Below are 71,683 nucleotides of genomic sequence, written 5' to 3'. Positions count from 1 at the left end.
TAAAGAGTATTGAGAAGGCCAGTCTGACAGGGCCACAGAATGCATGAAAGGGAGCAGAGTTTATGAACCACAGGCCAGTGAACTTGACTGCTACTCAAAGGAAATTCTAGATTGGCTCATGGTTGCTAAGCATCGAGAAAGGAAAGTGGTGACTAAAAAGCCAACCTGGCTTTATCAAGAGAAATCAGGCCAGACTACCACAATCTCCTTTATAGATAGATGGATGGATGGATAGATGGATGGATGAATGAACTGACTGACAGGTAGACCTGGAGACTATTTGTCTGGATTGCTATGACTGGAGTCAGGAAGACCTGAGTTCAAATGTGGCCCCAGATGCTTACCAGCCATGTGACCCTGGGCAAGTTACTTAATTTCTCTCTGATTCAGTTTCTGTATCTGTAAAATGGGGATAATAGCACCTCCCTCCTAGGGTGGTGCAAGGATATAATGAGATAGTATTTGTAAAGCCTCTTGCAAGCCTTAAGGTGCTAAATATATATATGCTATGATCATACAGAGATGGATAGGGAACTGGGTAGATTGAGTGGATCACTGAATCTGGTCACATTCTTACCATATGCTAAATGCTGGAGATAAGTCCCATTCTGATGAGAGAGACAATACTTAGGAAAGGTTTCTACTGAGAGTCAGATGGAAAGCTGCCAGGGTCCTTGGGGAGCAGCCACAAAGTGGATGGCCAGGTGTCTTCTAGAAAGTCATTTCCACTGAAAAAATCCCATCAGTTTCTGACATTGAACAATTTGACAACCATGATAAGAACTCTAGTGGCTAGAACTTTCTTTTCTGGGTCTTCCCTAGCCAGGATGCATCTCCATGGGTGTGGTCTTCGAGGAGGATGCTGAGGGCTTTGGACTGGTAGCCCTGCCCCAAGGTTCTAGGGCCCAGGGTCCTGAGTCCCCTCCACCAAGATCTGAGGGCAGATGAGGGTCAGGGTAGTAGTGTTTTGATTTGCTTGGCGTAAGGCTTTCTCTGGCCTTTCTTTAGAGTTCCCTGCTCACTTCTTCAGTGAAACAAACTCTAAGGATGTACAAAAAATATATAGCTTTTTTTTGAGGTAGCAAAGAATGGGAATCTGAGGGGTGTTCATACAATGGTGAATGGATGAACAGATTATGGTATATGAATGTGATAGGATGCTATTGAGCTGTAAGAAATAATGAAGGGGATGGTTTCATAGACACCTGGGAAGACTTGTTTCTCCCAAGAGTAGAAAACTGATGCAGAGTGAAATAAACAGAATTAGAAAAACAATTTATGCAATTAAAATATTGTAAAGACAAGCAACTCTGAAAGAACTAGGAACTCTGATCAATGTAATGACCAATCAAGATTTCTGGGAACTAATGATGAAGCATGGTACTTACCCTTGGATAGAGAAGAGGAAGATTCAGAGTGCAGAAAGAGATACATAGTTGTTTTTCTCTACATGGCCAATGAAGGAATTAAATTGACTATTATTGATGATTGAATTAATTGACTATGAATGTTTGTAACAGGGCTTTTATTTTTTAATTCTCAACTTGAAGGGAGGAAAAGCAAGCAAATTTTGGCTGATTAAAACAAAAGATATTTTGGTAATGGGATCATGCACTTCTTTGGGGATGACTGCCTTCTAAGAAAGGGGAAGTAATGAACTTACTGTCCTCTGCCCTCCTCAGGCTTCATGTGGAGTCCCGTGTTCAATTGTGGACACCATGTTTCAAGAAGACTTTGATAAACTGGAGAGTATATAGAGGAGGGCAAACAGCCCTGGGGATCAGTTGAAGAAACTGGGCATATTTAATTGGAGAAGAAAACAGTCATGAGGAACATGAAAGCTGTCAAGTATTGGATGGGCTGGCATGTGGAGGAGAGATTAACTTTGTCCTGTTGGGCACCAGGAAACCAAAGTAGGAGTGATGGGTAGAAGTCACAAAGAGGTTAATTCAAGCTAGGTGTTAAGATAAACTCCCTGTAGACAAGAGCCATCCAAATGTGTGTTCATGCTCCCTGGAGGTCTTCAAGCAGAGCCTGGTAGGTTATTGTTCATAAGTTGACCATTGATGTCTCTTCCAACTGTCAGATTAACAATGAGCAACAGATCTGCAAACATAGGTTGGTATCTAGGATAGGAAAGACTACAGGTGTTAACAGATAAGTTGTTCTTTGATCCCAGAGGACAAAAGGAAGCCATTGGAACTTGAGGAGGATGGTGACCTGTGCTTTAGGAAAATCACTTCAGCAGCCAAGTACAAGAAGGATTGGAGGAGGGGGAGACTGGACGGAGCAAGGAGATCTATAGAGAGGGCAGGCCAGGTAGGAGGTGGTGAGACTTGTACTGGGGTGATAGATGTGAGTGGAGAGAAGGTGATGGATAAGAAAGGTTGGGGAGATAGAAATGAGAGTTGGCAACTGATTGGACATAATGGGGTGACAGAGAGGGAAAGGTCAAGGATGACACTGAAGTTATGAGTCTGAGAGATTGGGACAACAGTGGTGCTCTCAACAGAAACAGAAAATTTAGGAAGAGGGAGAGTTTTCGGGGGAAGTGATAGATACTATTGTGGAGATGTCAAGTCTAAGATGCCTACAGGACATTCACTTGAAAATATGCCAATAGGCAGTTAAAGATATATGGTTAGAACATGGGAGATAGTAGAACTGGGTTTTTCAATCTATGAGGCATCTTCAAGAAGATAAGAATTAAGTCCATGAGAGCTAATGAGATTCCTATGAGAGATGGTGTAGAGAAAGAAAAACTGAGGCAATTAAGTGATGCAGTGGCTAGAACACCTGAGTTCAAATCCTACCTTACCAGCTGTGTGACCCTAGGCAAATTATTTCACCTCTGCTTGTCTCCATTTTCTCAACTGGAAGAAGAGGATCAAAATGCTAACTATTATTATTATTTAGAAGATATGGCATAGGGCAGTCCTGGGGGATTCCTCCAACTGAGGTACACAGACACACACACACACACACACATACTTAAGTTGGAAGCAGTTCTGTCTAATGATGAAACAGTTAAAGCAGTGTGGTACAGGATATGGTGGGGTGGGGTGCTTTTTGCAGTGAAGCTTTTATATCTATTATACTTCCCTTATCACAGTACAGTTCTGGTTATTCTGTGAGACAGAAAAGAAACCAATACTTTGTTCATACTGCTACCTTACCAAGGTTTACCCCATCAGAGGTCTTGTCTCTTTATTTCGTTTGACTTCATGGCAGTGGTCTGAGGGACATGAACTTCATGCCTGAGAAGTGGAAGGAGACGCTTTGACGGGGATGTGCGAATAATAAAGAGACTCCTTTGTCTTCCTGAATGAATCTTTTCCTGGGTCAAGGGCAAAAGGGCACTGCTGCTTTTCAAGAGAATCTTCAGCTAGGATGGTTGCTGGGTGCTTGGTGCCAGACCAGCAGAAGGACCAGAGCTGACCCAGCTCAGACTCTAATGACACCATATGCTTATATGGTGATATTGAACTTCAGATAAGGGCAGAGTGAAGCCCGATAGCTTTCTGAATGCCACTCTCCTTTCACCTTGGTCCAGACTTGAGACCCTTCTACCTCCTGGACGTCAGTCTTTGTTAGGTCTGTGGAGAAGCCTGGGCCTGCCTCCGTGCTCAAGAAGCATTAATCCTTGGGGGTAGATCAGCTCAGGGGCCTTTGCAGCCTGGCCAAGCTAGCTCTGAAATCATCAGGCTCTGGTGCTGGGAACCCCAACCATCACTCGGTGTGATGCTTGGCCTCTACAAAACAGCTACAAGGAAGTGACTTCTGAACATTCAGGTCTCAATTCAGTTCAGTTCAATCCAATGAACCCTTATTAAACACCAGCTGGTGCCAGCACATGCCAAAGTAACAACAAACAGTCCTTGTTCCCCAAAAGATTCCCTTTCCTGCGGAGGTTCCTGCCTGTACAAAGATGGCTTTTAAGGAGGAACAGGGAGTAAATGAGTGAGGGCGCCCTTAACAGCAGCCATTCCAACTGGAGCTTTGAAAAAATGAGCAAATGGAAACATTAGAAGGCAGAAAGGGGGCTCAGGGACAGGGAAAATATCTGCCAGAGCCTGAAGCCTGTTTCCCTCATTAGGGTCCAGGGCATAGAAACTAAAGCAGAAACAGATGTTGGTGAGTCTCTGGGAGGGAGCGAAGGAGGGGTGGGATTCACTCACTCGGGAGAAGGCAGGCGGGCGTGGCTCGAATGCCGAGGATGCTGCTTCCTTGGAGAGGTCCAGCCTGCCGCGCCCGGCCCCGCAGTGACAGGGACAGCCACCTTTAGGTGCCTGCGGGGTGCTCTGCGCCAGTTTGGGTCTTCGTTTGGTGCTCAGGATTATCTTTTAGCAGACAAAAGGGAAGCATCATGGGGCTGATTCCCAAAGGGTCGATGCTTCCATGGAAGGCAAAGTAGATTTTGAAAAGAAGAAAGAAAAAGACAGGGTAGAAATTAATTGTAGGCATATTAGTTCCCACATTAGCGTTGGGGCCTCTGAGAAAGAGAAGGCCAGATGAAGGTAAGAGGTTTCCTGCTGGGCTCAGCCTCTCCTACCAGCGGTTTGGGAACAGGCCAAGAGCTACAGAGAGGGTTCCAGCCAAAGCAGGGGCTGTGGCCAAGCCAAGCAATCTACTTAAAGGGAGCAAAGCCTCCTCTAGGCCGCCCATGGTCTGGGGCCGGAAAATGGGTTTACTTTTCCATTTTCCACTTGAGGACTTTTATTTGGAGGCTGGAAAATGAGATGAAGCCAAGCACCGGCCAGGTCGGGCATTGTGATCCTGTGGAACTTCGGGCCCTCCAGAAGTCGGGCAGCCCCATCCCCTGGGAACTCCCTTTAGAGAGTGACCCCCTTTAGAGAGTGACATCCCTTGGGGATGGAATGGCACCTAGTATGAAGTTGTTTTCTGTCTCAGGGATATCTTCCTGGTTTGGGAAGTCTTTTCTTTGGAAGCAATAGCTCCCCTTCAGCTTGGATTTTCTAAGACTTGTTTAAAAGGGGCTATTAGGGAACCTTTTCCAGGGACAGCTTCACATGTGTGGAGTGCGGAGATAATCCTGGGCTCTCAGTACTGGTGTCAACCTAAAGATGCTCTGAATGCTCATGCCAGTGATGACCTGAGTCCCCAGGGGCTTATCTCCAGGTAGATCATGGACTGCTGGTTGCCCAGCATCTATGGGCTGTTATATTGTCGTATGAAAGACTCAGTCATGGGCTGAAAAACCAAGGAAAGCCTAGGGGGTGTGACAGAGCTTTTAGTAATTGGAAATAGGGACTCCAGCACTCCAGGTAAGATGGGAGTGGAAGAGAAGGAAGTTCCTGTCCAGCTGCCTAGGTGCACAGGGACTGAGCTAACTACAGTGAAAACCCATTAATATAAAAGTTCTGGCCACCTGGACCCAAGGCCCATTCCCATTGATTAGTGATCACTGTCTACATGGTCCTAGCCTCCCCAGTGAAGATGACAGCCCTCTGATGCCATCTCATCCTTTGGTATTCCATTGTATATCCAGGGAAGAACATGACTAAGGTCTGGATGGACTGATAGCCCTAAATGCGCCCTCTGGGTCTGGATCTGAATGGCTCTGATTCCAAGGAAGCAAACTCCCACTTTGTATGTTATCACTAGCCCTTCCCATGTAACCAGACCACTTTCATTTCTAATCACACGTAAGTCTTCAGGGGTACCAGGTGCCTCTTTGTCGATCTCTTTTGTCATCAGCCCCCTAGCATTACCAGGAAAATACAGGAGCTAGAAAGAGAAGCTGGCTGCTAGGTCTGTGCCCCAAAGAGATCAAAAAAGAGCAAAAGGACCCATAGGCACAAAATACTTTTGGTGTAAAAGAACTGGAAATGAAGGAAGTGCCTATCTATCAGGAAAAGTCTGAACAGTTTATGATACCTGAATGTGATGGAATCCTCTAATGCTGTAAGAAAGGATGAAGGGGAGGTTTCAGAGAAACCTAGGAAGACTTGTATGAACTGATGCAGAGGAAAGCGAGCAGAACCAGAGGACAAGGTATAAAATGGTAGCAATTTCTTCAAGACAAACAAATTCGAAAGACTTGGGTACTCGGATCAACACCATGAGATGAAGCGATTCTATAAGACTGGTGCTGAAGCATGTTCCCTGCCTCCTGAGGGAGAGAGGAAATGCCCAGGAGGTGTCAGGAGCCCCGCAATGGGGGTGGGGCTGGGGAGGGATGTGGCCACTCAAGAGCTTGTTTCGATCACTATGTCTGTTTGTCACAAGGTCTTTGTTTTGTTTTTCAATCGGGAGGTGGAGGGGGAAAGAAAAGAGATTTCTGTCCATTGAAATCTGTCTATTTAGTGATTTTAGAAAAGAATCACCCAGTCTTTAAAGTCTCTGCTGGTGCCCTGTGTGTGAGATCCTTGCTCAATGAATAGGGGGATGAGATGTGAATGAAGGAACTGAGCCACGTCTTCACTGGCATCCTTACTATAAATGAAACCAGAAGACAGAAGGCGCGCTCGCGCAGACACACACACACACACACACACACACACACACACACGCACCCCAAAGGCTTCCTAGAGCATTATGGGTCCCTCCCCCCCTTCTTCTGAGGACTAATAAAAATGTAGCTTTGGCTGGGATGGGGATGGGGACGCGGGGCAGCCTCCTGGTGGAAGATGCCGATGGGTGTCTGGATCCTCCACCAAGTACCACAAGGACCAGTCCTGGAGGAGTCTCCTTCATCTGCCTGCCTCCCTCCAGCTCCCCTTTTCCACAACCCTTCCTCTGCCCCGCCGCTGCCTTTTCTCTTCCCAGCATCATTTCCAGGGTCTACTCTGTGATGTGTACCTCAGTGGGGGGAGGAGGAGGCCCCCACCACCGCAGAGTGAAGGGAGGATTTAACCACAGGAACCACAGTTTAGAATAGTATGAAAATGGAACAAGGAGCAAAGACATGAAAGTAAAATGGAAAAATAAAGTAATCTTTAGAAACCTACCCAAGAGCAGCATTCAGCCCCTCCCCCACCCATGGTTCTCTGTTACAGACTGTAGGGGGAAAGAGACTGACATGAAACGGGGAGTCAGGGAACCTGGGTTCTAGCTGCAGAATTGCCACGGAATGTGATCTTAGACCTATCTCTCAGCCTCTCTCCTTGATCTTCCTCCTGTGTAAGATGGGTAGGGCAGAGAGACAGGGCTGTATTTGGACTGGAAAGCCCCTGTGGTCTGAGCATAATTAGAATGTACTCAGGTCCGAAGTGGCAGAGCTAGGGAAGGACACAAAGCTGGCCCAGACTTCCAGGCAGTGCTGCCCTGGGAGAGAGAGGAGGGGGTGGGGTAGGTGGTTGCATCTTGGCTCCTCTATCTCTCCATAAACCCTTTCCTGCTCCACCCCCTCCCAGTCGCTGGTGTGAGATTGGGGAATTTGGGAGGAAGGCGTAGGACCATGGACTTGGGCTTTCACATCACAGGACCCTGCCCACGAACCCAGCTACCACACATCCATGAATCTCTGACTCCTTGATTCCTGCCCAGGCCCATCTCCCCAGGTCCTTCTGCTCGTACCCCTGATACTCTAAATAAATATTGTTGGATTCTGTCCTGAATCAGTCTGAGTAGAATGCTTCTTAGGAATAATGATGGGATTGCAGATGCATAACCTGTATCTGCTTACCATCTCAGGGAGGGGAGGGAAGGAGGGAGAGAATTTGGAAATCAAAACTTAAATAAAAGTGTTTTAAAAGTTGAAAAAAAGTAATGATGCTGGCACCTTGTTTGGTCATGTGGTGGAACTCTCTGCTGGGGGCAGGGGTTTTGTGGAGATCCACATTTGTAACTTGGGGGCTGCTCACCTGCCTGTTCTCGCCAGCTTTTGGGGCCTCTTTACCAGGCTTCCAGACCTGCCTCAAGGTGGACTGAGAAGCAATTTCCTTTTTGGAGATTTGAAGGCTTCCAAAGCAAATAAAACCAAGTGCTTCCAGCCACAACTTAGGGTGTGGGCTCCACCATCAGAGTCTGGCCTGGTAGAGAAATTCCAATGGCAAACCCTCCCCCATCCCAGCCCGCCCCTTCTCTGGCCCCCCTTGCTGATGTGGCAGCCTGGGAGGCTGGGGCTGCTTCTGCAGGCTGTCATTAGAGAAACATTCCCTCTGCCTGTCAGGAGGGGCTGTGAACGTGGCAGGCAATACTTCGATGATTCCCAGTGACATCACCTGAAGGTTGGTTCCAGCCTTATACAAGGAGAAGTGGAATGTCAAGGGAGACAGCTGGGGTGGACTCTCGTGATTATGGGGAGAGGGCAAAGCTGGAAGTGGGAGGGCAGAATTCTGGTGGATGCCAGGACAGATCAGAGACTGTTCTACCTTCCGACAGACTTGGTCCTTAGTCAGTCACTCACTGTGACCAGCTAATGGAGGAGTCAAAGCCCAATCAGACTTTCTCCTGTCCCAGACCTAGTAGATCCAGCAGATAGAAGATCACTTTGTGAATGGCATCCATTCTTGGATAGGCATGATAGGGGCTTGGGGACAGGGTAGGTTCTAGTTCCTGCCTTTTTCCAGATACAAAAACAGAGTTTGTTCTGGTCAGAGATACTTCTTTTCACTCATCTCGTTCTGGTGTCTGGCAGGCTGGAAACTTGCTTTGTTCAGTAGAGGAACAGAAGGTCCCCATCAAAAAAGAGATTATCTGGGAGGCGGCATGTGCCAACATGATGCCCAGATTGGACATTGGCTCCTAAATTAAGGGACTGCTCTGGCTAGCAGAGACCCAGTGGCATTAAAGGGGTCCAGCTTTTGAGGGTGCTTGACACGGGGAGGTGTTAAGGAGGGATCCAGAGCATGGGCACACCAGGTGAGATTTATTTATTTTTCCAATTACATGTAAATTTTTTAACATTAACTTTTAAAAAAATGTTGAGTTCCAAATTCTCCCCCCTACCCCTACTTAAGCAGGCAAATGAGTTGATATAGATCATACATTTGCAACCATGAAAAACATTTCCATATTAGTCACGTTTTGAAAGAAAACACAGACAACCTCTCCCCCTTCCCCAATAAAGAAAGTTAAAAAAAGTATGTTTCAATCTGCCTTCAGACTCCATCAGTTCTTTCTCTGGAACTATCTTGGATCGTTGCATTGCTGGGAATAGCTAATTCATTCACAATTGTTTATCATACAATGTTGCCATATACAATGTTCTTGTGGTTCTGCTCACTTTACTACGCCATCAGTTCATAGAACTTTTTCTAGGTTTTCTGAAATCATTCTGCTTGTCATTTCTTAAAGCACAATAGCATTCCATCACAATCATATACCACAATGTGTCCCACCATTCACCAATTAATGGGCTTCCCCTTGACTTCCAATTCTTTGCCACCACAAAACGAACTGCCATAAATAGGTCCTTTTCTTTTTAAAATATCTCTTTGGGAGACAGATCTAACAGTGGTATTGCTGGATCAAAGGGTCTGCACATTTTTATAACCCATTGGACATAGTTTCAAATTGCACTCCAGACTGGTTGGGTCACTTCACAGCTCCACCAACAATGCATTAATGTCCCAGTTTTCCCACATGCCCTCAAACATTTATCGTTTTCCTTTTCTGTCATATTGGCCAATCTGATAGATTAAGATGGCACCTCAGAGTTCTTTTAATTTGCATTTCTCTAACTGATGACAATTTAGAGCATTTTTTCATATGACTATAGATAGCTTTGGTTTCGTCATCTGAAAACTGCCTGTTCATATCCTTTGAACATTTATCAATTGGGGAATGACTTAAAATCATACTCATAAATTAGATCCAGTTCTCTCTATATATGAGAAATAAGACCTTTATCAGGGAAACTTGACATACCCCCCTCCCCTTTCTGCTTCCTTTCTAATTTTGATTGCATGGGGTTGTCTTTGTGCCTTAAAAAATATTATATGATCAAAATTCTCCATTTTACATGCTGTAATGCTCTCTATATCTTGTTTCATCCTAAATTCTCCCTTTATCCATAAATCTAAGAGGTAGACTATTCCATGTTTTCCTAATTTGCTAATGGTATAACCTTTTTAATGTAAATTATGTACCCATTTTGACCTTATCTTGGAATATGGTGTGTGATATTGGTCTATATCTGGTTTCTGCCATACTATTTTCCAATTTCCTAGCAATTTTTCTCAAATAATGAGTTTTTGTCTCAAAAGCTTGAATCTTTAGGTTTATCAAATGCTAGATTAATATGGTCATTTACTGCAACATATTGTGTGCACTGATCCACCACTCCATTTCTTAGCTAGTCCCAGATTAGTCTGATGATTACCACTTTATAATACAATTTGAGATCTGGTATGGCTATGCTACCTTCCTTCACATTTTTTTAAAACCAATTCCCTTGATATTCTTGTGCTGCTCCAGAATTTGTTGGGAGTTCTTCTTTACAGGTAAATTTATGAGCTGTGGGTTAGGAGCTAGCATATGTGTATCTTTCTACTCCGCCATCTTGGCTCCTCCCCCCAATTCCCTTGATATTCTTGACCTTTTGTTTTTCCAGATGAATTTTTTTTTCTAACACTATAAAATACTTTTTTGGTAGTTTGATACGGCACTGAATAAGTAAATTAATTTAGGTAGAATTGTCATTTTTGTTATGTTAGCTCTGCCTACCCATGAACAATTAATATTTTCCCAATAGTTTAGATCTGACTTTATTTGTATGAAAAAAATTTTTGTAAGTTTGTTCATATAGTTCCTGGGTTTGTCTTGGCAGGAAGACTCCCAAGTTTTTTCTATTGTCTACAGTTATTTTACACGGAGTTTCTCTTTCTACCTCTTGCTGCCGGACTTTGCTGGTAATATATAGAAATACTGATGATTTGTGTGGGTTTATTTTATATCCTGAAACTTTGCTAAAATTAATTATTTCAACTAGTTTTTTGATTCTTTAGGATTCTCCAAATGTATCATCATATCATCTGCCTTATTGCCCATTCTAATTTCTTTAGTTCCTTTTTCTTCTCTTATTGCTATAGTTAACATTTCTCGTACAATATGAAATAATAGTGGTGATAAGGAGCATCCTTGCTTCACTCCTGATTGTATTGGAAGGACTTCTAGCTTATCCTCATTACAGATAATGCTTGATGATGTTTGTTTCTTTTTTATAGCTGCTACTTATCATTTTAAGGAAAGCTCCATTTATGCCTATGCTTTCCAGGGCTTTTAATAGGAATGAACATTGCATTTTTCCCAAAAGATTTTTTCTGCATCTGCTGAGATAATCAAATGATTTTTTTATTGATATGATCAATTATGTTGATAATTTCCCTAATATTGAACCAGCCCTACAATCCTGGTTTAAATCTCACTTTGTCACAGTATATGACTTTTGTGATATATTACTGTAATTTCTTTACTGGTATTTTATTTAAAAATTTTGCATTTCAGTTTTAGGTACCAGCACCAAATTTGTGTTGTAAAAGGAATTTGGTAAGACTCCTTCTTTTATGTATTTTCCTAAATAGTTAATGTAGTATTGGAATTATTTTTTTTTAAAAAATTTTGTTATAATTCACTTGTGAATCCATCTGGTTATGGTGATTTTTTTCTTAGGAGGTTTATTGATGGCTTGTTTAATTTCTTTTTTCTAAGACAGTCATTTAAGTATTTTATTTCTTTTGTTAATCTGAACAATTTATATTTTTGTAAATATTCATCCATTTTGCTTAGGTTGTTAGATTTATTGGCATATAATTGGGCAAAATGGTTCCTAACAATTGCTTTAATTTCATCTTCATTGGTGGTGAATTCATCCTTTTCATTTTTTGAATTTGGTTTTGGTAATTTGGTTTTCTTCTTTTTTTAAAGACAAAATCAAATTAACCAATGGCATCTATTTTATTGTTTTATCTATTAGTTCAATTAGTTCAACTTTCAATTTTATTAGTCTCTCATTTGATTTTTATGATTTCCAAATTTTTGTTTAATTGGGGATTTTTAAATTTGTTCTCTTTCTAGTTGTTTTTTTTTAGTTGCATGAAGCTATAGTACATATGGACAGCATACTGAAAAGGAGACACATCATCTTGCTGACAAACGAACCTATAGTCAAAGCTGTGGTAGCAATGTGTGACTGTGAGAGTTGGACTATCAAGAAAGCTGAGTGCTACAGAATCCATGCTTTTGAATTGTGGTGCAGGAGAAAACTTTTGAGAGCCCCTTGGGCAGAAAGGAAGTCAAACCAGTTAATACTTAAAGAAATTAATTCAGGTTATTCACTGGAACGTTAAATACTAAAACTGAAGCTTAAATAGTTTGACCACATAATGAGAAGATGGGACTCTTTGGAAAAAACCCTAATGTTGCAAAAGATTGAAGGCAGAAGGAAAAGGGGATGGCGGAAATTTGAAATTATGCCCAAAGGGTTATAAAACTGTGTATAAAACTAGAAAACCTTTTGATCCAGCAATACCACTGCTAGGTCTGCATCTACATATTTTTTTTGTGTGTGTGGTGACTAAGAATTGGAAATCAAAGGGATGCCCATCAATTGGGGAGTGGCTAAACAAGCTGCGGCATATGATTGTAATGGAATATTATTGTGCTCTAAGAAATGACAAGCAGGATGAGTTCAGGAAAACCTAGAAAGACTTTCATAAACTGATGCATAGTGAAGTGAACAGAACTGGGAGAATGCTGTACACAGTAATAGTAATATTCAATAGCAATGAACTGTGAATGAAAACTATTTTCAGTAATGCAATTCTCCAAGACAATCCCAAAGGATTAATGATGAAACATTATCTGCCTCCAGAAGAAGAGCTGATATTGATTGAATACAGACTGAAGCATACTACTTTTCATTTATATTTTTTCTTTTATTTGAGTCTTCTTGTACAAAATGACTAACATGGAAATGTTTTACATAGTTGCACATTTATAGCCTATATCTTATTGCTCACCATCTTAGGGAGAGGGGGAGGGGGTATAGAATTTGGAGCTCAAAACTTTAAATAAAAATGTGTTTTTTTTTGAAAAAAGGAATAAAAAGTGGATGGCAGAGAATGAGATGGGCAGATAATATCATGAAACCAACAAACATGAACTTGGACAGTCTTTGGGAGATAGTGAAGAATTAAAGGACCTGGCGTGGTATGGTTTATGAGGTCATGAAGAGTCAGACATGACTGAATGACTGAACAATAAGCCAATTAATTGATCTATTCATCCTCTATTTTACTGATGTAAGCATTTAGAGAAATAAAATTTCCCTTAACAACTGCTTTGGCTGCATCCCATAAATTTTGGTATGTTTTCTCACTGTTATCATTCTCCTTAATGAATATTGTTTCTATGATTTATTCTTTGACCTATTCATTCTTTAGGATTATATTATTTAGTTTCCAATTAATTTTTAATCTATATAACACAGCCCTTTATTGAATGTAATTTTTATTGCATTATGATCCCAAAAGAATGCATTTAATATTTCTGCTTTTCTGCATATGTTTGTGAGGTTTTTAAAAATACCCGAATACATGGTAACTTTTTGTGTAGGTGTCATGTACCACTGAGAAAAAGGTATATTACTTTCTATTCCCTTTCAATTTTCTCCAGCTATTTTCTCCTAGCTAATTTTTCCAAAATCCTATTCATCTCCTTAACTTCTTTCTTTCTTTTTGTTTTTATTAGATTTATCTAGTTCTGAGAGGGGAAAGTTGAGGTCCTCCATTAGCATAGTTTTACTATTTTCTCCTTTAACTTATTTAACTATTATTTTAAAAACTTCAATGCTATATAGTTTGGTACATGTATGTTTAGTAGTGATATTACTTCATTGTCTATGGTTGTTTGTTCTTTGTTCTCAAAGAGGACCAAAATGGCATCACTATGTTAGAGTCAAGTTACAGTGTATTTGACTGTGGCTGATCACAACCAATATGAGCTCAGAATGCTCTACCTCAGGTTGGATACGAACAGTCCATGTGAACATTTGGGGTGAATTCTCTAAATTTGTGCATCTTCAGTTTATTTTGAGCTACTTCAATTCTGCTTTGCTCACAGAGCACAGCACCTTCTCTGATGTGGACATGTCATGCTGGGCAGTCCTGTGCCAGTGTCTCCTGTGTCACACCATCGATTCCCAAGTTCTTCAGAGAGATCCTTTTCTGACCACCATGTGAGTGCTTGCCCTGTATGAGTTTTCCATAAAATAGTCTTTTTGGCAAGCATACATTTGGCATTTGAACAATGTGGCCAGCCCATCAGAGTTGTGCTCTCTGCAGTAGAGTCTGAATGGCAGTTTAGTTCAAGAAAGGACATCAGTGTCTTCCAGGTGATCTTCAGAGTCTTCTTAAGATCATTCAAATGAAAGCAATTCAGTTTCCTGGCAAGCTGCTACCATACTGTCCAGGTATCACAGGCATACAACAATGAGGTCAGAACAACAGCTCTGTAGACCTTCAGTCTGGTAGTCAGTCTAATACCTCTTCTCTTCCATACTTTCCTTTGGAGCCTTTCAAACACTGAGCTAGCTCTGGCAATGCATGTGTCAACTTCATTATCAGGGTGTCCATCCCTAGAAAACACACTGCCAAGGTAAGTGAACTCTTATCCACAGAATTCACAACTTCTGTATTTGTTGTAACCAATGATTCCACGTATGGATAGTGGTGTTGCCTGAAGGAGCACTTGTGTTTTCTTGGTGTTGATTGTTAGCACAAGCCACAGAGAATCACTCTATACCTTGTCACATCTTAGCTTCAGAGGCTGCATTGAGTGCACAATCATCATCTGCAAACAAACAACATTGCCTCCACTTTGGTCTTGGTTTGTAGCCTTTTCAAGTTGAAGAATTTACTATCAGCGTGGTAGCTGACCTTGATGCTGTGTTTGTCCTTATCAAAGGTATCTTACAACATGGTTGAAAACATCATGCTAAAAAGCATGGGAGCAAACACATGGCCTTGTTTCATGCCATTGGTGACTGAAAAAACATAAGAGCATCGTCCATTATCCAGAACTCGGGCAAGCATGCCATCATAAAAGTGATGTATGATGTTGATGAACTTCTCTGGGCAACCAAATTTTGACACAATTTTTTTACTTTTTAAAAAATTTATTTATTTAACTTTTAACATTCATTTTCACAACATTTTGGGTTCCAAATTTTCTCCCCATTTGTCCCCTCCCCCACCCCAAAACACCAAGCATTCTAATTGCCCCTATCATCAATCTGCCCTCTCTTCTGTCATCCCTCCCTTCCCTTGTCCCCATCTTCTCTTTTATCCTTTTGGGCCAGATAACTTTCTATGCCCCATTACCTGTATTTCTTATTGCCTAGTAGTAAGAATAGTACTCGACAGTTGTTCCTAAAACTTTGAGTTCCAACTTCTCTTCATCCCTCCCTCCCCACCCATTCCCTTTGGGAAGGCAAGCAATTCAATATAGGCCATATCTGTGTAGTTTTGCAAATGACTTCCATAATAGTCGTGTTGTGTAAGACTAACTATATTTCCCTCCATCTTATCCTGCTCCCCATTGCTTCTAGTCTCTCTTTTGATCCTGTCCCTCCCCAAGAGTGTGACTTCAAATTGCTCCCTCCTCCCATTGCCCTCCTTTCCATCATCCCCCCAAAACTGCTTATCTCCTTCTCCCCCACTTTCCTGTATTGTAAGATAGGTTTTCATGCCAAAATGAGTGTGCATTTTATTCCTTCCTTTAGTCGGATGTGATGAGAGTAAACTTCATGTTTTTCTGTCACCTCCCCTCTTTTTCCCTCCACTAAAAAGTCTTTTGCTTGCCTCTTTTATGAGAGATAATTTGTCCCATTCCATTTCTCCCTTTCTCCTCCCAATATATTTCTCTCTCATGCTTAATTTCATTTTTTAAAGATATGATCCCATCCTATTCAATTCACTCTGTGCTCTCTGTTTCTCTCTCTCTCTCTCTCTCTCTCTCTCTCTCTCTCTCTCTCTCTCTCTCTCTCTCTCTGTGTAATCCCACAAACTACCCAGATACTGAATAGTTTCAAGAGTTACAAATATTGTCTTTCCAAGTAGGAATGTAAACAGTTCTTTAGTAAGTCCCTTATTACTTCTCTTCTTGTGTTTGAAAGTCAAATTTTCTTTTCAGCTCTGGTCTTTTCATCAAGAATGCTTGAAAGTCCTCTATTTCATTGAAAGACCATTTTTTCCCCTGAAGTATTATACTCAGTTTTGCTGGGTAGGTGATTCTCGGTTTTAGTCCTAGTTCCTTTGACTTCTGGAATATCATATTCCATACCCTTTGATCCCTTAATGCAGAAGCTGCTAGATCTTGTGTTATCCTGATTGTATTTCCACAATACTTGAATTGTTTCTTTCTAGCTGCTTGCAATATTTTCTCCTTGACCAGGGAACTCTGGAATTTGGCCACAATGTTCCTAGGAGTTTCTCTTTTTGGATCTCTTTCAGGCGGTGATCTGTGGATTCCTTGAATACTTATTTTGCCCTCTGGTTCTAGAATCTCAGGGCAGTTTTCCTTGATAATTTCATGAAGTATGATGTCTAGGCTCTTTTTTTGATCATGGCTTTCAGGTAGTCCCATAATTTTTAAATTGTCTCTCCTGGATCTATTTTCCAGGTCAGTTGTTTTTCCAATGAGATATTTCACATTATCTTCCATTTTTTCATTCTTTTGGTTTTTTTTTTTTTTTGTGATTTCTTGGTTTCTCCTAAAGTCATTAACCTCCATCTGTTCCATTCTAATTTTGAAAGAGCTATTTTCTTCAGTGAGCTTTTGAACCTCCTTTTCCATTTGGCTAATTCTGCTTTTTAAAGCATTCTTCTCTTCATTGGCTTTTTGAACCTCTTTTGCCAGTTGAGTTGGCCTATTTTTCAAGGTGTTATTTTCTTCAGCATTTTTTTGGGTCTCCTTTAGCAAGGTGTTGACCTGCTTTTCATGCTTTTCTTGCATCTCTCTCATTTCTCTTCCCAGTTTTTCCTCCACCTCTCTAATTTGATTTTCAAAATCCTTTTTGAGCTCTTCCATGTCCTGAGCCCATGGAATATTTATTTTGGATGTTTGGGATACAGAAGCCTTGACTTCTGTGTCTTTGCCTGATGGTAAGCATTGTTTTTCCTCATCTGAAAGGATGGGAGGAGATATCTGTTCACCAAGAAAGTAACCTTCTATGGTCTTATTTTTTTTCCCTTTTCTGGGCATTTTTCCAGACAATTTCTTGACTTCTGAGCTTCCTCTTCACACCCACCTCACCTCCAGATCCACCCAGCTAGTGCTTGGGGGCTGAGATTCAAATGCTGCTTCCCAGACTCAGAGCTTTTGGTGGGGGCAGGGCTGCTATTCAGTGTGAGATTAAGTTCAGGTGCTTGGGTGAGGGCAGGGTCACTGCAGGGGCTCAGTTTCCTCAGGGGGTTTGTATGGAGACCTTCAGCAATGGATCCAGGCTCCTGCTTGCTTTGGGGAGCCCTTGTCCTCTACTGCTTCCACTGCTGCCTCCCCAGGGGGCCTGAGTTATGGAGACACCCTGCTCCCCTCTTGGCAAGCCAAAAAGACCCTCTCACTGACCTTTGGCATCTGTGGGTGGAGGGACCTGCGCTGCTGCTGGAGATTCTGTCCCTGAAGCTTACTCGGATCCACTGCTCTTGGTGCTGTGTGGCCAAGGCAGGGCTGGGCCCTGCTCTGGGTCCAATGCATGATGGACCTTTCATGTTGGTTTTTCAGGTCTCTCTGGAACAGAAATCTCCTCCACTCTGTTGTTCTGTGGCTTCTGCTGCTCCAGAATTTGTTGGGAGTTCTTCTTTACAGGTATTTTATGGGCTGTGTGTTTGGAGCTAGCATATGTGTGTCTTTCTACTCCACCATCTTGGCTCCTCCCAATTCCATAATTTTTCATAAACCCTCACAACTGACAGTATGGAAGGCCTTGGTCAGATCTATGAATGTTGCACGTAGACCTCAGTTCCAGGGCACATTTAGGATGGCTGCCTGTGGACTGTGTTATGGTGGGAATTTCTTTGGTGTATAGGATGGGCTAGAGACCACTGAGGTCCCTTCCTACTCTCAGATGCTAAGACTGTCACTAGCTTTATTCCCACTTTCTGGAGTCCTCATCCTTGCAAATTTTCCTCAGGATTGGCTGGCTGGTTGGATGGATGAATGGAACAGATCCATTATGATGATGTCCCTCTGTCCTCTCATCTGACAAGATGCTGCTTTGCCTTGGTTGCCTGGCAGTTCAAGGCTGGGCAGAGGTCTAAACTGGGAGGTCCAGAAAGTCCTTGGGGCTGCAACCCTCCCAACTTACAACAGCTCCTTTCTCTAAATCATTTTGGAATTGGGGTAGGGGTAGGAGACTTCTGAAGGTGGAGCCCCTGACCCAGACACCTTGGTGGCCTCTCTCCCAGCTCTTCCAAAGGCATCGGCTCTTTTGGCTTAAACTTTTCTTTTGGTGCCTCTCTGGGGTGGTTTGTGGACCAGACAGAAAAGCAGAGGTAGACATTTTTTCCTTCTAGCTCATCAAACACTTATATAACCTAAGTGAAATCTGGTTCTGGTTAGAGTACAGTTGAAGGCTAAAAAGAAATTCAAGTCGTCTGAAGATTCTACCACAGCTAGGCTGGAAGAGAAGCAGCTGGGAATAGTTAAGAAAGCTGGCAGCTGCCACAATGGGCAGAGAATGAGGGGAGAATTTCCACTCCTTGCCTCCCTCTGCCTGCTTCCATCTTCTCCCTCATCTTTCCCTTTTCCTCCACCTCTATTCATGTTCTCTAACCCACATCCTCTCCCCCTCCCCTTCTCTCCATTCCACCTTTCTCTTTCTCCCTTCTTTTCTTCCTTCCTCTCTCTCTCCTCTCTCCCTCCCCCTTTCTCTTCCTCCCACTTTTCTCTTCCTCTCTCCCTTCCTTCCTTCCTTCCTTCCTTCCTTCCTTCCTTCCTTCCTTCCTTCCTTCCTTCCTTCCTTCCTTCTTTCCTTCCTTCCTTTCTCTCTTTCCTCCCTTCCTCTCCCATTCTCTCTCCCTTACCTCTCCTTTTCTCTCTCTCCTTATCCTTCTTTCTTCTCACCCTCCCTCCTTTCCTTCTACTTCCTCTCCCTCTCTCTTTCCCTCTTGCTCTTTCTCTCTATCCCTCAGGAAGCTGTTTGGCTGTTGAAATTTGCTTCATTCTTCATGGAGGGAGGGGACCTTCACCTCTGGGGCTGGGCTCTGCTTCTCTCCCCTCCCCAACAACCCAATCCCACACTGCTGCTGCTTCAAAGCACACCATGCCCATGTGGAGGGGCCCCAGAGCTAAACTGGACATTTCCTGGCCTCTTTGCATTGGAAACAATAATCTGCGCTCTTCAGAACAATGTTTTTTCAGGTGTGGAGTGGGCTGCTGAAGGCAGTGGCCAAGTCTGGGACAGGGAGAAGCCTTTCCTACCGTGATTCCGTCTTTCAGCCATGTCGTGCTGTGGGCATGAAGTCTCAGCCTCTTCTCCAACCACGGCCAGTGGTTTGTGCTCTTGAGGGAAGTAGCAGGGCAGAGAGCCCTTGGGGTTACTTTTCATCTGGAGCTATCCAGGAGATGCCCATGCAAAGCTGGTGTTCCAGGTTTTCCAGGAAGCAGATTAAATTTAAAAATAGAAGATGCTTTGGATCTCTGACTTAAAAATGGAATGAGTTTGCTCTGAGCTTCTATGTGTTTTCATGGTCATCTTCACTAATCTGTACCTGATTTTCCTAAACTGTAGGCCTGACTGAGTCAGCCCCTGTTCTATAAACTCCAGTGGCTCCCATAACCTCTAGGATGAAGTATAAGCTTTTGGGTTTGGCATTTCAAACCCTTCACAATGTGCCTCTAACCTGTTTCTCTAGATAATTAAACATGTAGGTGTGTGGGGGTTAAAAGGGAAGAAATGTTGAAATGGAAAGGAAGCATTCAACACACACCAGAGAAAGTGTCTAAGGCTGCTGGAACATACTCTGCTGCACAGGAAGGGACTGACTAGACAATGAACTGGCCCCATAGCGTTCAATGCTTTGGCCCCCAACCCCTCATCTGCACAAGCCCTGGCAGGAATTTGGGAGGCATCATTTGACTGTTCATCCAAAGGAAAAGGGGAGTCTCTTCCTGAGGGTGGCCACCTCGGATCTAGGGCTGTTCTGGAGCAGGAGCGGCTGGACTCATGGGTAACTGTTCCAGCAGAGGCCCTGAGGGGTGAGAGATGACCGAGGCTTCTGCCAAACCCAGGCTAAGGTGGGGGTGGGGGGTAGATTTCTATCTTGCTAAATGGGCATTGTAACACTCCAGCTGGCAAGAAGATGCAGAACCCAAGGATGCTGACAAGTGCAGCTGTCCTTCCCAAAGAAAGCCCCCAGAATTCAGAGATGTCATACCCTGTGAAGAGCCCAGTGGCTGAGTGACATGTTGGGTGTTGATGCTGAGCCTCATGACAAACCTGATCCTCCAGAGAAATAAAGGACATAGGGGCCCTACAAGCCAAACCAAAGAGCTTATACTTAATCCTAGAGGCGATGGGAGCCACTGGAGTTTATAGAGTAGGGAGTGACTCCTCTCCCTGTTCCAATCTTGGACACTGCCCCCAACAACCCACTCTGTACCCTGAAACATGTTTATTGCTACATTGGTCCTTGGGATGTCTTTGGTCATGTAGCTTTAGAATCCAGCTGTGGAAATTATCCAAGCTATTCAGTGAGACCAATATTAATTGAGAAAAAAATAAATCATTCTGAAAACCCAGCCACGTATAATTTCAGCTTGGGAGCTGAATGAGTTAAAGTCAACTCACACTACCTATGCCTTCATTACTTTGTTCTAGAAGTGCAGTGACTTATACTAACCAGGAGACACAATACATTTTGTAATTTGATTTGAGAAGAGACTAGTATATGGCTGGGAATTTCTAGTAAGACTACATCTGATGTTTGTAACTGTCTGCTTGTTTGTGGATTTTTGTATTTTAATGTGACACAGTGGTCTACAAAAAAGTTATCCTAATAAGGTTTATCCTGAGTTAAATTTAACAAAAAAGCAAACTGAGGCATGTCTCTCCAAGCAAAATTATAATTTATTGAGAGGGGCATTACCAGCAAATAAAACAGGTAAATGGTTTGCCTCTGTTTCTAGCCAAAGACCCAGAACTGAAGATGCAGTTAATTTTTATAAGTATAGAACAAAGAACAAAATTTAAAAATCATTTAACTGACCAGCATCATACGGGTGAGGAATCATGATTGGCTATGCTAAAGAAAATGGGCATGGCATACAGGCAGCATGTTGACTACCTCTCTCAGTCTCTAATATTTTTGTGACCTCCCGAGGTCATTGATACAGACCCGAGGATGTAGACTCACTGGTACCTGGTGATTAGATAAAACCATCTTTTTAGTTGACAAGGATAAGGCTAAAGATGGAACAAGGTAAGCTAATCTGCTTCTCAAGGGTAACATAAATCTTGCAGATGATGCTGAGGTGACAGAGTTTTCTTTAACTGACAATGGTTATGGGAAAACTTAAACCTTAAGCATTTAACCAGAGAGGGATGTTGAACTTTTGAACTAATAAGCTTCTGTACTCAGAGATAAAGAAGGAGTTGGTTATAGAAAAGAAAATCACTCAGAATAAAAGTAAATATATAATACAAGATCAATAATTGATTGTCACAGGCCATTGTTTACCACCAGGCTGTGGTTACAAACTAGGACTGTAAAAAATGGCTATCTTTTGTTTCTCTTCTCCCAATGTCTTTTCCTCTTCAGTATTTCTGTGTTCTGATTCCACCATTCTCTTTCAGTTCTTGGGAGAGGTTCCCTATTAAGGATTCAATTTTTTCTAATCTGAAATTTTTATTTTTATAATGTGTTATGAGCTCAAATTACTGACTTGTATTATGAATTGTATTTCTCTTCTGGAGTCAATTGTTGTACTGTGAGGAGGTTACAGGATTCTGTTTTTATCCAGGCCCTTTTAGCTTACTTTCATTTATTTATTTTTTGGCCAGAGATGTGCATTGTCTTTGGAAGTAAGGAAAGAAATGAAACACCTACTGCAGATCAGGGATTGTGTTAAGATTCATTGCTTCTTTTTTCCTTGTTTCCTTGATTCTACCAAGAAAATGCCAACACATACAGGTTTAAGTGACTAAGAGTTGTGTTTAGGCTAGGATGTTGTAGGTGATCCCCAAATATAAGCCTTCTCTGGGTCGTATTCGGGACCAAATACTTGACAGACATGCTCTCATTTGATCCTCACCAGAACCTTGGGAGGTAGGTGCTATTATTATCCCCATTTTGCAGATGAGAAAAGTGAGGCAGAGTGACATGACTCTTCCAGGTCTCACAGCTGGATTTAAACTGAGGTCTTTCTGACTCCAGGCTGGGCACTGGGCACTGTGGTGCCCTCTAGCTTTCATTCTTCCCTCTCTTCAGGGGTTTCTCTGTTGATTTGTCTGCTGGTCCACTGGACTTTCCCTCCCCTTGACATCTCTGGTGTCTTAGCCTTTTTCTTGTGTACAGGTGCCAGATACAGGTCCCTTCACAGCATAGACAATGCCAGCATGTGTAGATCAAGGCCTTAAATGATGCTAACCCAGCACAGGAGGCATGAGGAGCAGTTTGATTTTTATGAAAAGCTCAGACATTTCAGATGCCCCTGATTTTCAGTGACCAAACTTGGCATTCATGTATTGAGGCTAGTTCTGAGTCTCAAACACAGAACTTAGCACCCTGCCTGGCACAGAACAAGTGCCTGATAAATGTTTCTCGATTGGCTGACTAAACAGCTTTTCCTCCTGACAGGAGATAATCGAGGGTTGGCTGCTTACAAGTAGATACTGGATTCATGGAAAATGACAGTGGAGCAATAGGAGTATAAAAGACCTTGGGGCTCGTAGCATGACTGATGCTGGTGGAGTCTCTATTGCCTTAAGTGGCCAGAAAGCAGATGGAAGCCAGTACTGATGAGGTATAAGTAACAAAGCTGTTGGGAGGGAATGTGGAACAAATACTTGAACTGTCTGGGAGGAGAAAGGAAGAGAAGGGCCCAAGATGATGCTTGAAGGCATTATCCTTGACAAGAATGGGGCCCACATCTTCCTCTAAGACAATAGCTAAGGGGGAGAGAATGGAAGAAGGCACAGAGAAGTGTAAGGTTCTGAAAAACATGAGCTGAGAGTGTTTTGTCACATAGTTTAAAGCTTCTCAGTAAACTAGGAATTGAGACCATCTCTTAAGGGGCAGCAGGGTTGAGTATTGGGCAGAAATTATGGAATGTCTGTCACAAAAGGGGAGTTAGGGAGTCAAGAAGCAATCGCTAAAGGACCACAGTCAGGGAAGGGAATAAGGTGGAAGGAGCCCTTGGGCTGGAGTCTGAAGGCCTGAACTAAGAGGTTGGTTTGGTTCCTTACTATTTGTGACTTGTAGCCTTCCAGGACCTTGGTAAAAGGAAAGGCTTAGTCTCTGTAGAATATCCCTTTCACTTCTGAATTTGTTCTCCTTTAAAATACGCTCCTTTTGGTGACTTCATCCAGAAGTGCTCACCAGCATGGTTAGAGAAACAGGTGAGGAGAAGGCGTGAACCTGGGGAGGGAATATGTGAGTGGAGAGAAAGGACAGAGACAAGAAGTGCCACAGAGTTCGAACCGATGATGTGTAGTCCTCATCGGCTCCAGGGGCAGGAAATGAAGGTTAGAAAGGTATCGATTTGTGGAACACGCAAGGTATACACAACACAGAAGCCAATGGGTCTGATATTCTAGGATTCCATAAACACAAAGACCCTAGCTACTAGGAAAAGGACTCACTATTTGGGAAAAATTAGAGAGCACTATGGAAGAAATTAGCTTTAGACACCTATATGAAGGTTAGCTCCAAATGAATGCATGACTTAAGTATAAAAGGTCATACTACAGACACATTAGAGAAACATGGGAAAAGCACCTATTAGATCTATGGATGGGAGAATAGCTCCCAAACAAAGAACAGACAAAATCATGGAAGATAAAATGAAATGGAAATGATACCTGAACTCATTGAAAGATCAAGGAAGAGAGGGTAAGAAAAGTGATCTTTCTATATACTTATTGAATGAGAGAAAGATCCACCACAGGAGTCTGGAAGACAGCAGTAAGGCTGGTAGGAAGAAAACCAGGGAGAGAGGATGTCCTACAAGGCAAGAAAAAGTGTCAAATACTGTGGAGGTGAGAAAGAAGGAGGATTGAGAAAACACCATTAGTTTTAACTTCGAATAGATTGTTGGAAATCTCACAGAAAGCAGTCTCAGTGAGCAGTGATATCAGAAACCAGGGAGCAAAGTGTTTGAGAAGTGAGCAGTTGGGGAAGAAAAGGAGGCTACTAATATAGACAATATTTTCTAGGTGCTTGACTGTGAATGTTAGAAGGCATCTAGAAGGCTATCTTGATCTAGAACCTTTATGTATCATATATTATAGGGGTCAGGTGAAGGATTGTTAAAGATGGGAGATATGTGGGCATGTTTGTAAGTGGTAGGATGGGAGACAGTGACTCAGAATGGATAGAAAATGAGAGAAGAAAAGGGAATGATTGAGCAAGCAGCTCCTAAGAGAGACTCAGTACCAATGGAGGGGCTGTGCCTGGCAAGGAGAAGAAGTAAAGACAGGTAGAAGGAGGGAAGATGAAGAGGGGCTTGAGGTGCGGAGAATGGGGAGAAGAGAAGCCTTCTGTCCTCTCTGAAGGAACAGAAAACAGTGACTGGGGACTTGCAGTCTTCCTCTGAAACTTAAAAGCTACCAGCACCAGTACCCCCTCAAGCAGGAAACTGCTTTTGTTGCAGTGTCTGGAAAACTGAAAGCTTATTCTTCAGCATTCCAGTGGTGAGCTCCATTCTGATCATTCTTGAACTCACATTATCCATCTGGATCATGCATTTACCTTCCTGTGTTCACCAAGAGGCTGTTTGATATCTCAGAGACACCAGAAAAGCCTCTGGTTTGAGAGGACTTTTCAATGTGTCTGTCTTCAGATCCCTCCCTTTCTTCAGGGAATCGATGCTGTCAGTGACATGGCAGGGTTAGCATTTCATGTCTCTGTGGCACAGCCTGCTTGCTGCCTCTATCTAGAACGTGGGACTTGTGTTTCCAGCCACAATTGCTACACAGGGCTTCCATCTGCTTTCTGGCCACTTAAGGCAATAGAGATACCATGTGCTAACTGACTGTTCTCTCATCATTTACAGAATCACCTCATAATCCTTCCTCTATATCCCCTTACCAAATGACAGCATTCTTCCTAATGAGGGTCTTTGACAGTCAAACTCAGAGTAACAAGGGATTCTGTGGATTCCTAAAAATTATATTTTTGTCTAAGGCATCTGAGACTTGAATTACTCAGAGCTCATCTGGTATGACCTGAGCCAGGTCAAGAATCCCCTCTGATGTAATATGCATCCAGCCTTGGCTTGAAGTCTCCCCATGAACCCTAATCCACTGATGCTGAGGTGTCCCTTCTGACTCCTGAATAGCCTTATGATTAGGAAGATCTTCCAGCATCCAATCTGAAACTGTCTCTTCTGAGTTTCCCCCATCATTCCTAGTTCTGCTCCCAAGGGCCAATCCCAAGAAACAGGGATAGTCCCTCTTCCTTGTGACAGCCCTTCCAATACTTGAACATGACGACCGCATTCCCCTTTACCTCTGGTCTTGTATTAGTGTATTCATTTCTTTGTAACACTCCACCTTTACAAAAATAAACCATAGAGAAGTTACAAATAATGCAAAAAGCAGAAATATTAAACATCCTTTAAAACCATAACAGAGTTTATAATCAACAGTGCCTATGATCCAGGCACTGTGCTAAGCACTGGGGATACAAACATGATAAAGAGAGCCAAAGGCTGCCCTAAGAAGCTTACAGTCTAGGGGATAGGGGATGACAACATATACAAGAAAGCTGAAATTGAGTGTGGGGGGGTCACCAGCATAGGGGCCTTGGGAGGATTCAAAGAAGTCCAAAACAAGAGCAGCCCATTGAGAAATGAGATGTTTGAGGAGAGGTCAGTACTCCTCCCCCAGTAGGGGAGTTTATGACTTCATTGTCCAATCAGAGTGGCAGGGAGTGGGTTGGTTGGTTGTTGTTCTTCCTTCTTGACAGAACCAAAATGACATCACTATGATAAAGTCACGTTTCAATGTGTCTAACTGTGGCTGATCAGACCAATACGAGCTCAGAATGCTCTACTGCAGGTTGGGCACAGATAGTCTGTGTGAACATTTGTGGTGGATACTCCAAATTTGCTCATCTTATGTTTCCTTTGTGCTGTTTCAATTCTGTTTTGCTCAAAGAGCGCAGCACTCTTCCTGATGCAGACATGTCATGCTGAGTGGTCCTATGCCAGTGTCTCCCATGTCGCAAATCAAATCCAAAGCTCCTGAGAGAAACCTTGAGAGTGTCCTTGTATTGCTTCTTCTGACCACCATGTGATCTCCTGCCCTATGTGAGTTCTCCATAAAAGTCTTTTTGACAAGCATATATTTTGCATTCAAACAACACGGCCAGCCCATCAGAGTTGTGCTCTCTGAAGCTCGAGCAAGAATTTCAGGGTCTGGTATCTTATCCTGCCAGGTGATCTTCAGAATCTTCCTAAGACAGTTCGAATGGAAGCGATTCAGTTTCCTGGCATGGCATTGGCAGACTGTCCATACTTCACAGGCATACAACAAAAAGGTCAGCACAACACTTCAGACCTTCAGTTTGGTAGTCAGTCTAATTCCTCTTTTCTCCCATACTTTTCTTCAGAGCCTCCCAAACATCAAACTAGCTCTGGCAATGTGTACATCAACCTCATTGTCAATGCGTACATCCCTGGAAAGTATACTAGCAAGGTAAGTGAACTTATCCACGGCATTCAAAACTTCTCCATTTACTGTAATTGATGGTTCCACATATGGATGGTGTGGTGGTGGCTGATGGAGCACCTGTGTTTTCTTGGTGTTAATTTGTAGGCCAAAATTAGCACAAGCAACAGAAGATTGATCCTTCCTTTGTTGCATGTCAGCTTCAGAGGCTGCACTGAGTGCACAGTCATCTGCAAACAGAAAATCATGCACCAAAAGTCCCTCTACTTTGGTCTTGACTTGTAGTCAGTTGACTTTGAGCTGGAGAGCAGGCAGGGTAGCAATACCAAGGGCGATGGTGACCCCAAAGAAGAATTGGTAACAGCTTGGGGCCTGGACTCTTGATGTCTAAGACCAACCAACTTAATCTGTCATACAAGGTTGGCCACAAGGGCTAGAGTCAAGTCAAATTGAGTCAACCAGCAAGTGCGCGCTGGGTACCAGGCACTGTGTTAAATACTAGAGATACAAAGAAAGGTGAAAAAAAAAACAGTCCCTGTCCTCAAGGAGCTTACAGCCAAATGATAGATACCACATGTAAACAATGATGTATAAATGAGATATATATATGGATAAATTGAGGATAATCAGCTGAGGGAAAGCAATAAAATTAATGGGGTTAGAAAAGACTCCCTGAAGGATATGAAATTTTAGCTGAGATTTGAAAGATGCCAGGGAAGACAGGGGATTGAGAGCAGGAGGGAGAGAATTCCAGGCTCAGAGGTCAATGAACATGCCTGGAGTTGGGGGATGGATCATCTTATTCCAGAAACAGTAAGGAGAGCAGTATCACTGAATTGAAGAGGATAAAGAAAGGACTAAGCTATAGGACAGCTGGAAGGGAGCACATTATTGAAGGGCTTTAAAAATTCAACAGAGGATTTTATATTTGATCTTGAAGGTATTAGGGAATCATTGGATTTTACTGAATGGTCAGACTTGTACTTTAAGATACATTTGACAGTTGAGCAGAGAATATACTGGAATGGGGAGAGACTGGAGTCAGGTAGATCCCTCCAGTAGGTTATTGTAATAGTCCAGACATGAGGTGATGGAAGGTCTACATCAGAGTGAGGGCAGTGTCAGAGGAAGAGAAAGGGGTTTATTGGAGAGACAATATAAAGGTAAAATCTACAGGATAAGGCCACATATTGAATGTTCAGGGTGAGAAAGAGTGAGGAGTTGATAATAAAACCTAGTTTGAAAGCCTCGCTAACCAGAAGGATTCTGGCGTCCTTGACAGTAAAAGAAAAACTAGGAAAGAGGGAGAGTTTAGGGGATGTGTGTGTGTGTGTGTGTGTGTGTGTGTGTGTATGTGTGTATGTGTGTATGTGTGTGTGTTATCTTATCTTACACTATATAAATTATATGAACACAATTACAAAACACTTCTTAACCAAGTAAAGTCAGATACAAACAATTGGAAAAATATTAATTGCTTATGGATTGGCAGAGCCAATATAATAAAAATGACAATTCTACCTAAATTAGTCTACTTATTCAGTGCCATACCAAACAGCAAAATATTATTTTATTGTTAGGAAAAATAATAAAATCCATCTGGAAGAACAAAAGGTCAAGAATATCAAGGCCATCAATGAAAAAAAGATGAAGGAAGGTAGCATAGACATAAGAGATCTCAAACTATTATAAAATGATACTCATGAGAACAATCTGGTATTAGCTAAGAAATAGAGTGGTGGATCAGTGGAATAGATTAGGCACACAATATGTTATTGTAAACGACCATAATAATCTGGTGTTTAATAAACTTAAAGATCCAAGCTTTTGGGACAAAAACTCATTTGAGAAAAGTTTTTGTGGATACTGGGCAGAAACTAGGTATGAAGCAGAATCTTATGTCATATACTAAGATAAGGTCAAAATGGGTACAAGATTTACTCATAAAGGGTGATACCATAAGAAAATCAGAAAAGCATGGAATAGTTTACCTGTCAGCTTTATGGATAAGAATTTAGAACCAAACAAGATATAGAGAGCATTACAGAATGTAAAATGGATAATTTTGATTACATAAAATTTAAAAGTTTTTGTACAAACAAAACCAATGCAAGCAGAATTAGAAAAAAAGCAGATTACTGGGGAAAATTTTATAACAATTATTTTTGATAAAGGCTTCGTTTCTCAAGTATATAGAAAACTGAGTCAAATTTGTAGGAATGTGAGTCATTCCTCAATTGATAAATTGTCAAAGGACATGAATAGATAGTTTTCAGACAAGGAAATCTAGGTTATCTATAGTTATATGAAAAATGCTATGAGTTATTTTGATTAGAGAAATGCAAATTAAAACTACTCTGAGATATTATATAATTTAACATGATAGAAAAGGAAAACAATAATGCTCGAGGGGTTGTGGGAAAACCGGGGCACTAATGTGCTGTTGGGGGAGTTATGAACTCATCCAGTCATTCTGGAGAGCAATTTGGAACCATACCCAAAGGACTATCAAATTACACATCCTTTGATAAGCAACACCACTACTATGTCTGTATTCCAAAGGGATCATAAAAAAGGGAAAAGGACCTATTTGCACAAAATTATTTATAGTAACTCTTTTTGTGGTGGCTAATAATAAAAAACCAAAGGGATGTTTATCAATTGGGGTATGACTGAGAGAATTATGGTATATGATTATAATGGAATATTATTGTGCTATAAGAAATGGCAAGCAGGATGATTTTAGAAAAAGACTTGCATGAACTGATGAAAAGTGAAGTGAGCAGAACCAGGAGAACATTATACACAGTAACAACAACATTGTACCATGATCAATTATAAATGACAGCTCTTCTCAGCAATACAGTTATCTAAGACAATCCCAAAGGTTTCACGATGAAAAATGTTATGCACCTCCAGAGAAAGAACTGAAGGCATCTGAATACAGACCAAAGCACACTAAGTTTTTCTTTCTTTCTTCCTTTTTTCTTTCTTTCTTTTTCTCTTTCTTTCTTTCCTCCTTTCTTTTCTCCGTCCTTCTCTCCTTCCTTCTTTCCCTCCTTCCTGTTTTCTTTCAAAAAATGATTTCATATAGAAACGCCCATGTATAATCTATATGAGATTACTTACTTTCTCAGGGAAAGGGGAGGGAAGGGAGGGATAGAATTTGGAACTTAAAAAAAAACCCAAATGTTAAAATTCATTTTTGCATGTAATTGTGGAAAAATAAAATATTATTTAAAAAATAATGAGTTCAATTTTAAACAATGTTGAGTTTAAGATGTCTATAAAATATCCAGTTCAGAATGTGCAATAGGCATTTGGGGATATGCACCTGGAGGTTAGGAGAGAGAATAAATAGATTCGAAAATCATTTGCATAGAGATGATATTTGAACCTTTGGGAGCTGATATTATCATTAAATAAAATATATAAAGGGAAGAGAAAAGGACCCAGGACAGAGTCCTGTGGGGTTAGTGCTATGCCCTGCATGAAGATCCAGAAAAGGAGCATAAAAGGAAAGGAAGGGGAAAGAAAAGGCATTGATTAAGTACCTATTGTGTTCTAGGTGCTGTGATAAGTAAGCTATTGTACAAATACCCCAGTTGGTCATTTGAAATGACATGGCCTGGAAGATAAATGGATGCTCCAGTACTGTGTTTTCTGGCCCAATGAAAGGATTGCTACTGAGACTGTCTGCTGCCCAGCTCTGCAGAAAATGAGACCTAAGCTGTCCACAGTGGGGACAACTCAAGTCTGTTCTCCTTGTTACTAAGGTCTCAGTTCCTTGATCCTAGAATAATGCTGTCTCTGCTCAGGGCACCTGGACATGATTGTTATGATCAACAAAGGTATTTTTCCTATCTGCTCCACACAGCTCTGACAGGGCAGGATCCAACCTGGGGTGTCTTATTTTTCCCTGCCATGAATCCATCCATCATCCATTTTCAGCCTCCCTGAGGCCACTTAAGGGTCTGAGTTATCCTCTTAATTATAACTCAGAGTAGAGGCCCTGGAATCTGAAGAAGCCAACAATTATCCAGAGTGTATTATTAGAGAGTGAATGATGGGAGTTTGCACATTTGGTGAAATTCCCAGTATAGTAACGGATGTGGAAAGTCTTGGAACAGTCTTGGTCAAGCCCATTTGCAACAATGACAGGAGAAATGTCCCTCTTGTGAGCAGAAAGGCCTGGTTGGAACTCTTGTGGTGGACCTCGATTTTTATGCACTGGAATTCTTTGCAAAATTCGTATTGTTTCTCTTGCTTGGGCCTGACTGGAACCTCAGAGGTGTTCTAAAAACTGACTTTCTGTGAATGACTGGAATGTGAAGACCATCGACTCACATCTGACACAAGTTTCTGATTGTTATTTGCAAGGAAACACTTAAAAGAATAATGGAGTTTGATTCCCAAAGCCACCATTCAACCTGTGTATGTTAGCCATGTGATGAACTCTCTCTTCCCACTTCTCATTTCCCCTTCTCATGCCACCAATGAGGCCCCTGGTTCATGACCATATTTGTGCCCCAAAGAGCAAGTGGTATGCTAATAGACAGGCAGATCAGGAATTTCACTGCCATTCACATATCCATCTCTGCCCCCCCGTCTGCCTCTCTCTGTCTCTCTCTCTCTCTGTGTCTCAGTCTCTTTGTCTCTCTCTGTCTCTCTGTCTATCGCTGTCTCTGTCTGTCTATTTGTCTCTCTCTGTCTTTGTCTCTCTCTGTGTGTCTCAGTCTATCTCTCTGTCTCTGTCTCTCTCTGTGTGTCTCAGTCTATCTCTCTGTCTGTCTCTGTCTCTGTCTGTCTCTGTCTCTCTGTCTGTCTCTGTCTCTGTCTCTCTCTCTCATATGCCCCTCCTATTTCTCTCCCCTCCCTTTATTAACCAATTACTGACTATGGAAGAAAAAACTATGACCACCCCCACCTCTTATTCCCATCTTCCTCATCACAAACCACTCCAATTCCTCCTTCCCCTCCCACTGTTTCCTCTGGAATGAATATTTATTCATAATGAATAAATGCTTCATCTTGGACCTCTGTCTCTCATGCTCCTTTAATCTACTGAGACAGCCAGGTGCTTTCCTGGAGTCAGGAAGATCTGAATTCAAATTCATCCTCACACACTTACTAGTTCTGTGAACCTGAGCAAGTCATTTAACGTTTTTGCCTCAGTTTTCTCAACTTTAAAATGGGGATGATTATAGCACCTGCCTCCCAGGGTTGTTGTAAGGATCAAATGAGACAATATTTGTAGAGCACTTAGTCCAGTGCCTAGCACATAGTAGGTGCTACAGAAGTGTTAGTTGTTGTTATTTTTTAATATCCCTCACCAAAATATAATGCTCCCTTTATGACACTACAGATGGATATTATCCAATCTTAACTGGGCCCTCACTGCAACAAGGCAATCATTCCACATATTAGCAAAGCCTCAAAGAAAAATTCAGATTAAACACAAGCCTAGAAAGAATTTCTAGAAGAATTAAAGAAAAACATTTTTAAAAGGGCAAAAATAGGAATTTAAATACCAAAAAATAGTTACAGAGGAAAAAATGGGAAAAGAAATGAGACTTATCCAAGAAAGTTATGATAATATATGGAAATGCCAAGGATTTATGTGGGTTTATTTTATATCCTGCAACTTTGCTAAAGTTATTTATTATTTCAAGTAGCTTTTTATTTGATTCTTGAGGCATTTCTAAGTATATCATCTTATCATCTGTAAAGAGTAATAGCTTTGTTCCTTCTTTGCCTATTTTAATTCCTTCAACTTCTTTTTCTTCTTTTATTGCTAATGTTAACTTTTCTAATACTATATTGAATAATAGAGGTGATAATGGACGTCCTTGTTTCACTTCTAATCTTATTGGAAATGCTTCTAGTTTATCCCCATTAATGCTTGCTGATGGTTTTAGGTAGATGCTATTTATCATTTTAAAGAAGATTCCTTTTATTCCTATGCTCTCTAGTGCTTTTTAATAGGAATGAGTGTTGTATTTTGTCAAAAGCTTTTTCTATATCTCTTGAGATAATTATATGGTTTCTGTTAGTGTTGTTATTGATATGATCAATTATGCTGATAGTTTTCCTCATACTGAACCAGCCTGGTATAAATTCTTCCTGGTCATAGTGTATGATTCTCATGATAATTTGCTGTAATCTTTTTGCTAATATTTTATTTAAATTTTCGCATCTATATTCATTAGGGAAATTGGTCTATAATTTTATTTCTCTGTTTTGACTCTTCCTAGGTTAGGTATAAGTACAATATTTGTATTATAGAAACAATTTGATAGGACTCCTACTTTGCCTATTTCCCCAAATAGTCTACGTAGTGTTGGAATTAATTGTTTTTTAAATGTTTGATAGAATTTGCTTGTAAATACATCTGGCTCTGGAGATTTTTTCCTAGTAAGTTTATTGATGGCTTGTTCAATTCTTTTTTTCCTGAAATAAGGTTATTTAAGTATTTTACTTCTTCTTCTGTTCATTTGGGCAATTTGTATTTTTGTAAGTATTCATCCATTTAATTGAGATTGTAAAATTTATGTGCAAACAGTTGGGCAAAATATTTCCTAATTGTTGTTTTAGTTTCCTCTTCATTGGTCGTGAATTCACGTTTTTCATTTCTGATACTGGTAATTTGCTTTTCTTCTTTCTTTTTTAAAATCAGATTGACCAAAGTTTTATCATTTTTGTTGTTTTTTTCCTAAAACCAGCTTTTAGTGTTATTTATTAGTTCAATAGTTTTCTTAATTTCAATTTTATTAATCTCTCATTTGGCTTTCAGTATTTCTAATTTGGTATTTAATTGGGGATTTTTAATTTGCTCTTTGTCTAACTTTTTAAGTTGCAAGCTTAATTCATTGATTCCTTCTTTCTCTATTTTATTTATATAAGCATTTAGAGATAGAAAACTCCCCCTAAGATCTGCTTTCACTGCATCCCATAGGTTTTGCACTCTCTAGAGTGAAGTTTGAATGCTTGGCAATTCAGCTCAAGAAAGGACCTCAGTGTCTAGTACCTTCTCTTGATAGGTGATCTTCAGATTTTTCTTAAGACAATTCAAATGGAAATGATACTCTTTCTTGGCATAGAGCTAGAAGACTGCCACAGATATACAACAATGAGATCAGCACAAGCGTTATGCAGACCTTCAGTTTGGTAGGCAACCTAATAGTTCTCTCCCATATTTTCCTTCAGAGCCTCCCAAACACTGAACTAGTTCTGACAACACACGCTTCAACCTCAACTATGTGGACATCCCAGGAAAGTACTCTGCCAAAGTAGGTGAATTTACCCACAGCATTCAAAAATTTTTCATTTGCTGTAACCCGATAGTTCCATATATAGATGGTTCAAAGCTGGCTGGTGGAAACCCTTTATTTTCTTGATGTTAATTGTCATATCAGAATTAGCATAGTTGACAGAGAATTGACCCATACTCTGTTGCATTTCAGCCTCAGAGGCTGTACTGAGTGCACAATAATCTGAGAACAAAGTCTTGCACTCACTCTCCCTCCACTTTAGTATTGGCTAGTAGCCTTTTCAAGTTAAAGAATTGACCATCAGTGTTGTTGGCCTTGATGTTGTTTTTGTCCTTGTTGAAGGTACCCAACAGCAACATCAACCCTAAAAACATCATGCTGAAAAGCCTGGGAACAAGCACACAGCCCTGCTTTACTACATTGGTGCCTGGAAAAGTGCAGGAGTATTGTCCATTATCCACAAGCCATGTAAGCATGCCATTATGAAACTGGCATACAATACTGACAACCAAATTTTGCCATGATCTTTCACAAGCTCTTATGACTGACAGTATCAAAGGCCTTGATCAGATTGATAAATGTGGTGTACAGACCTTGGTTCTGCTCCTGGCATTGCCCCTGGAGTTATTGGGCAGCAAACACCATATGCATCATTCCACAGCCCTTTCTGAAGCCACACTGGCTTTTTGGGTAGATGACCATCTTCCAGGTGAAAGAAGACTCTGGCAGAAAGGTTGCTGGCAATGACTAAGAGAGAGAGACCCTCTTGTGATTGTCACAGGACAACCTATTTTCTTTTACTTTAGAGATGGACAATGGAAGTGTCCTTGAAGTCCTGGGTCTTAGCCTCCTCTTGCTATATAACCCAGGAAATTTTAGTCAGCTTTTGTATGAGCAGCACACCTTCTGCTTTGTAAATCTCAGCCAGAATAGAATCATCACCAGGTGCTTGGCCACACAAGGGGAGCCTAATGGCTTTCAAAATCTCTTCTTCAGTTTGGTCAGAGAGGGATTGACTTCAACCTGAGGTAAACAGTCAATGGTTTCAGCATTGGCTGATGATGATCTGTTGAGAACACTATGGAAGTGTTTAACCCATCTCTCCAGGATCACAACCTTATCACTGATCAATGTGACTCCATCAGTTGAGTAGTTGAGGTGCACCATAAGTCTTTAACCCATAAATAGCCTCCAGGGCATTGTGGCATTTTAAAATGTCATTTGAGAGACATAATTTGTGGGTAATTTAATCATTTTATTAATAATGTCAGCATGTTTATTAATAAAAGGATGGCCATTTGGCCATCTCTCTCTTAGACCAAAGAAAATCATGGCTTACAACGTATATGCCCTTTGGAAGAGGAGTGTTCCTGAGGGTGGCAATCAATTAATAGTTGATTAGTTAATAATAATAGTTAATAATTAATGAAAGAATGAATATGACAATGAGGGACTGACCTTATTCTAATGAACTTTGGTTATGTCATTTGCTCCTGAGTTCTCCCCAGTCTTCTACTGAAAGAATTTGCACCCACCCAAATCTAAGCAGAGCACAATGACTTCTGTACCTCAGGAGGGGGGGGGGGGTCTGGATAGAGGAGAAGGTTAGCTCAACCTTCAGAGACTAAGGTCTTTAAACGAGGATAAAAGATAAAGGGGGAAATCTGAATGTCCCCAAATCATTGGTTATTAATATTTCTCTCAGCATTATAGAAGCACTTTGGGTTGCTACTATCAGCATAAAACTGAGCCAAGAATCTTGCATCTCTCCAAGCTTCACAACACTTTACTTTTGATGGAGTTAAATGCTGCCTTTGTAGAGAAGGAAGAACTATCCTGCTGGAGTTCTCATTTTTTGTTCAGTAGCCTGAATTTTCCCATCATTTTTGTCAAACCAATCTTGATGTTTGTGAGTGTCCTGGCCCAGATGAGTAAATGAAGTGCTGTACACCAAACATCTGAAAGCTGCCCACTCCTTTTCTACTCCACTGCTGCCAACAGTGCCTTGACTCCGCTTTCCCTCCAAGTTAACAGCAAAGCATTCACACATGGAGAAGCCCTCTAATCAGTTAACATTAATTCTTCCAGTAGTCATTTTACCTTGGGGCCACTATTTTTGTTGAATGTGAATATTTAGTTTGGAGATGATAAGTATATGATCAATACATCACTTTGCACCGCCCATCACCTTCATCACTCTCACATGCTGTCTGACTCTTATCCTTATAATGACATAGTTTATTAAATGTCAATGTGTGCTCTGAGAGTGAATCCACAAAATTTTATTGCATTTAGGTAAATGGAAGATACTGTTGGTGATGAGAAGGTCATGAGACACACAAGTCTTCGGTAGTAAGTGATCATTGCTTTGCCCTTTCTGATTTTATTCCTCCCAAGTACTCCTTTCCATGTCTGTGCTTAACCTGGGATTAAAGTCACACAGAATTACAAGATGGTCCTCTTTCAGCACATTGATGATCAAGGTTTACAGGTCTTCAGCATTTTCTCAACATCATCAGAGTTCATCACAGTGGGAGCATAGGCACTGATGATGGTGGTGTGGTGTTTTCCTGCACGACCTTATCACTGATCAATGTGACTCCATCAGTGACAATGGTGTGGTCATGAGCCTGCCATTCCTTCTTTTAGGAAGGCACACAAGCTTTTGACTAGATGAGATTTGAATGAGACATCTACATCAGCTTCACAGCGCTCCCCATCATTGCAGACACTCCAGAAAAACGAGAATCTAGTTCTGACTTCAGTAAGCTGACCTTCGTTTGCCAGTCTTGTTTCCCTCAGGTTTATTGCTTGGATGTGATACTTGCTGAATTCTCTCACAAGAATCATTTGTCTTTCAGGTCTACTAGATTTCATGTTGTCCATAAGCAAATGCACATTCCATTTACCAATAGTGAGTGAAATAATTTTCATAAAAGGTGTGTGTGTGTGTGTGCGTGTGTGCGCGCGCATGTGTTTGTGTGTGTGACTACTGGGTCAGATCCTTGCCTGCTGTAGTAAGCAGGTCAGAGTTACATTAGGTGAAGTAGACAACTTTTAGGGCAACTTTTCTAGACCTTTCCTTGTGCCAGGAGGTGAGCAGAGTGATCCTTAAAAAATGGTATTCAGACACCCAGGGATCTGCCAAACTCCACTGCTACTTCAGTGAGAAGATGACCCTATGGTATAGATGACCTGTTGCAGGGCTCCCAGTGTATCCTCACCTGCTACTTCATCGTTTTCCTGTCACCACAGGACTTCAAGGCAGGTTAAAATGATAAAATGGTATGGGTGATATCTTTTGACTTGTGCATAAATTGGAGTTAAGTGAGATGGAGTTGTTTAAAGTCCAGAGTCATCAGAGTCCAAAGGCAAGACAAAAGTCAGAATAACTACCAGTGGTTCAGGATGCAGTGGATGACCTTGGCACCTGTTCAAAGGACAAATTATAGAAACAACCAATAACTTCATTATAGACAATAAGAACAATGAGACAACATGCCAAAATTCGTCAGACATGGCCAAAGCAGTTCATAGGGGAACGTTTATGTCTCTAAATGCTTGCATAACTGAAGGAAGGAGGAGTACAAATCAATGAGTTGGATATGCAACTAAAAAATTAGAAAACCAACAAAGTAAGACTCCCCCCATTAGATACCAAAACAGAAATCCTAAAAATCAAAGAAAAGATAAACAAAGTTGAAAGGTAAAACAAACCCGTAGAGCTAATAAATAAAACCAAAAGTTGATTTTTTAAAAAGAAAAACGAACTGAACAACACTGGCTAATTTGATTTTTAAAAAGAAAGCAGAAAACCAAATTATCAGTATTGTGAATTTAAAAAGTAAATTCACAACTAATGAAGATGAAAAAAATTATTAGGTGCTTTTTTGCCCAATTATATGCCAATAAAACTGACAATCTAAATGAAATGGATGAATATTTAGAAAAATATAAATTGCCCAAGATTAACAGAAGAGGAAATAAGATATTTTAAAAACTTTATCTTAGAAAAAGAAATTTAGTTAACTGTAAGAAAAAAGCTTCAGGGGGGGCAGAGCCAAGATGGCGGAGTAGAAAGACACACATACACTACCTCTGAACGCACTGCCCATAAAATACCTGTAAAAAAAAAGAACCACCGGCGAATTCTGGAGCAGCAGAAGCCACAGAATGGAGCAGGTGAGATTTCTGCTCCAGAGAGCCTGAAAACCTCTTGCAAAAGGTCCCTCATGCCCCAGACCCGGAGCAGAGCCCAACCCTGCCTCGGCGGGGCAGCGCTGAAAGGAGCAGATCCGAGCAGGCTTCAGGGACAGAATCTCCAGCAGCCCTGCAGGTCCCTCCACCCACAGGTGACAAGGGTCGGTGAGAGGGTCTCTTTGGTGGGTGGAGAGGGGAGTGGGGTGCCCCCATAACTCAGGCCCCCTCGGGAGGCAGCAGTGGAGTCGGGAGCAGACCAGGGCTCCCCAAGCAGGCAGGACCCCAGATCCATTGTTGAAGGTCTCTGCATAAACCCCTGAGGGAACGGAGCCTGTGAGGTGGCCCTGCCCTGACCTGAGCATCTGAACTTAATCCCACACTGAACAGCAGCCCTGCCCCTGCCCAAAGCTCTGAGGCTGGGAAGCAGTATTTGAATCTCAGACCCCAAGTGCTGGCTGGGCGGATCTGGAGGCAAGGTAGGGGTGGAGAGGACACTCAGAAGTCAAGTCACTGGCTGGGAAAATGCCCAGAAAAGGGAAAAAAAATAAGACTCTAGAAGGTTACTTTCTTGGTGAACAGGCATTTCCTTCCTTCCTTTCTGATGAGGAAGAACAATGCTTACCATCAGGGAAAAACGCAGAAGTCAAGGCTTCTGTATCCCAGCCCACTCAATGGGCTCAGGCCATGGAAGAGCTCAGAAAGGATTTTGAAAATCAAGTTAGAGAGGTGAAGGAAAAACTGGGAAGAGAATTGAGTGACATGCAAGCAAAGCATGAAAAACAAGTAAACACCCTGCTAAAGGAGACCCAAAAAAATGCTGAAGAAAATAACACCTTGAAAAATAGGCTAACTCAATTGGCAAAAGAGGTTCAATGAGAAGAAGAATGCTTTCAAAAGCAGAATTAGCCAAATGGAAAAGGAGATTCAAAAGCTCACTGAAGAAAATAGTTCTTTCAAAATTAGAATGGAACAGATGGAGGCTAATGACTTTATGAGAAACCAAGAAATCACAAAACAAAACCAAAAGAATGAAAAAATGGAAGATAATGTGAAATATCTCATTGGAAAAACAAGTGACCTGGAGAATAGATCCAGGAGAGACAATTTAAAAATTATGGGCCTACCTGAAAACCATGATCAAAAAAAAGCCTAGACATCATCTTTCATGAAATTATCAAGGAAAACTGCCTTGAGATTTTAGAACCAGAGGGCAAAATAAGTATTCAAGGAATCCACAGATCACCACCTGAAAGAGATCCAAAAAGAGAAACTCCTAGGAACATTGTGGCCAAATTCCAGAGTTCCCAGGTCAAGGAAAAAATATTGCAAGCAGCTAGAAAGAAACAATTCAAGTATTGTGGAAATACAATCAGGATAACACAAGATCTAGCAGCTTCCACATTAAGGGATCGAAGGGCGTGGAATAGGATATTCCAGAAGTCAAAAGAACTAGGACTAAAACCAAGAATCACCTACCCAGCAAAACTGAGTATAATACTTCAGGGGAAAAATTGGTCTTTCAATGAAATAGAGGACTTTCAAGCATTCTTGATGAAAAAACCAGAGCTGAAAAGAAAATTTGACCTTCAAACACAAGAATGAAGAGAAGCATGAAAAAGTAAATAGCAAAGAGAAATCATAAGGGACTTACTAAAGTTGAACTGTTTACATTCCTACATGGAAAGACAATATTTGTAACTCTTGAAACTATTCAGTATCTGGGTACTGGGTGGGATTACACACACACACATGCACACACACACACACACACACATAGATAGAATGCACAGAGTGAATTGAAGAGGATGGGCTCATATCTTAAAAAAATGAAATCAAGCAGTGAGAGAGAAATATATTGGGAGGAGAAAGGGAGAAATGCAATGGGGCAAATTATCTCTCATAAAAGAGGCAAGCAAAAGACTTATTAGTGGAGGGACAAAGAGGGGAGGTGAGAGAAAAACATGAAGTTTACTCTCATCACATCTGACTAAAGGAAGGAATGAAATGCACACTCATTTTGGTATGAAAACCTATCTTACAATACAGGAAAGTGGGGGAGAAGGGGATAAGCAGGGTGGGGGGGGATGATGGAAGGGAGAGCATGGGGAGGAGGGAGCAATTTGAGGTCAACACTCATGGGGAGGGACAGGATCAAAAGAGAGAACAGAAGTAATGGGGGACAGGATAGGATGGAGGGAAATATAACTAGTTCTTACACAACCCTACTATTATGGAAGTCATTTGCAAAACTACACAGATTTGGCCTATATTGAATTGCTTGTTTTCCAAAGGGAAGGGGTGGGGAGGGAGGGAGGGCAGATTGGCACACAGGGGCAATCAGAATGCTCAGTGTTTTGGGGTGGGGGGAGGGGACGAAAGGGGAGAAAATTTGGAACCCAAAATTTTGTGAAAATGAATGTTAAAAGTTAAATAAATTAAAAAAAAGCTTCAGGAAAAATGGATTTACAATGAATTCTACTAAACATTTAAAGAATGATTAATTCTGTTACACAAATTTTGAGAAAAATAGATAAAGAAAGAAATATGCCAAATGCCTTTCATGAATATTGTCTTGATATTTAAACCAGGGAGAATCAAAACAGAAAATCAGAACTATACACAATTTCCCATTGAATACTGATGCAAAAATTTTAATAAAATACTAGTAAGGAGATTACACAAATATATCACAAAGATAATACACTACAACTAGGTGGGATTTATAACAGGAATGCAAGGTTGGTTCAATGCTAGCAAAACTGTCAGCATAATTGACCAGTCAATAACAAAAACAACAAAAATCATGTAATTATCTCAATAGATTCAAAAAAATTTTCTGACAAAATACAACCCTCATTCCTACTAAAGAAACACTAGAAAGCATAGGAATAAATGGTGATTTCCTTAAAATAGTATGTAGTATCTGTCTAAAACCACAGTAAGCATTAGCTGTAATGAGAATAAACTAGAAACCTTATGCATAAAATCAAGGGTGATGCAAGGAAGTCTTTTATTACAATTATTATTCAACATTGTATTAAAAATGCTAGGTACAACAGTAAGACAAGAAAAAGAAATTGAAAGAATAAGCATAGGCAATGAGGTAACAAAACCATCATTCTTGGCAGATGATATGACTTCAGTAATCTGAAAACCCTAGAGAGTCATCTAAAAACCTAATAAGTTAAATAACTTAAGGACAGTTCTAAATAAGTGAAGAAATATCAATTGCTCATCAGTAAGCCTAGCCAATATGACAAAAATGATAATACTACCTAAATTAAATTACTTATTCAGCATTATACTAACCAGATTAAAAAAGAATTACTTTATAGAGTAGAAAAAAATCATAGCAAAATTCATCTAGAGGAACAAAAATTCAAGAATATAAAGGGAATCCATTTTTCTTTTAAATGGAAAGAGGGAGGCCTAGCAAGACCAGATCTCAAACTACATTATAAATCTTTAATTTGCAAAAATTTGGTCCTAGGTAGGAAATGGAGAGGTTCATGGCTCCTCCCACGCGTTCTAATTCTTCTTTATAACATAACCAATGGGAAAATATGTTTACTAGGAATGTATCTGTAGAGCCTATATCAGATTGCATGCCATCTTGGGGAGAAGGGAGAGAAAGGATGGGGAGAAAATTTAGAGCTCAAAGTCTATAGAAGTGAATGTTGAGAACTAAAAATTAGTTAATTAAAATTAAAAAAAGAAACAGGTTGATCAGTGGAACAGATTAGGTCCACAATGTACAAAGCAGAGGAGCACAGTAACCTAGAGTCTGACAAGCCCTGAGATCTCAGCTATTGAGACACAAACTCATTCTTTGACAAAAACTGCTGGAAAAATTGCAAAGTTATCTGGCAGAAGACTGTGCTATAGGCATAGAATAACGTCTCACACCATAAGTCAAGAGGAACTCTAAATGAACACATGATTCAGACATAAAGGGTGAAATCATACGCAAATTAGTGGAGCAAGGAAGAAACTACCTGGAGAGGGCAGGAATTCATCAGCAAATGAGACAGAGTTCACAGAAAGTAAAACGAACTATTTGAATTACATAAAATCAAAAAGGCTTTGCACTAACTAAAGCAATGTGGCTAAAATAAAAGAAAAACTGGAAACTGGGGGAAATTTTGCAGCAAGTTTCTCTGATAAAAGTCTTCTTTCTAATGTACAAAGGGAACTGAAGTCAAATTTGTAGGAATTAGAACCATTCTCCAATTGATAAATTGTTAAAGGACATAAACAGGCATTTTTTAGAAGAAGTCAAAGTGAAATGCTCCAAATTCCTATTATTGAGAGGAATGCAAATGAAAGCAAAGCCAAGGTACCTCCACACACTCTGCGGATTGACTTGGATCACAGGAAGGGAAAGTGACAAATGCCGGAAGGGCTCTGGGAGAACAGGTGCACTCAGAGTGAACCAGGAGCACCATTCAGGAGAGCGATGTGAAACAAGGCTCAAAAAGCTACTAAATGAATACTTTTGGACCCAGTCATGCCACTACTAAGAGATCAAGGAAAGAGGAAAAGTACAAAAGCATACGATGACAGAAAGAGTGATAGCAGCTCTTTTCATGGTTGCAAAGAATTGGAAATGGAGGGATGCCCACCCATTGGGGAATGGCTGAACAAGTCATGGAAGACTACTGTGCTATAAGAAATGGTGAAAGGGAGGATTTCAGAAAATGCTAAGAAGACTTGTATGAACTGATGCAAAGTGAAGTGAGCAGGACCGGAGGACAATTTATACAACAATAGTATAAAGATAATGAACTTTGAAAGACTCAGTAACTGACCAACACAACGACCCTCCGTAATTCCAAAGGACTCATGATAAAACATGCTGCCCATCCGCTTCTGGACAGAGAGCTGAGGGACTCAGAGTAAAGGTTGAAGCATGTTTTCTTCAATTTCTTTATTTTTTGAATATGGTCAATTTGGGAATTTATTTTTTATGACTACGCATATTGGTAGTCCATTTTTCAATGGATGGGGGAAGGAGAGAATTTGCAACTGAAAATAAAATAGAAAATGAATTTTTAAAAAAGAAAGTGACTGAACTGGGCTAGCAATCCAAGTCCTCTGACTTCAGAACCAGAACCTTTTATTCCTACCATGCTACCTCAGCTTAAAGCTAAAATGACAGACTTCTGGACAGAGAGGGCAGGCACCTGACAAACTCAGATGGGTATATGGAAAGGCAGGTGAAGGCAGCTGAGCAGGAAGACATGCGGACAGAAAAAGAGATGGGGAGGCATGCAGATGGGACATTCAGTACACATGTCAAGAAGGCAGACAGAACTATGGAGAGACAGGCAGACAGGTAGGGAGGCAGGCAGGTGGGAAGTCTGGTAGACATATTGGTCAAAAATGCAGACAGATATGTAGGTAGACAGGCAGACAGGGTAGGGAGGATGGTGAGTAAAAGATGAGGTGACTGAGGAAAACAAGGGTATGATCTTCTGAGCATATCGATTTTTTAAGCAATACATGCCAATTGCTCAATGAACCAGGACCAGATCTCCTTAGCTTAGGCCTGGATCCTAAATACAGGGAGAGATAAATTTTTCTATATTAAAAAAATTAATTAAATTAGACCAATCAGTTAAATGGAACAGCATAAAAGTAGGTGATCTGATTTCTAATTAGATGAAAGATTAGGGACTTTCCAAGTTGGCCGGTGGAGAACATGCAGGTGTAATTCCCTAAATTCAGAAAAGGAGCTGGCCTGCTCTCCAAGGATCTGTAAACATGCAATGAAACATGACCTCAGGAAGTGATTGACTGGGATGGAGCCATTTTTCAAAGACATATGGGTTGCATGAGATGAATAGCTGTGAGAAAACTCTTTGCATCACTGTGCATCTGACTGGGGTTCTGGTCAGCATAACCCTGTTCCTTGGTTAAGGTTTGATGAACAGTGGGGAGAGGGGGTCCAATTTCCCAGCCACACAGGGATAGGTTCAAATGATGCAGTAAGGTTTCCTCCCAATTGTCACAACTGAATAGTTTTCTCACAAGATAGAAACTGGACTAGACCCAAAACTGAATAGAAACTGTTAGCTCTAGAATTGAGTCAAAAGATGGAGTTAGTGTGGTTCGCTCTACTCCCACAATTGACTCCTTGGTCCTGATCTCAATTCTCTCAGAAGGCAGGCAGATGGGAAGTTTAGTTAGGTAGATGGGCAAAAAGGCAGAAAGACAGATGGACAGAGAGACAGACAGGTGGAGAGGCAGGCAGATGAGGAGTTTGGTCATCAGATGGGTAAAGCCAGACACATACGGGCAGACAGACAGACATATGGACAGACAGGCAAACAGACAGGCAAACAGACAAACAGATGGGATGGAACCATAGAGAGAGATAGAGGGAGTGCCAGAGAGAGAAATGACAGTAATCTTATGGGTGGGTTTCTCTGAACTAACTCAAATTTAAAACATAAAAAGATAATGCTCTGGAGGCATCACTGAAAAACTTCCATTTTGATGGCCACAAGACCCCCAGGGTGATGAGTTCACATCTCTCCTCCCAGTTCACCACATAACCTTCCAAGATCAGATATCTTCAGCTTGCTGAACATCCAGGCCTGAAAGAGCCAAGGCTATATAATACACAAAAGTCCTATCCACAGCCGCTGATCTCCTCAATAGAGGAGAGGAGGGACTGACTGGGAATTACCTCTTCCTTTTAAGTCCTTCAAGTAGGTGGCTCTTTCTGGTCAGTGACTAATCCTCTCTGAGGCAGCCCTAAAGGAGATGGGGACCTGGTGGCTCCCTGGAAGGCATCAGAGCCCAGCCTCACCCCAAACATGCCCCAGGGGATGGCCACTCTTTCAACGGCTGAATTCCTTCATCTCTCTTTAACCTTCCTAGTCTTCTTGGTGTTTCCTCATCTCTTTTTCTCTTCATCTCATGTTTCTGATTCCATGTTATCCTGTTAACTGGCTATAATATGGAACTAGACCTTTGAAAAATGAAAAGCAAAAATATCATACTATTAAATAAATACAACTTGTGTATTTCTGTTTATTGAATAAAACGTTATGTTTCCTGGTTTTCATTTCAAATATGGGCGAGTAGGTCTTTTAAGATTTTGCAGAGGAGAGGACAAAGGAGGAGCAAGAAAGAAAAAGGAGGGAGGGGCAGGAGAGAAGGGGGAAAGGAGGAGGGGCAGCGGGAGAAGCAGAGGCAGAGGGGGTGGAGAAGAGAACAGGGGAGCGGGAGAAGATGGAGAGGACGAGGGGGAGGAGGAGGGGAAAGAAGCAGGAGGCGAGGAGCAGGAGTGAGTCACAGGAGGAAAGGCAGAAGGAGAAGGAGGAGGAAGGGAGGGGGGCGACTCGGGAATGGGGAGCTGGAGCAGGAAGAAAAGCAGAGGAGGGGCCCCCTCATTCCCTGCTGGGGATGGAGGAGGGGAAACCCTGGTTTTTCATTGTTTCTCTCTTGAGCGGCTCAGCATGCTTTCCCTTACTCTGTCCCTCTTCCTCCCTCCCTCCTTTTCCTTCTCTCTCTCTCTCTCTCTCTCTCTCTCTCTCTCTCTCTCTCTCTCTCTCTCTCTCTCTCTCTCTCTCTCTCCCCCTTTCTCTCCCTTCTTCCCTCCCTCCCTCCCTTCCTCCCTTCCCCCAGACTCAGGCCAGGTGGGATGATAGCAGGCAGCTGGATCACATTTGCCAGCTGTCTCGGGCAGGGCCACCCTCCTCTTCCCCAGGCCCAGGGCCATCTTCCCTCTCCAGGCCCCCTGGGGGAGCTGGGCCTTTAAGGCCACCCAAACTTCCTCATTCCCTGGGGCTGAACTCTGGCTCAACAGGGAGTGAGTCATCCTTTGGAATGTCCTGGGCTAGAGCAACCCCCCCTCCCCAATCCTTGACTTGGGACTTCATCCTCCACCTCCGGAAGGTCGTGGGCAGAGAGGAGGACCTGAGACAGCTCCCTTCCTTGGGGCCCTATCAGAGGATCAGTCTCTCTATCAATCATCAGTCCTCAGGATCTGCCCACTGAAAAGTGGAAGAGGGAATGTGTGGGGAGAAAGGAGGAGGGAGGGAGGGAGGGAGGGAAGAAGGCCTCTCTTTCCAGGATCTTTCCTTCCCAGGCCTCCTCCGCTCACCCTTCAGCTCCTTCTGACTTAGGGAGGAAAAGAAAAAATGAAAGGGGAAAATGAGAGGGAACTCAGGCCTAGACTGAATCTGAGGACTGGGTGTAGTGTGACTTAGTAGGGGAAGGACCTCAGCCCATCAGTGACCCACCTAGTGGGGTGTGTTAAATGAAAGAGTCAGGGTAGGCTGGAGAGAAGCTCAGATGTCATCCACCTTCTGAGCTCCTGGCTGCCACAAATCAGCTTCCTGATGGATGAGCTATCTCAATAGGTTCCCTTGTTATATAGATGATTCTAAAGATCTCTGTCCATCCCTGAGCTCTCTCCCAGCCTTCAGTCCTGCATCTTCCCCTGCCTTTGTGTCATCTTAAACCAGAGGCACTGTAGGCTTTTTAAACCGAAAATGTCCAAAACAGGACTCCTCCTCTTTCCCCTGCAGCCTTCCCTTCCTCAATTTTAGGTTACTGTCCAGAGCACCTACATCCTCCCAGTCACCAAAGCTCACAACCTAGGTATCCTGCTCAGCCCCTCACTCTCACTGCCCAAAGCCAGTCGTTGTAAGGCCTTACCTTGGAAACATCCCTCCTCTCTCGCTGCCCCCACCATGCAGGGTTCACTGCTTGACCCATGGACCCCAGTCCACCCTTATTCCGAGGTGATTTTCCTAAATCAAAGACCTGACCACGTCACCCCAGCTCCCCCATTGCTTCTAGGATCAAGTATGAAGTCTTCTTTTTGGCTTCTAATGCTCTTTCCAACCTGGGCCCTGCCCACTGATTCAGTCTTCACACTCCTGGCCTACCTCCTGCCCTTCCTCTACCCCTTGTCCAGCCCCCTGCTGCTTGTTCTCCCTCCTCCCTGGAATTCTCTCCCTCTGCATCTCTCCCTCAACTTCCTTCAAGGCCAGAAAAAAACCCACCTTCTTTTTCCCTGTCCCCCTGGATTCTCCTGCCTTTTTTATGTTGGTGATTTCCATTTTACTGTCTCTAGAGCTTGCTTGTCTGTACTGGTTTGTTTGAATGTTTCTCTCCCATTAGACTAGGAGCTCTTTGAGGACAGGAAAGGTCTGTTGCCTTTCTTTGTACTCAATGATTATCACAGTGCCTGGCACACCATCAGTGCTGAATAAATAGTATGGGTCTCCATTCACACACACACACACACACACACACACACACACACACACACACACACACACACACACTCAGTTATGCTGTCTGTGCATTGCCCAAGAAACTTTTGGATAGAGCACTGGACCTGGAGTCAGAAAGACCTGAGTTCAAATCCAGACTCAGACATTTGCTAGCTATGTGACTCAGGGTAAGTACTTAGCCTCTCTCTGCCTCATTTCTTTCAGCTGTAAAATGAGCTTATTATATTAAAATGGTAATTATAGCCCCTATCTCCCAATGCTGTTATGAGGGTTAAATACAATAATATTTGTGAAGCACATTAATAAAAAGAGAAAAAGACACATTTGTACAGAAATATTCTTAGCAGCTTTTCTTGTGGTGGCTAAGAATTGGAAATTGAAGGGATGCCCATCCACTGAGGAATGGCTGAACAAGCTGTGGTATACGATTGTAATGGAATATTATTGTGCTCAAAGAAATAGTGAGCAGGAGACTTTCAGAAAAACCTGGAAAGACTTACATGAACTAATGCAAAGTGGAGTGAGCAGAACCAGGAGAATGCTGTACACAGTAATGGCAGCATGGTTCAATGAAGAATTGTGAATGACTTAGCTCCTCTCAGCAACACAATGATCCAAGACAATCCTAAAGGAGCAGTGAAGCATGCTATCCATCTCTAGAGAAAGAACTGATGTCTCAATACAGACTGAAGCATGCTATTTTCTCTCTCCTTCCTTCCTTCCTTCCTTCCTTCCTTCCTTCCTTCCTTCCTTCCTTCCTTCCTTCCTTCCTTCCTTCCTTCCTTCCTTCCTTCCTTCCTATCTTCCTGCATCCCTCCCTCCTTCCCTCCTTTCTTTCTTCCTTCTTTTCTTTTTCTTTCTTTCTCTCTCTCTGTTTCTTTCTCTGTCTCTGTCTCTTTCTTTCTTTCCTTCCAAATTTGCTTGTCTCTGCTCCATCTTCTCCATGTCCTGCTGTTTGACGGCTAATAACTAGACAAGCTATATGCTCACTACATGCCCAGCTTTAAATGGAGGCTGGAGGACTGATATTTGTTCCTGTCTGAGGCTACCTGTTTACATTGTCTTTTTGTCACTTTTATTCAAAGGAATAAGTCCCATGGGGGACACTTTCTGAGGAGACATTGGCAGACAGGGTTAGGTTATACACCTCCCACTATAAGTTGATATTCGGCAATGCATGGGGCCAATCCTGCTCACAAGGAGACAGAGCCTATGTCTCTTTGGCATATTGGATTCATTTGTTCTCATCCTTATAATGAACAAGGCACCAAATGCTATGTTTCTAACACAGGCCTGAATTTGGTGGCAGTCTAGGGACATGCAAAAAAAAGACATCCTAAAAAAGGGAAAAGGATATATGTACAAAAATATCGTAGCAGCTCTTTCTGTGGTGGCTGAGAACTAGAAATCAAAGGGATGTCCATCAAGTAGGGGATGACTAAACAAGCTGTGGTATATGATTGTAATGGAATATTATTGCGCTACAAGAAATGACAAGCAGGGTGATTTCAGAAAAACCTGGAAAGACTTATGTGGACTGACGCAAAGTGAAGTGAACAGAACCAGAACACTGTACACAGTAACAGCAACATTGTAACAATGATCAGCTGTGGATGACTTAGCTCCTCTCAGCAACACAACGATCCAAGACAATCCCTAAAGGACCAGTGAGGAAGCATGCTTTCCACCTCCAGAGAAAGAACTGATGTTGGTCAAATACAGATTGAAGCAGGCTATTTGTCACTTTCTTTCTTTCATTTTTTCCTTTTATTCAAGTCTTGTACAAAACGACTAATATGGAAATGCTTGCCATGCTTGCACGTCTATCACCTGTATCTGATTGCTTGCCATCTCAGGGAGGAGGGAAGGGGAGGGAGCAGCGGAAGGATAGAATTTGGAACTCAAAACTTGAAATAAAAACGTTAAAATAACAAAAACAAAAAGAAAGAAAGGCTAAGATTTGCCATCTTAAGATGGCAAACAGGGGTGAACAAGAAAAACCCTCCAATGACCAGTGGACCCTCAGATGACCTCATAGGCCCTTTTTTTCAGCATCTGTACCTATCTCCTACACCTTCCGTCCACTCCCCCCATGAAAACATTAGTTTCCAGAGGGCAGGATCTGCTCTCGGTTCTGTCTTTGTATCTGAAGGGTCCTGCCCAGTGCCTGAAACATGGAAGATGTTTGTTAAATGCATATGAGAATGAATTGGAAAAGAGTAAGCTAGATTTCTCCAGATCTTCCTAGGAGCACTTTTTCAACCTTGTCCTCACTTGCAAATGATCCTCTCCCAGCTGAGAACCTTGTTATGTTTGGGCAGTTTCCCGGTAGGGCTGCTAAGTGGGCATTTGCTCTCTTGAGAAGAAGCCAAGCTGTCTGGGAAGGAGGCCACTCTGAAGAGGACTCCACCATTTGCTTTGGGACATAAACCAAAGCCACCTTTGATATGAATTGTGAATGGCAAGCAGAGAGCATGGCAGTCTTTTTTGTTATACATTAACCTAACCAAAAAATTACAAAAAATGAACAGAGCCAATGGAGTTGTTTCCCACTCCAACTCTTTTTCTGAGAAGTACTAGGGAAAATAATAAATAACCACAATTCTGTGGGGAAGCACTTGTCAAAGCACTCTACCTTCTCTAGACGTTTTTCCTTGTGTCCATCAACAGAATGTAAACTTGAGGGCAAGGACTGTTTCTTTTTAAGGATATGTGGCAGGGAGTGGCAAGGAAGCCCCAGTCCTGGGAGAATGAGCAAGGAGCTGGGCCTTCCAGCACCTCAAGTGAAGTGTTTGGTGAGTCTGTGATGGGGAGGAGTGGAGGGTCCTGGCTCATCCTGGAAGATCTCAGCAGCCTAGGGATGGTATCGGCTGTCCCCTCCACTTCTCTGCCTGGAGAATGGGGCCATGAGCTGCATGCCTCCATTAAGAGAGAGAGAGCTTTGCTCAGATCTCTCATATCTCCCTGGCTGCCCTTCTTGGAGACTACTCTGACTGGCTTGTCAATCACGCCTCCAACCTGGGCAGCTTCTCAGGCTGACCACTACCTCTTGTCTCCTGTCTTCCCCTCCTCCATGGTGAGCTCCTGAGGGCAGGGACTGTCTTTTTCTCACATTTGCATCTCTAGCACTTGGCACAGCATCTGGCACATAGTAGGGCCTCCATCAACATTTACTCATTAGTGCACATCTTGGCTGAACACCACCAAGAGTTGGGAGAGTTGAGAATCTAGAAGTTTAGTCCAGAACATCTTCATGGCTGGAACCTGCAGCTGCTTGGTCTCCCTCCATTGTCCTCATGACCTGAGCAGTCCTGAGGCCAAGAGATGGGCCTTGGACCTGCCTCACACCCCATTAGTTCCTGGAGCTGACGTGGCTGGAACTGGATCCTGGCTTGAGGCTTTGTTTCAAGACTGTAGCCTTGGAAGGGGGATAGCGATTTCAGGCTCCCTTCCAGACACATCCACGTCGACTGCAACAAAAAAAGGAAAAATCCAGGCTCCTAGGGCCAGACACATTGGCTCCCAGTCAAGACCCATCCCTTTTATGGAAGGCAAGTGGTAAAGATTTTCTCCAAGGAAGCCAGGGCTATTTTTTTGTATCTCCTTCTCTGTCTCCCTCTATGTCTCTGTCTGGTTCTTTCTCTCTCTCTCTCTCTCTCTCTCTCTCTCTCTCTCTCTCTCTCTCTCTCTCTCTCTCTCTCTCTCTCTCTCTCTCCTCTTTGTCTCTTTCTCTCTGTCTTTTTCTGGCTGCCTTTATTTTTCTCTTCTCTTCCACAAGGCTCAGAGAGCTCTGGGATGGGGTGGTGTAGAGAGTGATTTTTAGATTTAGGTTAGAGAGAGGGAAATTTCAGTTCTTTTTTGAAAATAAGATTTAAAGTCTCTTGGTGTAATTATTAGCTTGTAAAGAGGCTCCCAGAGGCTCAGCAGTCAATAGGCCAAGGAGGATGTGACAGATATGTGTGATTCCTGACCCCAAGGGGCCTTCAGTTGAGGAGCACAGGAGAAGCAGATGCCAGCATCTCCAAGATTCTGGGAGCTTCTCCCAGTGAGAGACCCTTTCACTGGGGCTGAATGTTGTCATCCTCCTGTAACTCTCCCATGAGGCTCTGCCTAGTGGCCTGGGGGCCTCCCTCCAGACCTCTTGATGTTTCTACACAGGCCTGGCTATCCCTGCACTGTCCTCACTCACACCACATGACTGGTTGACTACACTTTTTGGCCACACACACTTCTCTGATGGCATTTTTTGTACCTGTAATAATCATTGCTTGAAACATACATCTTGCACCTGCCCACTATTTCTCTCTTCCTTTCCCCTTGAGTGACCCAAGGGCACAGTTCTTTGAAGTGGGCGCCATGGCATGAGGTCCAGTCCTGTGGCATTGCCTGATGGGGTCCTGATGGGGTCCTCCAGAGCAGGAGAGGTGTGGGGCCATTAAAAGTGCCACACAGCTGACCACACAACTCCTGCCCTGTGGTCCTTTGCTTTTCTGGGCCCTCAGTGAATTTGCATCTTATCAGGAGTGATGGACAGGTGCCATGGTGGCTTCCTGAATAGTGTCTCCTAGGCTAGACAACCTGGTATTTGTGGGTCCCTTGGCTTTTCCTGTGGGGCTCTTGGTCCCCTTCTCTTCCTATTGAGCTCATTCCAGAGGCTGCATGCTACCAGCACACAGACTTCGGCCAATAACATCTTCTGCAGACCTTCTTTCCTCACAGAAGCAGCAAGAACTTTAGCGTTGTGTCTCCTTGTGGGATGCCTCCACAGATCCTGACAGCAGAAACTCATCAAACAAAGGTGTCTCTGTTGCTCCATCAATCAAGGAATCACAAAAGCCCTTAATATGTGTGTGGAAGAAGCACCATAAGTGGCGAGTAAGGTCATTCGAGATACATACCTGCCTTTCTCTGGCCATCAAAATGCTGGCAGGGGATTAGGAGGGACTAGGGAGAGGCACTGAAAAAGGGTGGGGCCACTTCAAATTGGGATCAGGTCAGACTTCCCCGAGGAGGTGGGACATGAGCAGAGCTTGGAAGGAGAGGAAGGAATGGATTGGCAGAGAACTGCGAGATTGTCAGCGCTTTGGATGGATCATGAGAGGTGGCTTGGAGAGATGATTTGTACAAAAGGAAAGATAGGGGGCACTGCTGATCAAGCAGGAGAGAGACCAATTAGGGAGGGTGGGAGAGAAATGGGAAAAGGGGCTTGGAGCCTCATTCAAGTTTCTAAAATGGGGGATACAGCATCAAAGGGGCTGGAAGAGAGTGGGTAGCGGGGCAGAGTGAAGGGAAGCATTGAAAGCTTGGAAGAAAATGAGGAAACTCCCCAAGTGACCTGACCTCCCAATTTCTGTGGTAGATGCTGGGTGGAGTCTTTCTCTAAGTTTTCCCAGTGAATCCTGCTCAAGTTGCCTTAGCAGCCTTCCTGTGTCTTTTATGGCCAAACTATAGGCTATTTTCTAGGTCTCCTTCTCTCTTCTCCCCCTGCTCCCTGGGGGAGGTGGGGGGGAGGACGGGGGACGGACATCTATCTAACAACTAGAAATGACTTTTTCCTGATGTAGTTATTGAAGGTCATGGACTGATTCCATTCTTCTGGGACACGAGATTCTACTGGTATGAAGGGCAGCCTTCTTAGCCAATACAGACTGTGTCCCTCCCCCCAACCACATCCATTGGACCTTCATGTCCTTCTGTGAACAAGGGTCACCACTTTGAGGATTCTACTTCAAATTCCCAGGTTACCCAAGATGACTTCCACAGTGGGAAGGCATTTCTTGAGAATTCAGAGGAGCAAGGCCGCTACGGTGGCCCATCCATTGACCACTAGGATCCTAGAAACAAGCAAACACTTCCAAAGAAACATTTGGACTTTCCTGCATCCCTTTTTTTTCAAGGGCCTAAATCTATCTTTCCTGAGATGGAACAGGTGTCTCTTCACAAGTCTCTTGTTCTATGATGGGTCTTCCCCAACCCTGGCTTGATGTCTGACCAGTTTTCTTAAAGCAAGCTTTTACTGGCCTCTCGATTTAAGACACTACCTGTGCCAACGATGCTTTTGAGTTTCTTAAAGGTTGAAAAAGCTCTGTGTGTGTATTTTAGGTATATATGTATGTGTGGTGTGTGTGTACGTTGGTGCATGTGTTTTATTTCAGGGGCATGTGTGTTGTGTATGTGTGTTTTGTTTCAGGGGCATGTTTGTGGCGTGTGTGTGTGTGCGTGCGTGTACACAGGCATGTGTGTGTATGCGTGCGTGTGTGCACACAGGCATGTGTACACCCACACTCACCCAGTGTAGGATGATAACTTCCATGGCTGGTGGCTCACCTCCACTCTCTCCTAGGATCCACTGAGCTCTTTCTGATGCTGTCTTTAGGAAAGCCAATGGTCCTGGACTTGAGCAAGTGCGGCATCTTGTGGACAGAGTGGGCTTTGCAAGAAAGCAAGCTTTAACAGCGTTCTGTGCAGACGATCTTCTGAGGTTTACTCATTGGGGACCTTCTGTGTACCATGCATGGATGGCTCCGGGATGTAAGGAGAGCTTCCTAGCTATCATGACCCTCAAGTTGGGCCTTGAGGGAAGAGAATGATTTCAGAAAATCCAAGAAGGAAGGACCCCATCCAAGGCCCAGAGAAAACTGAGAATTGTGTGGATGAGAGACAAACTGTTTTCCAGAAGTCTAGGGAAGTCTAGTTAAAGATTCAGTATAAAGGTGGGTCTGAGAGGAGATACAGGTGAGTGTCTGTGATCTCAACTCCTGGGTCACACATGTGGGGTGGAGGGGGATGGCAATGGTTTCAAGACTGTTCTTTCTCCCAATGAATGAGTGAGAATGTTCAGGTAGGAAGTTTGGGACCCTCTGTGTCCATGGGTCTTGTTGGTTTTAGAAAGCGAAGAGAGTCATGTGGGTCCCTGCTATGGACTCACATGAACCTTGGTGTTGGGCATGAAAAGGGGGAGGGGGTGGAGATCCTGACTCTAACTCATGGCTGGGTATTCAAGTATTACAAGGTACTCAGGCAAATAGCAGGAACACAGACTGAAGCCCCTCCCTGGACTGGCAGAGATTTATGCTAGAGTATCCCAACTCACATCAGCTGCAGTTCTGGATGAAGCATGCCCTCATCCTGGGCAGTTTGGGGCTCATGGCTGAGGCTGGGCGAGGGGGCAGTTCTGGGTGGTCCTTCACATGCAATGGGAGCCTCACTGCCTTGGTCAGACTGCTCTCCTTCAGTCCTTTCCAAGTGACCCTGGCTTATCTCTCTTCTGCCTGTGTTACCAGTTACTCCTTCATTCTGTGATGTATGTGTGTGTGTGTGTGTGTGTGTGTGGTGTGTATGTGTGGTGTGTGTATGTGTGGGGTGTGTGGTGGTAGTATATGGTGTGCATATGTGGGGAATGTGGTGTGTGTGGTATGTGTGGTATGTGTGCATGTTGTGTGTGGTGGTGTGTGGTGTTTGTATGTGGTGTGTGTGTGCAGTATATGAGGTGTGTGTGTGTGCTTTATGGTGTGCATGTATGGTGTGTGTGTGGCTATATGGCATGTATGTGTGGGGTGTGTGGTATGTGGCGTATGGTGTGTGTTTGTGGGGGAGTGTGGTGTGTGTGTGTGTGTGTGTGTGTGTGTGTGTGTGTGTGGCTTCCTCCCTACCAGCACCCTTCGCTTCTAGCTTTGAGGGGACCTGAATTCTCCTCCCTGGGCACTTCACCTGAGGAGGAGGAGGACAGGCACAAAACCCACAGCCTTTGGAGCATAGGACCCCCTCACCAAGGTCATGTTGGGCTTTGGGACCTTCTCTTCTCATCTTTTGCATGGCAGGACCAGCTAGCGTCATAGCCATGGGATTCAGGAGTGGAAGGGAACTCAGGAGCCAGCTCTCTCATCTGAGAGAGGAAACTATGTCCCAGAAAGACAAGGGACTTGCCCAAGGTCACAAGGTCCATCAGGAAGAGTCTGGCTAAGTTCTGAACCCTTGGACTTCAATACGAATCTGGTGCTCTGCTGCCCCCTGCTGTTGAGACAATGGGATAGTTCCCCCATTCTAACAAAACACAATGTTGATTTCTTAGGTCTTTCATGTCAAAAGGGTCACTCCAGCTCATGCCAGAGTATTTTTTCTGGCCCGGAAATCCAGTCACCAAGTAGGACCAACTGAAGGCCAGCAGGTGGAGGACATTGGTCCTTCAGAGGGCATTCCTTCCCTTTTGTCAGAGCTGCCATATGATAGTGCAAAGCAAGCTGAAGGGGAGGGTTGGAGTCTGACTTGGTGACACATCCATCTGCCTCCAGCCACCTCCATTTCTGGTATCCAGACCATGGACTATGTCAAAACTTCCCACAGACCAGAGGTGGTTCTACCAGGGACCATTGAATGATAATATTGAAAGTCATGAACAGAGGAATCAGATCTGGGGTTCTGTTCCACCAAGACCATGGGCCCCCTGAGGAAATTTTCTCACTGGTAAGATGGAAATGAGAAGTCTTACATCAATGATTTGGAGGGTCAAAGAAAGGGCTCAGCGAACTTTAGTGCTGTGGATCTGAACACAGGGGCTGGACACCTAGGAGCCAAAGACCTGGTGATTTACCAGTTATACTTAGATGTGAAGGGGACCCATCCTCAGCCTTTCCTGCTCAGGACCTTCTAGAGGTTGGGTTCTGTGACAGAGACGTTAGAAACAGCTTCTAGGGGAGACACAAAGCAAGACAAGGAAGGGGCAGAGCACCTCACTCATAGCAGGTATGAAAAGTAGGGGAAATGTCTGACTTGTATAGAGGATGCTTCTCTGGAATTTCTGCCACATTCAAGGGACTGATGAATAGCTGGCAGGTTTTCCTCCTAGTTGCGTGGGATGGTGAGATCCTTACTCAAATTGATTACTCAGAAGCATCTCGAAGTACAAACAAAAAGTCCTTTATTTGGTTCCTGCAAGAAGCAGATTTCACCCTTCCCAAACAGATTTGGAGGAGGGGGAAGCACCTTATAGAAGCAGATGCATGGTTATATAGCTAAAAACCACAACCCCCCCACCCAATTTAACCTTTAACTCTATTGGTTAATATTTTGAGCAACTGAACAAACATTTCCCTTGTTCTACAAGCAGTCTTGATTGTACAATATGATAAGGAAATGGGTAAGCAAACAAGGGGAGAGGGGTTGCAGGTGGGTTTTACACCTTTAAATTTCCCCACATCATATGATTTCTGAGAAATTGAAATGCAGACTTAATGTCTGCTCTACTTTAGATGAATGTGTCTCCTGAGAAGTCTTCACTTTATCCCACTCAATTCCCTCCTCTTATTTTTATTCCTTTGAAGACTTCGCACACCACTCTTGATACATTTGTTCAACCAGGAAATTGTCTTTGTCCACTAGCTCATCCCCTTCCTCCACATTCACAGGGATCCACCCTTGTCCATTCAAAATCATCATGCTAGTTTTGATGGTGATCTTTTTGATATAGTATTCTGTACTATAGTAGTGGTTAATTGCACCATACAGAATAAACAAACTGGTAAAGGAATAACTCTACTTAATGGGACAAGCACAAACTGCAGCATCTGTTTCCAGCAGCTACCCCCCAACCATGACCACCAGGATGTATTGAAAGGAGAAGACCAAGTTTGGATGGGAACATGGGCAATCTTTAAAATTCCTGTTTCCACACCTAAATCCAATCAATAAATACCTCCTCACATTCTTTCCCCCATGGATTCTTGCCTTCATCTATCCCCCTTTATATGAATATAGGGAGGGAGCAAAGTTGACAGAAGCATTGACAAATTATGAGGAGGCAGTCCCCTTGTTATAAGTACAGATACAAGGATTCAAAATACAAAGGCAGAACAATGAATTATCCTTTCAGAGCCTCCATCTCATACAGCAATCTGAGGAGGAACATTGTCTAATGCAGTTTTCTGGTCTGGATGCTCCTTCAGGCCATCTTCAGCACAGCACCTCTGCATCTTCTTTCCTTTATCTTCTTGTAGAAATCCAGATGTCCACTCATGTACAAAACTGACCTTAATATCATTTTAGATGACCACTCCTGAGCTTTATACACTTATCACTCTTACAAAAGCAAAATTGGAACTTTGGCCAATTGTCATGTTTAAGAAATTCACATTAGAACCCAGTTTTTATATTTTACATTCCCCCATCAGGAAGATGAGATTTCACTAAGGAGTCAATAACAGGCTCTAGTACTAACATAAATACAATAAATAATCATTCTTAACACAGTACATGTCACATCATAAAACAATTCCAACCTCTGGTCATGTGATAATTCTTCTAAAGTATTTACAATATAGACCATAAACCATTTTTCTTTTAACATTAACCAACTGAGGCAAAAATAATAATGACTATATATGCTAGCCTCACAAGCCCTTGACTTGCTTATCTCCACACTATTACTAAGAATTAAGGGACCTTAACTTATTGTAGTTGGTCTAAAGTCCTAATCCTAATGGCTTAATTTTAGACTTAGCCTCAGATGTTCCCCTCCAACAATCTATGATGTAATAGATCTGGTGTTAATCTTACAAAACTTTAGATTACAAGAGATTGCTCCTAAGAGTAGGGACATTGCAGGGAAACAATATCTCCCCAACTTCATGTCAATTCCAGGCAGAAGCAGATTGTCAACTGGCATTCAGCCTGTCTTAAAATCTGCCAGGTGTCAGTGGGGAAATTGAGTCAGGAGAATCCTAACTCAGCTCAGGCTGCACAACCACTCTCCCACCCTTCCCATGAGATCACCTTTTTGCAATTCATACCAGCATCTCACAGGCTTACTGGCATCATGTATCAGAGGCTAAGACCACCTTTCTTGATATGCATGCCTAGAGTTAGACTCAGAAGAACAGTCAGTTAGTAGTCCCATAAAATTTTAAAATATCAAGTTCCAATAATCAGGTTTCAGATATGACTATAAGTAGCAAATAACATTGGCTAAGGAACATCTTTTGAAGCAATCTTAGGTGGCTTACATGCCTTTCTTTCTTTCTTTTTTTTCTTTTTAACACAGTTTATAACAGATAAAGCAATTCAAACTTTTGGTCAGGTGACACTTCTTTTTAAAGCATTTACAATATGGACCACAAAAGAATTTTTTTTTTTAAACATTAACCAACTGAGAAACAGATAACATTTATGTTGCTGACTTTACAAGCTCTTGACCTAATTGTCTCCACAGTATTACTAAGAATTAAAGGACCCTAACTTATTGTTGTTGGTCTAAAGTCCTGTGCTTAATAGCTTAATTTTAGACAATCTCAGATGTTCCCCTACCGATAATCTGTAAATGAATAGATCTGGTATTAAGCTTACAAACCTTTTGACTATAGGAAATTGCCACCAAAAGTAAGGACACTGCAGGGATACTATATCTCCCCAACTTCATGTCAATTCCAGGCAGGATTAGATTATCCACTTGCATTCAGTCAGGCTTAAAGTCTGCCAGGAGTCAGTGGGGAAATTGAGTCAATCATGCTGAAGAGCCACTCTCCCACCCTTCCCTTGAGATCACCTAAGCAGTTCATACCAGCATCTCATCAGCTTACTGACATCATGGATTGGAGGCTCAGACTGCCTTTCTTGCTACCCATACCTGGAGTTAGACTCAGAAGAAGTCACTTAATAATCCCATAGCATCTAAAAATGGCAAGTTCCAATAGCCAGGTTTCAAATATGATTATAGTTTCACTTTGGCTAAGGAACATCTTTTCAGGCAAGTCTTAAGTGGCTTACATGCCTTTCTATACATGTTCTAGCTCCTGATTAAATGGCAATCATAAAATCAGATTTACCATTAAAACCTTGACTTTTCCATCAATGCCAAATTTTACCCGAGGTTACCTTGAAATTTAGGCTGAAATTCTTTTCTCCAAACTAAAGATGTCATTGATTTATTCTCAGTAGTTAATTCAGTCTATTGTGTTAATACTAATTGCTTTTACCTCACTTTGTAACATGTCCAATTTTTCTCCCCATCGCTCCCCTCCCCCCGCTTCCTAATACCTTGCATTCTGATTACTCCTTCCCTCAATGTACCCTCCCCTCCATCACACCCCACCCCTCTCCTATCCCTATCTTCTCTCTTTTCTTGAAGGGGAAGATGAATTTCCATATCCGTATCCCTGAGGTTCTTATTTCCTGATTATATGCAGTAAAAGTTCTCAACATTCGTTTCTAATACTTTGAATTCCAACTTCTCTCCCTCACCCCCTCCTTCCCCAGCCCCACTGAGAAGGCAAGCAATTCAATACAGACTAAATATGTGTTGTTTTGCTAAAGACTTCCATAGTAATCATGTTGAATAACACTAATTATATTGCCCTCTGACCTACACTATACCCCTTATTTTTCCCCCTACAATTGACCTTGTCCCCTATTGAAAGTGTTTATTTCTAGTGACTCCCTTCTCCCATTTGCCCTCCCTTCTAACATTCCCCTCGCTCTACTTGTCACCTCCTCTCCTACTTTCCTGTGGTGTAATATGTTTTCATATCAAATTTAGTGAGCATGTTATTCCCTCCTTCAGCCACACATGGGGAGAGTAGCTTTATTCCCCCCTCCCCTTCTCCCTTATCTCCTCCATTGAATAAGATTTTTCTTATCTCTTTTATGAGTTATAGCCTGCCTCATTTCATTACTCCCTTTCTCTTCCCAGAATTTTCCTCCTTCACCCCTTAATTTTTATTTTATTTCATTTTTGTGTGTGTATGTGGATATCATCTCTTCTGATATAACACACCCTCTACTCTCTATCTATGTGTGTGTGTGTGTGTGTGTGTGTGTGTATGTACAATCTCTCCAACTACCCAAATACTGAGAAAAGATTCAAAATTTAAAAATATTTTCTTTCCATGTAGTAAGGTAAACAGTTGACCTTTAGAGAGTCTTCTATGATTTTTCTTTTCTGTTTACCTTTTCATGCTTCTCTTGATTCTTGTCTTGGGAAGTCAAATTTTTAAATACAGATCTGGTCTTTTCCTCAATATGAAATCTTCAAATTCCACTATATCACTGAATGACCATTTTTTTCCCTTGAAGTATTACATTGAGATTTGCTGGGTAGGTGATTCTTGGCTTCAATCCCAGTTCCTTTGACTTCTGAAATATCCCACCCCATGCCCTTCAATCCCTTAATGTTGAAGCTGCCAGATCCTGTGTTATCCTGATTGTATTTCCACAGTACTCAAATTGTTTCTTTCTAGCTGCTTGCAGTATTTTCTCCTTGATCTGGGAACTCTGAAATTTGGCCACAATATTCCTAGGAGTTTCTCTGTTCGGGTTTCTTTCAGGAGGTGATCAATGAATTCTTTCCTTGATAATTTCATGGAAGATAATGTCTAGGCTCTTTTTTTGATCATGGCTTTCAGGTAGTCCAATAATTTTTAAATTATTTCTCCTGGATCTCTTTTTCAGGTCAGTTTTTTTTTTTTCCAATGAGTTGTTTCACATTATCTTCTATTTTTTCAACTTTTTGGTTTTGTTTACTAACTTTTTGGTTTAACTCATAGTCATTCATTTCCCTGTACTCAATTCTCTCTTTCAAGGAATTATTTTGTTCAGTGAGCTTTTGAGCCTTCTCCTCCATTTGGCTAATTCTGCTTTTTAAAACCTTCTTCTCCTCATTGGCTTTTTGGACCTCTTTTTCCAATTGAGTTAGCCTCTTTTTAAAGCTGTTATTTTCCTCAGCAATTTTTGGTTTTCCTTTAGTAAGCTGGTAACTTGTTTTTCAAGGTCTTCTATTGCCTGAGCCCATTTTAAGCTCTCTTTGGGGGCAGTGGCCTTGACCTCCTCTGACAGTATGCCTTGTTCTTCCTCATCCAAAAGGATGGGGGGAGACATCTGTTCCCCAAGAAAGTAACCTTCTGTGGTCTTATTTTTTCCCCTTTTCTAGGCATTTCCCCAGCCAATTACTTGACTTGTGAGTTTCCTCTCCACTACCACCTCGCCTCCAGTTCTGCCCAGCCAGCACTTGGGGGCTGAGATTCAAATGCTGCTCCCAAGCCTCAGGGGCTTTCGGCAGGGATGGGGCTGCTATTCAGTGTGAGATTAAGATCAGCTGCTCAGGTGGTGGGGCTCATTAATGTCTTACAGTTGGCATAATTTCTGGGAGGCTGAAAGCACTTCATTGTCTTGCTTTATGGTGACTGACTTATCAAAGTTAATGATCAACCCTAGACTGAAGAGTGGAGGAGATTTCTGTTCCAGAGAGACCTGAAAAACCAACGGGAAAGGTCTGTCATGCATAGGACGTGGAGCAGAGCCCAGCTCTGCCTTGGCAACGCAGCACTGAGAGGAGCAGAGCCGAGCAGGCTTCAGGGACAGAATCTCCAGCGGCCTTGCAGGTCCCTCAACCCGCAGGCGCCAAATGTCAGTGAGAGGGTCTATTCAGCTGGCTGAGAGGGGAGCAGGGTGTCCCCATAACTCAGGCCCCCTCAGGAGGCAGCACTAGAGGCAGCAGTGGACAGGGGCTCCCAAAGCAGGCTGTAGCCTGCATCCATTGTTGATTACCAGTTTAAACTTTGAATCAATTGTTGAGAGTTGACTGAATAAAGAAAAATAAAAAGACTTGCAAGAGTCCATGTTAGAGCCTGGACCAGAGTGGTGGCTATGTGATTGAGAGGAATGGCCTCCACGTGAGAGATGTGTGGGTATGAGTGTGAAGGAATAAGAAAGTCTAAGAAGAGGTCAAGGTCTTAACTCTGGGAACCTGGTGGTATTATCAATGCAGGTGGATGTTCATTGGAGGGAGACCTGAGTCCATTTGGGAAATGTTGACATTGAGTTGCCTTGGACATTCAGGCAGAGACTGTTCCTGAAAACCAAGAGAGCTAAAAAGTGTCCCATGAATCCATCAGTCTGCTGGGCTATGAGTGGGATAAAGTGAAGACTTCTCAGAAGACACATTCATCTAAAGTAGAGCAGACATTGGGCTTGTGTTTCAGTTTCTCAGAAATCATAGGATGTGGGGAAACTTAAAGGTATAAAACCACCTGCAGCCCTGAAGCAGAGGAACTCAGTAGAGACAGAAAGTATAGAGACTTTGAAACTCTGAAGAAATCCAAACTCTGGACCAGTCAGTGTCTGAGGTTGCCAGTCAGGTAACTTATGAGTGTATAGCCCAGAGGTACACTTGTGGGTATGGGGGTTATTCGCTGGAGTCTCGGACTCGGGAAAACTGGTGACGGCTTCCAACCAAATTCCTGGACTGCAAACCCCAAGGAGAGGACCCCCTGAGAACACTACTGGGGGACTGCTGGTGGGCGGGTGACCCCCATCATAGTCTGGCATAGAAGGCCATTCCAGTGAGTCTTAGACTCAGAGGTGTCTGGAAACAGCCCTCATGCAAAAATGGGGAAGGAGCAGTCCAAACCCCGTGTTTCAGAGCAGAGTCAGAGTATGGCGGTAGATAGTCTCTTGGGAAATAGATTACAAAATTGGAATGAGGGACCAAAATACAAAGGAGGCTGAAAGCACTTCATTGTCTTGCTTTATGGTGGCTGACTTATCAAAGTTCATGATCAACCCTAGACTGAAGATTCTGAAATTTGCTTGTCCTGCCCCAACCTCTCAGTTGGCCTTCAAAGGAAAAATAAAAAGAAAATGATCAATTTTTGTTTTGTATGAGGTGATAAAGATATTGGAGGAGGCACAATCTGGCCAAAGCATGGATCCTCTGAGAACTGAGTAGTCTGGAGGAAGTCACCTACCTAGGATTCTTTTGAGTTTATAAAGCAGAACAGAAGTTTTGTGGGGGGAATAAAGTCTTTATCTGTTACAGAGACCAAATGGGTAAATACTATTGACTGAATTAATTACTGAGACTGAGACTAAATCAGAGATACCTTTAGTTTGGGGGAAAGAATTCCAGTCTAAGTTTTTTAGAGGCAGGTAACCTCTGGTAAAATTTGGCATTTATCTTACTTGAGACTTTCTGATTCTCACCATGGCCAGTGATTTTGAATTTGCTTTGCATTTATTATGCACTTACTTATCATAGAGTTTATGATGGCATTTAGGACTGTTCCACTTTTGCCTTTTTTATCTCTAGGACCTAGCATAGCACTGAAAATATCGTAACCACTGAATAAATGTTGGAAAACTGAAATGACCTGTCAGAAGCCATCAGTGCTTGGGTGTCCCCAGCAAGACTTGTCAGCATCAAAGGGCATTCAGACTTCTCTATTTTGGGTCTCGACCGTGGAGGAAAACTCAGGCAACTGGAGAGCTGGGGACAAAAAGGGGTCAGGGAGAGGACCCAGGATAACTGGAGCATAGCAAGGGGGTCACAGGCTAAGCTTTCAGGATGATGGAATGCTTCCCTGGAAGGTGAGAGGATATCTAACCCTCCACTTAATATATAAGGAAAAGCAGCCCCAGAAGACTGATTTCACACCTCTCCAGGTTGCTCAGGACTTTCTCTGCCAAACCAGAGAAAACCCTTTCCCCTGGAAACTCTGACCTTCACTCCACCCCTAGAGTACATCTCTCATTGATTGGCTGACTCCTTCTAGAGGATTCAGTTTAAGGAGCCCCAGGTCAAAGATGGTGGCATCCCTTTCCAGGCTGCCCTGCTGACTCATCTCCCCAGGATTTTTTTCTACCCACCCATTCAGCTCCCTTTTTTGCATATAGTTGTAATTGCAATGTTTAACATGGTACTGAACACATGGTAAACATTTACTTCATGCTTGTTGGCTGACTGACCAGTGATACACAGGCCTGGGAGTCACCTTCATCCTATTAAGAACTGACCCCATGGACCAGAAGGAGAGTGAGGGAGGAAGAAAAACCCAGCAAAGTGGAAAGGGCATCAGAAGTAAAGTCAGGAGACTTGGCTTTGAACCTGGTAGTTATGTGATGGCTGCCTGACTTTGGGTGAGTGACTGAGCCTCTCTGACCCTTAACTCCATCATCAGGGAGATGAGGGAGTTGGCTTAGGGAAGGAGTGCCCAATGTTTTTGGTGTCAGGCAATCTGCTGTAATCTCTGAACCATTTCTCAAAATCAAGTCACCGTTTAATTCACAAGGGAAGTAAATATCGGGGAGAGATGAGTTATAACAAAGGGATTTATTCCCATCCAAGTTCACAAATTGCAGGTTAAAAATTCCTTGCTCCTTGAAGCCCTTTCCCACCTCTCACCCTATGATCCCATGAGGAGGCCCATAGAACAGCCTTGGAGACACCCACACTTGGGAACAGGGGATGATGAGGGAGACATTGAGGCAGAGAAGGGACAGGCAGACTGGCAGGAGAACCAGAGAGGCCACCGCTTACTCCTCACACATCATGCTTAGACCATTCACGACATGGGAATCTGAGTTCCAAGGGTTCTCATCTGACTTATCTCATGCAAATCTGGATGTGTCTTTGTGAACACTGGGAGTGCCCCACCATGTGCTGGGCTGACCTGTTCTGAGGGGAGAGAGTGTCTCAAACGTTTCTCATGGAGAAGGTGGAAAGACATGGATTAGCCAATAACAGTCAGATGGATTCAGACCTGTTGGATGATGGAGCCAAGGAAAAGTTGTTGATGACTCAGTGCCAACATAGGCAGAGGTCCTGAGGGGAATACTTTGGGGATCAGCACTCAATTATATGTTATTTACTACTTTCTTCAAGTATTTGGACAAAGGTAGAGGTAGCAGGTGATACTGAGCTTGGGGCTGGAGGAACAATACGTTGGATGTTCTTTGCATGCCAGAGCACTGGGTTGAATCTAGTGAGATGAAAGTCAATTAGGTCAAATGCAAAGTCTTGCACTTGAGTACCAAAAAATTTCAACCTCACCAGCATAAAATGGGGGAAAGGGCACCATTAGCAGTTGTTCTGAAGATCTGGGGATTTGAGAGGACTGTAAGGTCCATGAGTCAGCAGTGGGAGGAAAGGAAGGGCAACAAGCCCAGAGGATTTGGGCTGAGCTTCTGGGAATGGAAAGGTGACATTCCACAGCCACCCACACAGCTTGAGCCTGGGTACAGTTCTGGGCACCCTGGTTTCATATGGACACAGATCAACTCCCTCCTTTTCCTGTCATGTGACAAAGGGCCTTGAATCCATGATGGATGATCATGGGTGGAAGGAAGTGAGCCTGTGTAGACTAAAACGGTGACTCTGGGGCCTGGCAGCTATGTTCGAGGATTTAAAGGGTGGTGGGAGTTACAAAGCAGCTGGTTTAGGCTACAAGTTAAGAACTTCCCCAAAGTCAGATGTGGTCTCAAGAGGTGATGGGTTGCCCCTCCCCCAGGTTTTCAGGCACCCTTCTCCCTCCCCAGGGATGTTTTCAAGGGGGTATTTGGGGGTATGGTTGGAGTCAGTGAACTGAACACTGAAGCCCCTAACCTCTCCAATTTCACCTTCTTGTGGTTCAAGGAACTGTAACTAATGGTGACCCAAGTTCATATGAGCTTCTTTTGGCTGCCTCAGCTCCTGTCAGGGGATGGGGGCAGGGACCCTGCTTGTTTCTGTCTCTTTGACTTTCTCTTGGGAAGAGGAAGATGTCATGAGGCAGATTAGTTTTAAACAGGGATGAAACTTCATCTACAATGCCAATGGCCATTGGACAGATCGAAGAAGAGTCAACCAGCTCAGTTCAGAGTCCAGGAGGACAGGACTCTGGCTGCAAGAGGACGGCATGGCCAGGTTTGTAGGGCACCACCTGGTGACATAGTCCACTTTCTTCATGCTCCCTAATTTTCCAGCCTGATCGTTCAGATTGTCATAAACATCTTATTCCCTCCACTAGATCACAAGCTGACAGCAGGCAAGAACTGCCCTCTCTGCTTCGTCCCAGAGTACCATGCACACAGTAGGTTCCTAATAAATGTCTGTTCGCTAAAGTTAATTGACCTTCTCCTCCTGGAGTGTTATCTGTGAGATGATCCTTTCCCCCTTGCCTGTAACTACTCCAAAGGGTTCGGGATCTCCCTGATGGGTCTTTGGGAAGCTCAACCCTCCCCCTGCAAGACTACAGGTCTCAGCACATTCCTGGGGGACCTCTGGCTAGTCCTCCAGCATCGGGGAGGGCAGTCGTGAATAAGTCCTAGGAAATGCATGAACAAGAACAGGGCATCCAAAAACTTCTCCAGGGGCCGAGGAAGGGCTGGGGCAGGATGCACCAAGGCCCAGCCACTGCAGGAAGAGAGGATCAGGGGTTAGAGATGGGGTTCTGGGAAATTTACTAAGACCTGAAGGGGAAAGGAAGAGAAGGGAAGAAGCACTTACACAGCAGCTAACGTTTGTCAGGCAGCATGTAAGCTATTTACAAATCTCTTGTTGGATCCTTACAACCTTGGGAGACTGGTGTCATAACCCCATTTCACAGCTGAGGAAACTAAGGCGAAGAGAGAGGAAATGAAGTGATGTCTGAGGCTGGATTCGAATTCTGGTCTTCTTGACTCTAGGCTCTGTGCCCTACCCAGCATGAGCTTGTCCCTGTCAGGGGAAAGGCTGAAAGAAGGATGTCTGTGACTTCTCCTTTCTGTATCTGTAGATGCAAATCTCTTGCTCCATCTTTTGGAGGCTCTGGCCAAGAAAGTGCCAGTCTCTGCCCTGGGAAAATCCCTGGGTCTTGTTGTACTATGTTCCAAATCTACCTTTCCTTCCAGGTCTCCCTGGAACTCTTTGGAGTCCTGCATATCAAATGGTGACACCTGGATCTGGGAGGAGGCTTCTGAGCACAGTTCTGCCTTGGCTCTCCCATGCCTTTCATTGGGAAGCTGCCATCCTTGCCCTCTGCAGGAGGGCAGAAGGCTGCCCACCTCCCCTTTCTGTAAAAACAGAAGTGCACCAACTCTGGGTTCATGTCCCCTGCTGCTGGTCCTGCCACCTGCTGGCATCCTGGGCATGGCTCACAGGGTCTGGTGCATTGCTGCCACGAGCTCTGGGTACAGGGGCTCTGGGAAGGGTGAAGCAGAAAGATCAGAGGTCTGGTCAGGAGTGTGTAACCCAGCTCAGGCCAGCCCACGCCCTCCTTACCCTGGTCCGGATGCAGCAGTCCATGTCTGAGCAGGAAGTCCACCACAACCAGGGCACAATTGGGCTTGAAGCTGTCAGAAGCCACAGCTTCCCTGACCTGGGGGAAGAAGGGAAAGGTTGGAAGCCTTGGACTCCTGCCAGCCCCACTGCCACTGTGCCCCAAAGCTGGCCCTGACCTTGTCCAGGGGCCAGAGGTAGAATTCCTGGGCTTCCCCATCTCCCACTTGGGGGGTGAAGTCTTCAGGCACCTCAAGGTCAAAGGTAAACACGCATTCTCGAACCACAGTCCCAAAGTCTTCTCCATCTATCTCCTCATAGATGTAGCTAAAGCAGCCACAAGAAAGGGACACACACACACACACACACAGAGTCAGGCCGAGGCTGGAGGCTGGCAACAGCCGCCCCCTGCCCACCACACAGGTAGTGCTGCTTTTACCTGAGACAGCCCACTGGCTGGGCCTGAGCTGCCAGCTCTGGGGGCACCCGAGCTTCCTCCCAGCTCTCCTTCACCATGGTTTCCTTGACGCCCAGCCCGGCACTCATACCACCGGCTGCCTGATGGGGAGAGAGGCGAGACCCTGAACCAGGGCATCTCTGGAGCTCTTACCTGCTCTACTTAGAGCCACGGTTCCTGATTGGTTATCATCATCACCACGAGGTCAGAATATAGATGGCATAACAACCCTTAGTGGTTGGTTCTATTACTACTCTTGATTCCAAAGGAGGAAACTGAGGCCACAAAAGTCACATGAGTCCCCAGGGTCACAGAGAGCCCCACTGTTTTGGAGTCAATCTCATATCATCCTGATTCCAAGGCTAGCAAGGGATTCCTCCTGCCTCCAGGACCTGGGCTGGATAGGGGGCCCACAGAGAGAATCAGAGAGCCTGAGGGGCCTGCAGAATGGAGGGAGGGCTGGGGGGCTATACCAGGTTGTCCAGCATGCCAGGGTAGGTGGCCTTGTGAGCAGACCTCCTCGCCAGCCACATGAGCATCTGCTGGGACCCTGAGGCATCATCTTGATGGCACACGAAGGCATTGAGATGAGCCCCAAACTGGAGGACTCCCAGCAAGGCTGTGGAGAGAGAAAGAAGGAAGGAGCCCCCAGGGTGGACACCCCTATCCGCTCCATACTCCTGCCCACTTTCACTGTCCCAGGATAGTCTGACCAAGGCACTCACGGGCTGCTGCTCGCTCCATGGTCAATAAGGCTGGGCTTCCGAAGCTGGGTCGCACCTCATATGCCTGCCCCAGGAGAGGGATGGGGCATTAGGGTGAGGGAGGCCTGACATGCTGCCCCAACCACCCTCACCCACGGGGCACTCACCTCATCTCGCCACTTTGCCAACGTTGCCAGGCGGCCCTGGGCCCGCAGCTGTGCTAGGACCCCCGCCACAGCCTCTGTGCGCTCCTCGGGGCAACGACCCCCTCGAAGCTCCAGGGTCCCTGCCACCTCCACAAACACATCGGGGAAGGCTCGCAATTCCCTGGCAACTTGTGGCACCACCAGTCCCACTTGCTGGCCCTCCACCACCAGTGGGAGGCACTGGAACCCTGAGGAGCCTGTGGGGGGGGGGGGGGGAGGGCAGATCAGCCAGTGAGAGGAGGTGGAGGGAGAGGAAGAAGAGGAGGGGGACTGGGAGCGGAAGACAGGTGGGGAGGAAGGCAGAGCGCTGCTTAGGGGCAGAGAGCCCGAGGCCGCCAGGCTCGCAGCGGGGGCCTCGAGTGCGTCAGGCAGCCCCGGGGTCCCCCGGCCCCAGACCTGGCTTCTCCGAGAGGCTGAAATGCCGCAGCAGCCGCCGGATCGCGGCGGTCCAGCCCGGGACCGACCCCGGGCCCGCCGTCCCAGCCGCCGCCGCCGCCGCCTCCATCCTTCCCGACCGGCCTCCGGTTCTGGTTCTGGCCCAGCAGGAGATCGCACTGCAGCTCCTCGAGGTTCCTCCTTTTGACTTGGGGACCTGGGTCCTGAGTCAGGTCTCCGCAGGCTCAGCCAATCAGAGCTGCGATGGCTCCCCGATCCCCATGTCCCCCGCCTCTAGGGCGGAAATGCGCTTCCATTCTGACCAGTAGAAGAGTGAGTGTAGGCGCTCCTCCATCGATTTGACTTTACGGGGAGGGCGTGACCAGAAGCCCCGCCTCTCCTTTGGAAAAGGACCACTCACGTGCGCGCCCAGCCCTTAGGGCTGGGAGGGCACCTGGGAAGCGGAGCCGGGAGGCTCAGGCCGAGGGAGCCCCGGGCTGCACGGATCCAATCCCGTAAACCGTCAGGAAGCGCCTTCTGTGTACCAGGTCCTGTGCTAAGCTCTGTGGATTTAAGGAAAAGAAAGAGCGTTTCTGCCCTCGGGCAGCTTGCCATCCAATAGAAGGGGAGGGGGGCCTGAGCTCGGGGCACCTGCGCCCTCCAGCCCTGCAATCCCGGGGCCAGGGTGGGGACGAGATGGGGATCTGAAACCAGGCCGCTAGGCCAATGAACAACGCCCTCCACCTCCACCCCCAGGACCAGCTAGGGTCGGAGGGGACCAGACGCTCCAGGGACACCCGGCAAAGACAAATGAGACAGAGACAGACAGAGATAGAGACACAGAGAGAGACAGACAGAGATACAGAGACAGAGATCCATATGTGGAATCATCAGTTAAAGCAAATTGAGAAATTTTGAATACTGTGGGTAAGTTCATTTACCTTGGTAGCGTACTTTCCCGGGATGTACACCCTGATAATGAGGCTGACATATGCATTGTCAGAGCTAGTTCCGTATTTGTGAGGCTCCAAAGGAAAGTGTGGGAGCAAAGAGGTGTTAGAGTGACTACCAGACTGAATGTCTACAGAGCCGTGTGCTGTGTGTCTTATGCCTGCGAAACCTGGACAATCTACCAATGCCATGCCAGGAAACTGAATCGCTTCCGTTTGAACTAGCTTAGAAGATTCTGAAGATCACCTGGCAGGATAAGGCACCAGACACTGAGGTCCTTACTTGGAATAAACTGCCAAGAATTCAAACTGCTTCAGAAAGCGCAACTCCGATGGGTTGGCCATGGAATGCCAAATGTACGCTTGCCAAAAAGACTGTTTTATGGAGAACTCACACAGGGCAAGCATTCACATTAGGGTCAGAAGAAATGATACAAGGGCATTCTCAAGGTCTCTCTGAGGAACTCTGGAATTGATTGTGTGATGTGGAAGCATAGGACCCCCCCCCAGCATGGCATGCCCACGTCAGAGAGGGTGCTGTTCTCTATGAGCAGAGCAGAATTGAAACAGCTCCAAGGAAACGCAGGATGCACAAATTTGGAGTATCTGCCCCAAATGTTCATATAGACTATTTGTGCTCAACTTGTGGCAGAACGTTGTGAGCTTTTGTTTCCTTTTCTCTAGTGTTAGTGGTGGTGGTGGCAGCAGTAACATTAACAGTAGCAGTAACCACATTAGCACACACTTCTATAGTGCTTTAAAGTTCGCAAAGTGCCTTACAAAGCACCTGCTTTTACCTGCTTCGTGGTAGGTTGCTCCTTTGTTCTCGAAGAGGACCAGAATGATATCACTGTGTTGGGGTCAAGGTCCAGTGTGTCCTGTCCAACTATGGTTGATCAGACCGATGATGGGGCAGACTATCTGCCTCCAGAGAAAGAATTGATACTGATTGAATACAGGCTGAAACAGGCTATTTTCCACTTTCATTCTTTAACTTTTTTCTTTTCTTCAAGTCTTGTACAAAATGACTAATATGGAAATGTTTTACATAATTACACATGTATACTTGCAGTCTTTGGGAGGGATAGAATTTGGAACTCAGAACTTTAAACAAAGATGTTACAAATTGGGAGGAAAAAGAAATTGACCTTGGACATGAACTTGGTGGCGCCAGTTCTGTGTAGCTACTGAGCTAAGCTGTGAGCTTAGTCCCACCCTAACCCCTGTTCGGGATAGGGCCCCCGAAGAGGAAGGCATGAGCATCCTTTTTGTGGGCAGGATTCTCCAGATACTGATTTATTCAGACACCAAAGAGAAGAGACAGATGGAAGTCATGTAGTGTCAAGACTGAGGAAATAACAAGCATAATTGTTGTTGACAGTTCATTCAACCTTCCCCACTCCAGTGAACTCCCTGGCTTATTTCCCTTTGTAATTCAATTACTTCTGCCAAAGTTCTAATGCAAACAGGTGC

General features: G+C 43.5%; 1 protein-coding gene and 2 long non-coding RNA genes across 3 annotated transcripts in view; all 3 read right to left on the bottom strand.

The window, feature by feature from the left end:
* LOC140532333 (uncharacterized) overlaps window positions 1–6,882 on the bottom strand; it is a 13,284-nt gene extending 6,402 nt beyond the window's left edge. The window contains exon 1 of the long non-coding RNA XR_011976459.1: window positions 3,177–6,882. This is a non-coding gene — a long non-coding RNA (uncharacterized lncRNA). The remainder of the gene's footprint in view (window positions 1–3,176) is intronic.
* Window positions 6,883–35,302: 28,420 nt separating this feature from the next.
* On the bottom strand, window positions 35,303–47,074 carry LOC140532332 (uncharacterized). Its single transcript, XR_011976458.1, has 2 exons — window positions 46,939–47,074; window positions 35,303–37,498 (listed from the first exon to the last, which is right to left on the bottom strand). It is a non-coding gene; the product is annotated as an uncharacterized lncRNA (long non-coding RNA).
* Window positions 47,075–66,701: 19,627 nt separating this feature from the next.
* On the bottom strand, window positions 66,702–69,513 carry LOC140532331 (uncharacterized). The gene is made up of 8 exons (XM_072650718.1): window positions 69,282–69,513; window positions 68,847–69,082; window positions 68,701–68,764; window positions 68,449–68,594; window positions 67,958–68,076; window positions 67,698–67,845; window positions 67,522–67,618; window positions 66,702–67,441 (listed from the first exon to the last, which is right to left on the bottom strand). Exons 1-8 carry the CDS (start codon window positions 69,388–69,390, stop codon window positions 67,395–67,397), a joined length of 966 nt encoding a protein of 321 aa, XP_072506819.1. The 5' UTR covers window positions 69,391–69,513; the 3' UTR covers window positions 66,702–67,394.
* Between the last annotated feature and the right edge of the window lie 2,170 nt (window positions 69,514–71,683).

The sequence above is a fragment of the Notamacropus eugenii genome, chromosome 3, assembly GCF_028372415.1.
Source record: "Notamacropus eugenii isolate mMacEug1 chromosome 3, mMacEug1.pri_v2, whole genome shotgun sequence".
Taxonomy (NCBI): Eukaryota; Metazoa; Chordata; class Mammalia; order Diprotodontia; family Macropodidae; genus Notamacropus; species Notamacropus eugenii.
The sequence above is the reverse complement of the archived record's forward strand: the minus strand, read 5'-3'. Positions and strand labels throughout refer to the sequence as shown.

Coding starts and splice junctions, on each gene's coding strand:
- LOC140532331 (XM_072650718.1), bottom strand. CDS start 69,390: ATGGAGGCGGCGGCGGCGGCGGCTGGGACGGCGGGCCCGGGGTCGGTC. Junction 68,765..68,846: donor TGGCAAAGTGGCGAGATGAG/GTGAGTGCCCCG, acceptor CTCCTGGGGCAG/GCATATGAGGTGCGACCCAG. Junction 67,846..67,957: donor CAGCCAGTGGGCTGTCTCAG/GTAAAAGCAGCA, acceptor TGGCTGCTTTAG/CTACATCTATGAGGAGATAG.